Consider the following 62,698-nt stretch of genomic DNA (forward strand, 5'->3'; position numbering starts at 1 on the left):
ATCTAATGCAAAGATATCTTCTTCCCTATTTTAAACACGGTATTTTGTCTCAGAAATATCAAATTTAAACTTTCATCTCTGTATTTAATTTGTATTTCATGATGATAGGTATTAAAGTATCATTAAGATTGAAATTATTGATATGCAAATAAAATTTATAATCCATTTTTTGTTACTTCAACTTCTGCTAACTACGCCGTCAACTATTATAATAAACATTAATATATCTGATCTACCAGCATGAGTCTGGAATCAATGGGGGTTTCTTCAGAATAATAAAAGCATAGCAGCTTTTTAGCTGGTGTCGCATAGAACATACTATTAATCATTTTATATGCTCGAGTTTTACAGTTTGCACTTATTAATTCTTGATATCCCTAGGATCAGTTTTGTAATGTGATTGGCTTCATTAAACTAGAAAGATATATAAACACTATTATTTACTTTAGTGACCCAATGAAAGCTAATGATACTGAATATTAAACTAGAAAGTAGACACATGGTACCCGTATAATGAAAGGTAATAACCTGACTGTAATAAATTTTAATATACGAAGTTCAAGTTCGTCAATGCACAAACAGGTTGTCAAAGCCTTTTCGTAGCTCTGTGAATAGAACCTTTGTAATTGGCCTTTATATCGCTTTTGTCGTAAATCAGTACTCACTAATTAAATGTACGCTGACTATGTAGTTTATACATGATTATTGATAGCACTTTTTGCCGAGAGGTTATAGATTGTTCATTGTTTCCATTTTACTTTTTTGATCGTTTTTGTCGCTGATTGCCGTCAAGATGGACACCCTTTATATTATTTCAGCCATATTTTGGTTTCCAAGTTCTTGGATTCAAATCGTGGTTATTTCGCTATTCTATTCATTGATTTATTCCATTTTTAAACATTATTGTCTACCTTATCGAGTTTTACGAAGAACAGGCATACCCTTCGATCGTCCTACTTATTTAGTAGGCAATAACTTTGACTTTGATCCTTTAACACTTCATAAACGTCAGCTAGAACAGCAGAAAAAGTACGGCTTAGTTTATGGTGATTTCTTTTTTACCATTCCTACTATATTTATAGCGGATCCAGAGATGATTAAGAGTATTATGGTTACTCATTTTTCGAACTTTTGCAATCGATTCCAAGCCATTAATATGCCCATTCTGTTTGAAAAATCCATTTTAAGGATCGCAGACGAACCATGGAAACGTATTAGAACTGTGATGATCGGATCATTTAGTGCTGCCAAATTAAAACCTATTGGAAATCTAGTAAGTGATTCTTGTCGTATTCTAATGATTAGTTTTGATGAGGGTTTTCATAAAAACAAAAAAGTTAGTTTAACAAAACCCTGTGAACACCTTTCTATGCATGTATTACTGGCTGCAGCATTTGGTATCGAATTTGAAACATTAAAGGATGAGAGTAAAATAACCGAAGCTGTTAATGTTCTGTTTGCAAATATGCCAGTGGGTTTGCGTATGGTTATGATGCTTTCCATTCGACTATGGGAATTTCTCGAACCTTTAATGGGCGGTAAAGTGCTAAGTTCAATGGATTACTTAATGCAAATAGTATTAAATGTAATTAACGATCGACGCAATAATATCAAGTTGAATAAGTCATGCCGTCAAGATATCTTACAAATGTTGATAGAAGCTGGCGATAAGGGCAAATTAACTGATGAAGAAATTGTCGCTCAAGTATTCTTTTTAATGGTTGGAGGTTATCAAACTACCGCTAATACTTTAATGTTTGCTCTACATTCGATTGCTACAAATAGTAATGTCCAAGAGAAATTATATGATGAAATTCAAGCTAAATATGATAATAATAATTGTCACATAGATTATGATTTCGTTCTTGAGTTACCATACTTAAAAATGGTTTTAGAAGAGACTACACGAATGTATCCTCCTGTGATATTTCCCGATCGTGGGGTTAAAGAAGATATTACTATCAATGGCTTGCTTATTCCTAAAGAGGTGATGATTGGATTTCCTACGTACGCCATACATCATAATCCAGACTATTGGCCAAATCCAGAAGAGTTTCGTCCTGAGCGTTTTACAGTTGAAGAAAAGGCAAAACAGATTCCATTTAGCTATATTACATTCGGTGGTGGGCAACGACATTGTCTTGGTATGCGCTTAGCCAAATTAGAGGTTAAGATGGCAATAGTGAATATATTACTTAAATACGAACTGTTTCCAGTTGAAGAAACTAAAGTACCATTAGAAATAAAGAGCGAGGCAACATTGATGCCTGTTGAAGAAATTATATTAGGTTTAAAGAAGCGATAGTATTTATCGCTATAATTATATAATATAAACTGCTAGAGTAAAAGATTATTAACACCGATGTTTATTGCCTTCAAGGCATTACTTGAATTTTACGTAATGATTGTTTACTACTTTGAGTAATGAACTGAGAAAGAGTCGTTGTACGTAAAGGATGAGTAATCTACTGTTTAGATGTAAGCTGATAAAAAGAGTCTATAATTACTATAAAAATTCCAATTTACACTGGCTTCGTTACTTTGATATATTAGCCGGTGTAATGTAGTCCCAAATTAGCTCAAGATTCAATTTGGTAGTTGTATGTGCACCTGATAAGTGTAAGATGAACTTAATTTATATAATAAAGTGAAGTTAGCAAGAACATATAGTTCTTATTTTGTTGTATTTAAGATAATTTTTCGCGTTTGGTTAGCTGAGAAGTAGAGGATTGTTGTCGTGATTATCTATAAATAGGATAGAATAGTACTTTCCTTGCAGTATGGGTTATATTTTTATTAAATGAGTAAAAGCTAATAGAATCTTCTGAGAAATGTATAGCTCTGTAGCGAACTAAAATCATCTCCTAGTAGAATGATTTACATCAAAGCTCTTGTTTCAAGTTAGATAGCCTTTGTTTACGCCTTTATAGATTTGTCTTACACAAAAGCAAGCTCATAAGAATTTTGAGTTTCAAAATATAATATAGAAATTGAGATTTCATTTTACCAAATAACAGTAGAATGTAACCATTGTAATGGTTAGTACAAAATTTAATGCACACTATATGTAAGTAAAGGCAGACAAAAAGACAATTTAGGGACTCGCTTTTATTCTATCAGACTGAAGTTATGAATACATGGTTTATATCGTAACAAGTATACAACAATGCAATAAAACTATCGGCTCGTTGTTGAAGTTTAGGTCGCTCTTTATTTCACTTGCTCGAACTAAGTGCTCTATCAGACAGGATCACGTCTTGTCATGAAATTGTAATAATAATAATCAAATCTAACATGAACATAAATTTTATATTATATCCCAAAATACGTGAACATTTATAACATGTGATACTATGCATTAGATAAAGTGTAGATAAGCCGGATGGAAAGTGCATGGTTATAACTTACATACGGTAGTACAATATCTAGAATTCTTCCCGCACCTTGTATCTGACGGAGTTAGAGTAATAAAGTTCTCCTCTCTGAAACTGCTCTCTCTTGTCTCAGTCTATAACTAGAAAGACATATTATTACACAAGCTACGATATTGCTATACAGTACAGCACGAGTCATGTTACGACAAAGAGTATGAATGATGAATGAGTGAGATATCTATCAATTTAATTGAAAATATGTTACAATAACTCATTGTAGGCATTTAATCTTGCATCTTTGCCATTCATTACAATCGTTAAGTTGATTTTCTTTCAATCTTGCAAGTATTATGATATAGTAATGCTTGAATGTAGTATTGAAGCAAGCAATATAGGTTGTGGATGAATATTCTTAACTCGAAATATAGATACTATTGGAAGATATTTATTTTGCACTACTAGTAGTATTCACCTTTACTTTGCATAGTTTCCAGCTGCAACTGTTTATATTATGCAATCGTAGTTTCGTCTACAATTGATCATCTAAACCAAATTGAAAAATATATGGCAGTGCTGTTGATAATGGCGTATGACAGCTATAGTGTCTGTATAGTGCATTTTGGACATGTTAGCGATATTTTACAGTCGTCATCGTGTGATATATCTGGTTACTGGAAGTAAATTAATTAAAGCAATCATCCATTAGTTTGTGTAGAGTAATAATAGCGTTTGGCCGTTCAGCTTCGATTCTGGGTCTTGTGAGCATAGTCTTTGTAATATAAGGTTATGATCGAATTACATCGGGTGATAATCTTTAGCAAGATTACATAAACAAAACTCGGCTAAGGGCTTTTAGAGATACTACAACACTCTATTATATAGTAAGTTGTCTATAAATCATGACCAGCTTCTATAGAATCACACTTTAAGCTACCTATGAGTACATAAACGTATACATGTACGATAGTGCAAGAACCTACTTAGACCCAGCTATTCATTAATATCTTACTGATAATAAGTTACTGTTACGCTAGTTAGTACAATCGCTTTGCTGATATTCACTCTGGTAGAACTTCACTAATTCAATTTTGTCATCGCTTTCGCAAGATTGAATCGCTTTACTGACGGAGATAGGTTAATCAATTTTTTAACGCAATATCTCTACAGTAAAATGCGCTACCCTTTCATAAAATGACTAAACCTACTCGTATATTTAATTCAATAGTCCATTTTGCAACAGTAACACCTCATTAATTGAAGCAGACCCTACCTATGCTAGTGATTTAATAACTGTTAATAATTATAATGAATGGTCAATATTTACTTTCTATGGTTCAATTTACTTTATTTGCATTACATGATGTAATGCAAAGGTTTAATACTGTTTAAATAATGGCACATTCATTGCTGGACTGTTGAATAAATGACTATTTTATTGTAGTCAATTTTGCAAATTACTTTTTCCTATTTGTTATGGGAAGTATTGAAGGAGAGTGACTTTCCAGATCTTAAGAGTTTTAAAATGAGAATTTCATATTTGCTGGTGGAATATCCTAATTTACGGCAATCTATAAATCTTTTCATTCGGTATTGGCAATATTTTAATCCCGTGAGGCAGTTGCAATATCGAGCAGGAGGGTCACAACAGAGTGGATTATGCTTGTGTAAAGTGAGGATAAGAGCGTTTAAGGGTTTATCATGTGGATTCTTGAGATTATTGCAACATTAAGAATTTCGTCATAAGATGATAAAACTAAAACGTAACCATCACGAGATACAACTGCTGATATTATGTAATACGGACTTTATTAACTCCCCACTCCATTATTAGTTATATGGATCTTAGCGTCTTTAGCAAGCTGTGAAAAGAACACATTTGAAGCTGTCTGTCGAGGTTTGCTCACTCGTGTACCGATACCCTGCTAGCAGAGTTATGTAGGTTGTTATGCGCCTATTACGATTTACGTTGGTGAGTCTATGCATTGACAGATTGACTTCCTATTACCTTGGCCATTTTCTGTACAGTTCATGATCCACAAATCCCCAATCACAACTCATCCTAACTGATGCTAACTAATCCTAACTAATGACAACGAATCACAACTATGGTGGTCTAGGTAGAGGTCATGGTCATGCCTTATTGACGTTCTTCACTCATTTCTACGGGTACTGTACCATGGACTAAGGATGATGTCAGATTACCTAGTCAAGATAGTCTACAGTGTACAGTACACAGTATAAGGCTTGATGGCTATGTACTGTACTGTAGTACTGTACACTGTAGTGGGCATGTCAGTCGTGCAGTACAGTACGGTGTGTCGGTGTTTACACGTACAGTACAGTACTGTATGGTACCATTACGGTACCATACCGTACTGTACGGTAAAGTCACTTCCAGCGTGATGTGCAGTACTGTACAGTACAGTACAGTACAGTACAGTACAGTACAGTAATAGTACAGTACCGTACTGTACCGTACAGTACATTTCTAGCAACTCATTGAGCACGGTCCTGAAAGGAGCCGGCTAAACTCAGAATTCTATAAATAGGGAGGACCACCAGTGACCATAGGAGCATATAGGAATAAGGATAGATGTTCATTTTACAGTTAGTTTATTGCTCCTCGTGGACAGGAAATTAACCCTGATTTCTCGATCATATCTGGAGGTGTGCAAATACTGCACGGTAGAAGAGATCGACTCGTAAGTATTGTCCGTGTTCACTCATGTTGCACCGTTACGTAAATACTGGACGTAGTACAGTATAGTAAATCTGTAGATGATGACGAATAGTTTATTGTTATTTATTACTGTGCTAGTGTACATTAGACAATATACGTACATGTTATTTGACAATCAGTTGGCGTGCGTTTCATCTAGTATTAATACTAGTCACATCGCATGTATAATATCAACTATCAATCAATCAATCTTAAGTAAGGGATTCTTTATAATAAATAAAAGTATAGAACGTAATTGAATGATTGACTAGGTTACGTCAATACTGTAGTATGGTAAATCCGTAGATGATGACGAATAGTATATTGTTATTTATTACTGTACAAGTGTACATTAGACAATATATCATGTTATTTGACAATCAGTTGGCATGCGTTACATCTAGTATTAATACTAGTCACATTGCATGTATAATATCAGCTATCAATCAATCAATCTTAAGTAAGGGATTCTTTATAATAAATAAAAGTATAGAACGTAATTGAATGATTGACTAGGTTACGTCAATACTGTAGTATAGTAAATCCGTAGATGATGACGAATAGTATATTGTTATTTATTACTGTACAAGTGTACATTAGACAATATTCATGTTATTTGACATTCAGTTGGCATGCGTTACATCTAGTATTAATACTAGTCACATCGCATGTATAATATCAGCTATCAATCAATCAATCTTAAGTAAGGGATTCTTTATAATAAATAAAAGTATAGAACGTAATTGAGCGATTGACTAGGTGGTTGGTAGTAAGTGAATGGATCTACAGTACCTGTATAATAGCTCGTTAAAGTCAAATTGGACACGTTGATTAACATGTTATCTACAGGATTAATAGGTAGAGTAAAAACCGAGAATATCCGGTTAGAAGTAAGTATTAAAAGGGTTCTAATTAAAAAGCAAGCTACGAGCTAAATTGACTAGATCATCGAAGGGAAAGAATACCTAATTCTGATTATCTCCTCTTGCCACAACCTTAGTCATGACGCAACTAAATAGATAGTTAAGGTATTCCCTTGACAGATTTTATTACTGATATTTGAATGTCTTTTATTTCTTGATTTTAGTCCAAGTTTGACGTCCAAAAGTGGGATTGCATTGCCGTTGACATTTTCCTTTAAGGCAAATCCGCTATCTTTATTATGATGGCGATCCAGGACATCTTGGTGTTCCTATTTGTGCCACAATCCATCACTCATTTTATTGAACTAACAGCCATAATTGGATTAGCAATTTTAATTTATAGAATAGTAATTGACCCATATCGACGATTAAAGAAATTGGGACTCGCTGGCCCCAAATTTAAGCCTGTCATTGGAAATATTGCAGATTGGGGGCCGACTGGGCAGCATCTTGCTCTGTTGGAATGGAGAAAGAAATATGGAAATGTATTTGCTACCATGTTCTTTGGTACCCCGACCGTTTGGATTGGGGAGCCCAATATGGTACGAGAAGTGATGGTTAAAAGTTTTTCCAACTTTTCAAACCGGTTTCCACCTTTTGGAAAACCCATATCACCGTTTGACAAAGGAGTTCTCTTTTTGAAAGATGATGACTGGAAACGCGTTCGAAATATCCTCATTACGACTTTTTCAGCTTCTAAACTGAAACAAATTGTGCCGTTGATGAAAGACATTGATGCCAAGTTTATTGAAGAGCTAGTTGAAACTAATCAAGTAGATGGTAAAGTAAACATCTTAGATCATGCCGGCTATTTTTCATTAGAAGTTGTTTTGGCTATTATTTTTGGCATTGAATATGAATCCAAGGAGCAAAAAATCAAATTAGCTCGTACTGCCAAAGATTTAGTTGAGCCTATACAAGGGTTCCTTTTGATTATTTTTCTGCTTTGCCCTTCTATGTGGAAGATTATAGAACCATATTTTGGTACCATCGTACAGTCTATTAATAAGATTACAGATCTAACAAATGAAATTGTTAAACAGCGACGAAAGAATTTAAATGCTGGTTTGCCTTGTCGCAAAGATATGCTACAACTTATAGTTGAAGCTGGCGACCAAGAAAAATTAAGTGATGAGGAAATTATAAGTCAGGCCATAATTTTTTTCATTGCTGGTTATGATACAACATCCAATACTATAGCATATGCTTCATACTTGTTGGCTACGCATCCAGAAATTCAGGATAAGTTATACCAGGAGATTTGCACGAAATGCCCAGATGTAAATAGCATTGATTATGAAATATTGAATAATTTAACCTACTTAGATATGGTTATTTCTGAGACACTAAGGCTATATCCACCGGGATTTTTTTCCAATCGTGAAGTTAAGAAGGAGGTAACAATTGAAGGCGTCCGCATTCCCAACGATAGTATCGTTGGTATACCTATTTATACAATTCACCATAATCCTCAGTTTTGGCCAGATCCTGAGCAATTTATACCAGAACGGTTCACACCAGAAGAAAAGGCCAAACGTAATCCATGTTGTTACTTACCTTTTGGTGATGGGCCACGAAATTGTGTTGGTATGCGATTGGCTTTATTGGAAGTAAAATTGGCATTAGTAAGCTTAATGCAAAATTTAGAGTTAAAGACGGTGGCAGATACAGAGGTACCGTTAAAGCTGAAAACCGGGGGTACTTTAACAGCTGCTAACGGGATCTGGCTAGGACTTGGTACTCGATAAAGCATGCATTGACTACTCTATGTAAGTCGGTAGTAGTCAGATAATGCAGGTTGGCATATTTGAGCGTTGAAATGACGATTCAAGTACGTGGATTTTAACTTAATAATTAATTCAAACAATAATTGATGACAAGTGCATGATCAATCAATCAATTTTGCCTTTATTGGTTCCATAGTAGAACTTAAACCAATTTTGTAATTTATGCGTTTGATTATAATTATTGCTAATGTGGTGTTACTCATGTTGTTATTCCTTATCCTTGTATTGTAAGTGACTCGTTTATTAATTCTAATAAATTGCGCTATCTTGTATTAAGCTATACCTGAAGATTGCGCTTGCCGTATCTGTCAAGGTTTAGCGATTCATGTTACAGTCACATCATATTAAAATCTTTTTCTACCAATTTGGATGGATACCGGCACTCATATAATACTGCATACTGTAGGTATGATTCATTCCTGACATAATTAATCCTTCAAAGTTCTAGATATTTAAACTCACTCTATCTAATACGATAATACCAGGGTATTAGCTCATAGTATACTGCTTATAGCTCAATTATATTAGTACAGGTCTCAATAAGGTTTACTCTAAGTCAGTTAATTATTTGAGTAATCACTACGAGATGATGAATGACTTGTAATATTTATGCAAGTATGTATGGTTTTTCATATAATTCACTCTTTTTCGCCTGCACATTAAGTTTTATAGTTTACGCTACACGAAGCGTAAGTTAGCGTAACAACGCAATATTGCAAGTAGTAAATCGAAAGCTAACAAATTGATTTATATTTATATGATTACAATTATTTTAGTGTGTGATATCAAAACATTTAAATTTAGCAGCCATAATTATTATACTGTTTTCACTGTACACGGAAACTGCGTGCCACGTATCAAAGCTGCAGATTATTTGTACCAAATACCTGAATAGCATGAGTTTGTATGCAAGAAATCATTCTAATTTATAAACAGTTACTGTTGGAAACTTCGTATCTAATTTAAAATTTAATTTACATTTTGTGATAGAGATTCCCTAGAACACGTATACGTCGTATACTGTAAGTAATCTCACTCTCACTTTCACCGCCGCTTTTACTTTTAATACTTTTGGTATTTTTTATATCGTGTTCTGGTGTTTCTTGACTGTTAATAAATTTATACTTATTTTTATAACTCGCGTTACCTAAATTAAAATTAACTCTAAATTCAATGTTTTATCGGCCCTTTCACACCTTTTACTTTGAAAAGTACTCGTATTTTTTATATTGTGTTCTCGTGTTTTTTGACTGTTAATAAATTTAAATTTATTTATTTATTTTTATAACTCGTGTTATCTAAATGAACTCTAAATTCAATGTTTTATTACTTTCAAAACTACACGTATTTTTTATATTGTGTTCTCGTGTTTTTTGACTGCTAATAAATTTAAATTTATTTATTTTTATAACTCGTGTTATCTAAATGAACTCTAAATTCGATGTTTTATTACTTTCAAAACTACTCGTATTTTTGATATTGTGTTCTCGTGTTTTTTTGACTGCTAATAAATTTAAATTTATTTATTTTTATAACCGTGTTATCTAATTGAACTCTAAATTCAATGTTTTATCTTCCCCTCCTTTAGCACTAATAATTACTAATTGCTACTACTATATCACAGAGACTCTTTACCGCAAGACTTTAGCGTACGGTACTGTACAGTGTACAGTACCAACCTCGTTTTGTACTGTACACTGTAAGGTATTGACGTACAGATCCTCATCGGTATCATGCCGATACAAAATTCACTATATACAGTATGGCAAACGTTACCCGTATCATACCTGATTAAATGTCTTAGTACAGTACTTTCCACACATGCAGTACGATATCCGGGTACTGTACAGTACAGTACAGTACAGTACAGTAGTTCAGCACGATCTTACAGTACAGTACAGTACAATATTTACAAGGGCGATCAGAAATCTTGAGGTTACCTGCAGGCTGATGATGATATTTATTTATTATTGTACTGTACAATGTATATTAATGTATTTAATTTCAGTTGAGAATAGGAATCTCGACTAGAATCTATTCTTTTCCAGCGAGCCATTATGTCGATTAATGATATTTTAGCAAAAATCTGGTTACCACAAACTCCTTTACAACAGTTGATTGTTGCAGTGGTGGTTGTTACTTGTAGCTATTTTTATTACAAGTTTTTTGTGGCTCCTGTGCGTCGATTGAGAAAGATTGGATTGCCATTTCCTGCACCAACAGCATTGACTGGAAATATATTCGATTATGGACCTACCAAACAACATATAGCTCAACTAGAATGGCAAAAAAAGTATGGTACTAGGTATGCAACACAATTCTTTAAAGCTCCTGCAGTATGGATTGCCGAGCCAGAACTGTTGAAAACAATCATGGTCAAAGATTTCTCCAACTTTGCTAATCGCTTTTCATTTAATGCAGCTTTGCCATACTTCAATAAAACGTTATTGGAATTAAAAAATCAGGATTGGAAACGTGTTCGAACTATTCTTATTCCAACATTTACGGCATCCAAGCTCAAGTTAATTGTCCCACTTATTAAAGATACTGCAGATATTTTGATCGATAAACTTATTAAAGCGGATGAAAAAGGCGAAAATATCGATCTTTGGAAAGCCTCTGGCATGTTTAGCATGAAAGTCATTCTTGGAACTGCATTCGGACTTGAATTTGAAAATGAAGAGCAGGAAGTCAAACTGACAAACGCAGCAGGTCTATTTTTTAGACAGGACTTTGGCATTAGGCAAACTATATTCCAGTTAATCTTTTTTGCTTCAGCCAAACTTTTCCTCTTCCTTGAACCCAGATGCGGAGGTAAAGTGGTCAAGTCTATTTATTATATTGTTGGCATAACCAAGAATGCCATTCAAGAACGTAGAAATAATATGAATGCAGGCATACCTTGTCGTCGAGATATGTTGCAACACATGATTGAAGCAGGTGGCGATGATAAACTCACTGATGATGAAATTATCAGTCAATCCTTTATTTTCCTTTTAGCTGGTTATGAAACCACACAGAATACGCTTGCGTTTGTTTGTTATTCATTAGCTACGAACCCAGATGTCCAGCAGAAGCTTATCGATGAAATTGATGACAAATGTCCTGATGAAGACTCGGTAACTTACGACGTAATCTCTGAGTTAACTTATATGGACATGGTAGTAAGTGAAGCTCTACGAATGTATCCACCAGCCTCTTTTATTAATCGTGAAGTAAATGAGGAGGCGACTGTTGATGGAACGTACATTCCAAAAGATGTTATGTTGTCATTTCCAATCTATGCAATGCATCACAATCCAAAATATTGGCCAGATCCTGAACGATTTGATCCAGAACGATTTAGCTCTGAAGCAAAGAGTGAACATCATCCGTTTTCTTATCTGCCATTTGGAAGCGGACCGCGAAATTGTATCGGTATGAGATTAGCCTTACTGGAAGTGAAGATGGCATTAGTGAAATTATTGCAGAAAATTGAATTTATCACAACTAAGGATACAGAAATTCCTTTACAATTAAAGTCATTGTCAACTTTATCGCCAGAGAATGGGGTCTACTTGGGTATTCGAAAGAGATACTAAGGCCTGCAACTAAGTCATTAAGTCACCTTTTGGATTGCCGTAAAGTTGATAGCAAGGTCTGCTAAGATCTCTTTGCGGCTGCTATCGATCATATTTTCCGTGCTTAATTATCCAACGCTATAAGGCTGTATTCTTTCACTATAGCTAAGTAAATATCCATAGAATTAGTACGATACGTGTACGTAACATATTATGTATAGTGCTGCTCTATCAAGTAAGTTTATAACGACTTAGGGGTAGATCATGCTTCAGAAGTGTAATATCTTCAAGCATTTTGATAATCATTGATAGCTGTTCGATTTGTTTGTCCGTACTTGAGTTGGGCAACAAAATAGATATTTTATACTGCCATTAAGAAGCTTAAATATATTTTCAAAAGCTAATTTACTCTAAATGCTAACAACCAGATTTGGTTAGTAATTATCAACAGAAAGTAAAATTGAGTTATGGGTGATACTTAAATACATTTTTGATGATATATTATACCATTCCAATATCAATTTGCCGGTTTTTATAAAGTCATGCGCTTTGATAGCAACAAATATTACTACGGTATACTTGTAAACGTCAATAAATCATAAAATAAAATAGTCTATTTCTTTATACTGTCGTACTAATTATCCAGGTTTATTTTTAAGTACTACCTTAGTAGATTTTCTCGTTCGTGATACTTTGCGTACTGGTTTAATTTAAAGTGGCTGAAGACGTATAATAATGTGTGTGGCTAACAACTAGTTCAGCAATACCATTAATTATTGTTGGTGTTATAAGAATAGTTGAGTGGCAAGATTTTGAAGGATAAAATTAAAATAAATAATTCGATCGTTACAAGTGCAAACACAGCGATATTTTCCACTGATAGTGCAATATTAAAAGACCGGAGTACTGTATATAGATAACAAAATATAAGCCGCGTGTCTACAAATCGCAGCTCTGAGATAGAAGCGATAGAGAATCAACTTAATAGCAAAATTATTACTTTTGTGGAAGAATAATTATAATATTTCTAGTAAGAAATTCAGTAGTACCTACTACAGACGAGGCGATAGTAAAAATATAGATCCTGGAAATAGATCATGATTCCGGCGACTACTGTGTAGCGGCAGTGTACAGATTTTCTAAACACCTGATTGGCTACAGAATTCTACCAATAGGGGCAATTTCGTAAATTTTTCAGGCTTAATTTAATCGTCATTCCAAGTTATTATCTCGCGCCACTATAATGCTCTCAAACTGATCATTATTACTTCCGTCGTTATTTATAACCTCAGATTTCTAGATCATTAGATTGATATCTTTTGTGAAAATATATGGACGTTATGAGGGCCTTAAAAATAAGTTGTAAGATTTTATAGGAATGCACTGGTTGATCATTCGAACAGCGATAATAAGGACTATATCTTAATTCGGTAATAAAAAGGAGCCTATATTTTTCAGTAACAACCTTATATTGATAAACTAGTTAACGAAATTCTTAAAATTTCCGTATGAGATTTAAGAAATGTTAACTACTATAACTTTGCTAAATTTAATGCCAATTATCAAGTGAATTAGGGTTCTACTGTAAATTGAGATATCTTCATCATTTCAAATCTCGATATGCCAGCGCTGTTATATCGCAATGTAAAAATGTTATATTGTGTATCATATAGCATGGAATAAGTAATCGATCTGCTTATTTAGAATCTTGAACAGGTCAATTCTAATTATTGCAGATATTATACCTTGATTACTGGCAAAATTATTAAACTAATAGTAATTGATCTTTGCAATAAGTGGATTAACTAGAGCTTGGGTTCGAAATCGAGAAGCTCCACATTTGTATTGCTAAAATAGTAGAACGTGCGCCCTTCCTAATACTAGCAACAATATGCAATTATTTTACTAGGTGCAATCGACTGTTCTATCGTACACACTTCTTTACTCCATACTACTACCATAATTTTAAAGCCTGTAACTGCTATAATTAGCTGAAATAATATAGAGCATATATGTGTAATGTGTGTAATGCCACTACAGCATATGAAAAAGATCTAGCCGTTGCTAAGCTGACGTATATGACGTAAATGCATTATGCAAATTTTACAGCATACAGTACAAATTAATTAATATACAGTACAGGATAGTAGATGAAAAATAATATTCTTAATCGCATTGCAAGCCTATAACTGGTTGATGATGGTGTTTATCAGCTGAGGCAATATTAATATTTCATCGATAAAACTTAACTAAATACATTTTGATGTTAATAATATTTATATAAAATTAGTGCTGCTGGTACTCAACTTCCACCTAGTAAATCTATGGAGCTGATCTAATCTTTAACTTATAATCAGTAAGCATAAAGTAAATGATAATACATTACCAACTGATTTACGGATTGATTGAAAACGGAATGCACTTACAACAGAATATATTGAGTATTTTATGGCTACCCCAGTCATTTACACTTTTAATTGGGGTAGGAGTTGTCATGATTTTGATTTGTTTCATTTATAAAGTTGGAATTGTCCCTCGTCGAAAGCTGAAAAGAATTGGATTACCTTATCCCGCGCCAACATTCTTAAAAGGTAACTTGTTCGATTATGGTGCTGATCAACAGCACATTGCTCAAATAGAATGGGGCAAAAAATATGGTGATGCCTATGCAGCGTTATTTTTATATATACCTGCAGTTTGGATTGCTAATCCGAATACTTTAAAAACTATACTAGTTAAAGAATTTAGTAGTTTTAGTAATCGCTATCCATTTACTCAAGCATTATCACCGTTTGATAAAACATTGCCGGAATTAAAAGATCACGATTGGAAAAGAGTTCGGACGATTTTAATGACTACTGTAACTGCATCGAAGCTTCGACTTACTATGCCAATAATTAAACATGCAAGTGATGAATTTATTCATCGACTGATCACTGCTGATCAAAAGAGTCAAAAATTAGACATATGGACTTTAAGTGGTCAATTTTCTATCCAAGTAATTCTTGGTACCGCATTTGGAATTGAAGTTGGATCAAAACAGCAAGAAGAGAAGTTAATCAAAGCTGCAAGTGATATTTTTAGAACCGAGAATGTTGGAACTATCCAAATTATTTTGCGATTTCTAGTATTTGCTAATCCGATAATATTTGCTCCAATTGAGCGATTGTTAGGTGGAAATTTTTGTAGCTCTGTACGGCATATTGTTGAAATAACTAAAGCTGTTATTAAAGAACGCCGGAATAATCTCGCTCATGATCGACCATGCCGTAAGGATGTCTTACAATATATGATTGAGGCAGATGGCAGTAACCAACTTTCAGACGATGAAATGATCAGTCAAGCATTTGTCTTTCTTGTCGCCGGTTATGAGACAACTCAAAACGCTTTAACATTCGCTTGCTACTCATTAGCGACCAATCCTGATATCCAACGAAAACTAATTGACGAAATTGATAGCAAATTTCCTATCAGTGATTCTCTAGACTACAATATTGTATCAGAAATGCCCTATTTGGATATGGTAATAGCAGAAACGCTGCGATTATATCCTCCGGCGATTACTACTAACCGTGAAGTGAGTCAATCCATGATAATTGATGGGATACATATACCCAAGGATGTTATCTTGGCTATTCCTATCTATTCTATTCATCGGGATCCAAAATATTGGCATGATCCAGAACAATTTATTCCCGAACGTTTTACTCCAGAAGCAAAAGCAAGTCGTAATCCTTATGCCTATCTACCATTTGGTATTGGACCCCGCAATTGTGTTGGCATGAGATTGGCTTTACTGGAGCTAAAAGTAGCCTTAGTCAAGACGTTGCAAAATATTGAATTTTTTGCAAACAAAGAAACTGAAGTTCCTTTGAAATTAAAATCTTTGTCCACCTTATCACCGGTAAATCCACTATACTTGGGGATTCGCAAAAGATTCTGACTAGTTTAACTAGTATTTATATTTTATACGGTCATGTTAATTATTGTCTTGCTTGTGACACTGTCTGAGGTTTGCTCAAGACTGGCTAGACTGGGCTTTTTTTTTATCTTTGATAGCTCATTAGTAGGACTATCACTTAAAAAATTTAATTTTTTGCATAATGATGTTATACTGTTCAATAAATTAACTCTAGTATTTATGAAGAGGTTATGTCGTGCGATTTCAATATTTTTATTTTTAATTAAGCTCTCTTTCATCATAGAAGCTAGATAATCAAACTGATATAATGCGATATATTCTCTGTCAATGTAATATGCATATATAAAGAGATATTAAATAGTTTCTAATCAAATGATATGTATTCTCTATTGATAGTAAATTAAGTGTATGCGTACGGTGGTACAAAAAAATCGGTATATTATGTAAAAATTAAAATTGAATTACTACAATTCATTTAAATTTCTAATAGAGAGTCTAGCTCGTCTAAAAAGCAATTTATGTTTGAAGACAGACATTTTCCGTTAGCTATTTGCATGATCTGTTCCGTTGAACATGATTTGGCAGCAAATCCGTTAAATCAAATCAAATTATGATTGCATGCCATTGCAAACTAAATTAAAATTATTCTCGAATGTATGCCTATTGTAAATCAAAGCTATGATAAAGAAATTTTATTCGTAGCTCGTCTATGCATAACATGGATGGTCTATTGCCTTCAATTTTATGGTTGGTATTATTTAAGCTTCTTGTACTTTCTTAGAATCATGGTAATAATTATTGCATTATACCATACGGTTTGCTGTACATGCGAAGCTGCAGTAAAGCCATCTTACTCACAGCTCATCTTTGTATAAAGTCATCACATTATTTACTACTACTACAGTATAATTATGCACTATGTCAAATATCTAATATGATTATTGTTGTTTTGAATTGATTTTCGAGAGCGGTACAATAAACTCAGTCGCTGATATCCGACGTAGTAACGATAAATTTGTTCCTTGCCGTAATTTAGTACTCCAATAAGATTACATACAATACAAAATATGAACATGTTCTATCCTACAGTTACGGTGTTTCGATTTATTTCACATAGAATTTTAGCTAACATATACGAGAAAACAGGAACCATTAGTAAAGTTATTCTTATTAGTTTTGGGAATTATTTTGATCAAAACTGTGATGCCTTCAAAGATATATATTCATATCATGCAATAAGTGCTAATCATAAAATAAGTTACCGTATTTTACTGTACTAACCATGGATTTTAAGGTGAAGGGATAAGTAAGGGAATTATTAAAATAAATAACAACTAAATTATTATGTCTGTACAAAACACACTATTAGGATATTTTAAGGAACACAAGCGCAGAAATGCTTGGTATTGATAGTGCAGCGTATACTATTGTGTAATTTAAATCACTTGTGAAATCATTTGTACAATTAAATTGTTTCTTTTCGTTGATGAGTTTATATAATTGGTCCATTGCGTTGCCAAGGTTGCTTTTGGCGATAGAGATGCCAGAACTTCATGGTTGGAATTAGCTTGTGATTGCAATGTTTGTAAGCTAGCTATCAATTATATAATATAATTTTGGAGTTAAGATTGATATTCATTTATGATAGCTACTAGATGGCAGTTCTATTACTTAGTTTACTTACCAAGTCTACGAAAAACTGAGCATTATTTCCATTTTCTGATGGGAAGCTTGTAAATTTTCTAAAATGTACAAAATTTGAATCAGTCAGCATTTGCATTAGTCAATAGATAAACCAACCGATACGGTGAAGTAAATACGTTAAGGCTACCAAACATTTTGATATACACGTGTTGTTACTTTGGCAAGCCTTAGCTAGTTCATTGATTATATTACTATTGCGGTTATTAATACAGCCCTTATCCCTAGCGATGAGTAATTTTAATGCGATTGTATAAAACACTAAAACTATAATCACGTTAGGCGTGTTTGAATAACGCTTTCGTATTGTTAATAAATGGCTATTACTTACTTCGAATCCTGCCAGATATTACCGTACGTATTTTCAGTAATAGAAATTATAATTCTGATGAAATATTATAATAAAGTTAAGTATTAAACTAAAATCTTGATATTGCCATAACTATTCTGCTAAATTCTAAAATATGTAGATATTTCTGCTTAGACTACAGCCGTTCGAATCCTGATGAAATTTAAAATACAATTACGTTGCCAAATTATAAGTTATACACGAAAGTAACTTTTCAGTAAACTATTGAAAAGTTATAAATTGGTGATATTTATATGCTTCAGCAGCACTAACACGGACTATTATTATCCAACAAGTGATCTAGTAACTAAATAAAATCTCTAAAATACTTTTAATTTGTTAAATCTGATTTAAATTTGATATGCTATAATATGCATATGTTGATCTTATATGGACATGACAACAAGACCAATGATCGCATCTACCGTAATTTAAAGTTGACTTGTAATAAACTGTCTTCCAGCTAATCCTCTGAAACTTTCTTTTACCTTTTCGTTCACTTCTAGAGTTTCTCCTGACGCTTAGGCTAGAATAGATTTAATTTGATTAATTTTAATAGTTGTTTAAATACACTTGCTTTTCGAAAAGCTTCGAAACATAGCTTGGGAGTACTGTACGAATAATTGATTATTTAATTTGACAAGGATTCATCCGTCCATCTAGCTACAACTATACCATATACGATATTATGTAATATAATACGTATCAATTATTTTTAATAGCAAGAAAATAAGCAATGCTCTATTTCTTGATCTACCGCGGTAAAGTAAAGTGAGTCTCTTCTCTAAAACAAGATCAAAATTAATCATATATCTCAGATTTGGTTGAGAGAAATTATTATCTGCTTAAGTTTTGAAGTAATTTTATGTAAATATTGGGAAGAATAATAGGTTTATTTAATTTTGGTTATCATAAGTTGATCCTTCTATTGATTATTCTGAAAAGGCACGTAGAAGAAATGCTCTTAATTCATCTGGGTGAGAGGTCGATGGCATTATGATATAATTTCCTGCGGGTAAATTATAACGTAATGTTACTTCTCTCATGTTATGCCTTCCCCACTTGTTCCATCTAAAAAAATAAAAGCTTAACATAGGGCAGGATGCTTGTCATAATGGATACATGTTGCTAAGTAGAGCGATAGAATAAATACGATAAAATCAATTGAATGCAGACTTTATAGATGTGATATCTAACAAGTTTTGTGATATCGCAATAAGTAAATAAGAATATATCCCGATGTTTTCAAGAATCTTACTAGCTGATGTAATATTACCTAAAACTTCCCTTTCAGCTTTTAAATACATACATACAATACTTGTTTAGTTATCGTAATTAATAAGACCAATTGAATCATAATTTATTGTATGCTATTTGTTTCCTTGGGTACGCTATTGTCTGAATCTGTATATCTAGGATGTGGGCCTGGCATTACAGTGTTATTATATACTGTAGGCTAGTTGGAATCGGAACAGATTAGATGATCGCATCAAACGTAATCTCGAAGCAGTATGTGGTATCAACTTGAGTAAAAGCGGCGGAAAATAGAAATATCGGCATAAGCGAAGATTGAAGGTTTCTAATAAAAGTTTGTGATTACTTTGGTTGTAAAATACTTGATTATCACCAAGACACCATTGATTAGTAGAAAAATAATGATTCTAGATTCGATTTTTGCCTGGTTACCACAATCATGGATGTGGTACATACTAGCTGTGTTTGCTATTGCTGTGTTAAACATGCTTTACAAGATTGTCGTTGCACCTCGTCTGAAGTTAAGAAAATTAGGATTACCGTATCCTCCACCATCTCCGGTGATAGGAAATCTAAACGATTTTGGACCTAATAGTACACATATTGCCCAAATAGAGTGGCAGAAAAAATATGGCGATATCTATGCTGTGCAATTCTTCCATGTTCCTTCCATTTGGATTTCTAAGCCTGATATCTTGAGACAAATCATGGTTAAAGATTTTAGTAATTTTCCCAATCATTTTTCATTTAATCAGTCGCTGCCTCCTTTTGATAAAACTGTAGCTGAACTACGAGATCATGATTGGAAACGTGTCAGAAATATCTTAGTGCCTACATTTACAACCTCTAAGCTACGCGTTGTTGTACCATTAATTAAACAAGCAACAAGTGAGTTTATTCAACGATTAATTGAAGCTGATACCAAAGGTGAAAAATTAGATATGTGGAGCTCATGTGGACAACTATCGATGAAAGTAATTCTAGGTACAGCGTTTGGTGTCGAGATTGAATCAAAGGAACAAGAAGAGAAACTGACTAAAGCAGCCGGAGTCTTTTTTAGGACTGATGATATGAGTAAACTACAAACCCTTTTACAGTTTTTAGTATTCACGATGCCGAATGTTTTTAAGCATATAGAACCTCTCCTAGGGGGTCGATTCTCAAATGCTGTGAACTATATCGTTGATATAACGAAAAATGTTATCCGAGAGCGACGAGATAATCTTGCTGCTGGTAAACCTTGTCGTAAAGATATGATGCAACACATGATCGAAGCTGGCGGTCAGGATAAGCTTTCAGATGATGAAATTGTAAGTCAGGCAGTTATATTTCTTTTAGCCGGTTACGAGACTACACAGAATGCTCTATCCTTTACAATCTATGCACTAGCAACGAATCCTGAAGCACAGCAAAAATTAATCGATGAAATAGATAGTCATTGTCTTGACGGCGATTCTATCAACTATGATATAATATCGTCCATGTCTTATTTGGACATGGTTATTTCGGAGACTTTAAGGCTCTATCCTCCAGCTACTATTACTAATCGCGACGTTAAGAAATCTACAACAATAGACGGAATATTTTTCCCCGATGATATCATGGTAGGCATTCCAATCTATGCTATTCATCACGATGCTCGATTGTGGCCAGAGCCTGAACGATTTAAACCTGAACGTTTTACACCAGAGGCAAAAGCAAATCAACATCCATTTGCTTATTTACCGTTCGGCAATGGACCACGAAACTGTATCGGTATGAGATTGGCCTTATTAGAAGTAAAGCTAGCTTTAATCAAGATATTGCAAAACGTGGAATTTGTAGCTATAAAGGAAACGGAAGTACCTTTAAAATTACGATCTATCAATACTTTAGCTCCTACTAACCCGATATATTTGGGCATTCGAAAACGATTTTAAATCATAAACTTTTATTACTGGCTAAAATAATCGAGCTAAAGGTTAGATGTAGCATTGGATAGTTTCATCCACCTTAGGATCCAATGGAGACATGCAGTAGCGCAGTTTACCAGTAAGATAGTTTTTACAGTATAAAAATTCAGTTACGGTACTTGTTGCTCGATAGAGCCCTCTGTTCGATTTTTACTATAGAGATCAAGGACATATTATACTAATGACGTTTATAAAGAAATAATCTTAAGGATAACGTCTTTGTCGCCTTGATTGTTCTTATTGAGTTTAACTAATGTGTTTAATTGAAGATAATCTCTGATTAGGAAATTAAAGGTTCATCTATAAATCTTTATCTTTACAGAGCTTCATAAGCGGCTTTTCTATTTAATCTCTTACAAAGACGTTAAATAATAATTTTTAATTCTATCATCGTCTAAAGATACGTATCTTAAAGTTTCATAAATTCAACTAAATTTCATTTGCTGTAGTACCTAAGATCACAGAGCGCTGTGCCCAATTGTAAAAATAAATCTATTGCTGAAATTTTATAAGTCTAGGCTAATTAGTATACATTCTATAATGGTTCCTTCAGTTGTATTAAATATCGTTTTATTCGTGATCAAGTGAGGAGGACATTATAATAATGCAGTATGTGACTTCTTCAATTCGGTAGAACAGATCATTAATTCATCTAGTTTGGATGCACTGTCGATCAATCCTTAAGGGTCTGTATTTAGCAAGTATTTGCAACTCAGAACTGTTTCTACAATGTGTATGACATGGATGCAGCCCGAAATGCGATTTTTCAGCTTTCAGTGCATAGAATGAATATATTCACTTATTAAAGAAATGTCTACTACCGTATACTGTATTCTATCTGTGTACTTGAGTACGCCATGATCTGAATTTACCTATCCAGAGCGTGAAGACAACATTGTATTGTGCTTGTATAGAGCAGTTATGATCTGGAAAATTAGATGTTCATATCAGACATGATCCCTATCTGATATACTGTACAGCATCAACTCGAGTGCAAGCGGTAAAAAAACAAAATATCGGAATAACCGTAGATTGAAGGTTTTCAATCTTTCATAATTAGATTACCAATAATTTGAATCAAAGTTATTGATATTTTTCACTACGTTATCCATACTTTAATTGTTCCTATTAATCAGTGAATGTTACTGTAGCTGTGATCCATAGTCACTGGTTATAAGATTTTGTGGGTACATCTTAAAGCCTTTACCTGTTAAAGTCAATAGTTTATTGCTGTACTTCGATTTAATCTATTGCTAAGAAAATGAATGAAAATTTTCAATTCTATCATTATTTATCGATGTGTTATAATTTAATAAATTTGACGTAATTTCATTTGCGGTGGTAATATTGCGAGATCCAAGTACAACTCTCGGATCGCAAATCATAGTCTATTAGTAAAACTACGGTATAAATCATCGTTGATTTATATATGTTATTGATCGATTTCTTTAGATATTTTTGATATTATTTCATTTTTATGTAATAATATATGATTTATTAAATTCCGTACACTTTACACTCCATTCGGTTGTAGATCGCATTATCGACCAATTTTTAGGTGTCTATATTTAATCAATACTTGAAAATAATCTTTAAAAAAGGGATTGTAGAATATACATTTTACCGTGTATCACGGAGAGCACAGTGAATAAAAATTCTGGTATAAGGGCTTTTATAAACTGAATAGGTAAATGCTACCTGAACAGTTATGGTAATTGGATAGCTGTAACCTTAAAATTGGAGAAATCATGTTGTGATAAATTATCTAAAATAGTTGTGTAAGAGCTTCAGTTTCTAGTAAGGCTTCACTTTATTTCATATATCTGTTCGTCTTCTAAATTACCTTGGAATAACTATCAAATGTCTAATTTTCTACGATGCAATCTACGATTAAAACAATTCTAGTCGCAATTGCTTACAGGCAGTGTTAATTAATTGTCCGTACAGCTTTGTTACGTTGGCAGACTTTTACCAGCCCATATCCAATGGCTTGTCATTGCTTTATTCTATTTTATAGTGTGTGAAATGAGAGTAGCAAAATTTTGTATCCATGTTTATGTACATACATAAAATGATGAATCACGGGATATCCATTACCAATCTGCATCTTTATGGCATTTACCTCTTGAATGCTGATTACCATAATCTTACAATATACTAATTGTAGCATATTGCATAGTAGGTGCGTAATTCAAAAATTGCCAAGGAATATCTATCATCTATCTAACTTGCTACAGTAGAATCTACGATTACAATAATTCTTGTTATAACTGCTTTACTGGCTGTATAAATTAATTGTCCGCATGAATTTGTTACACTAGCAGACTTTTACCAGTCTACATCGAATAGTTCCCCATTGCTTTAATCTGTCTTACAGTATGTGAATTTATAGTAGTAATATTTTGTATCGTTCTAATTATTCTAATTAAGACAATTCTTGTTCATACTGCTTAAAGGGAGAATAAATTAATTGTTTGCACAACTTTGCTACTCTAGCAGACTTTTACTAATCCATATCTAATAGCTCGTCATTACTCTAATCTATCTTACAGTATGTGAATCTATAGTAGCAAGATTTTATATCGTTCTTTCTACACATGCATAAAATGATGCAAAATTGCAAGGAAGCATGTAATAACTAGTTAATTCATCATCATGGCATCATGATGGCATTTACCTTATGAATGCTAATTACCATAATCTGACTGTATACTTAAGAGTAGTAGCATAGTCAGTACATCAATCAAGTCCAGTACTAATTTATTATGATAGGTTAGGCTAACGAAATGTTGCAATTCTATTATAATACGTTGTCATTGATCAGTCTGATGAAATACAGTACGTTGATTTACATTAGCATTCCTGTATATAAGGCCGTTAGACGTGTAGCCTCTTATACTTGATAATTCTTCGCTTTTAGACTGTAATAATTAATTAGTTAATTGATCAGCTACAGTATTTCCGAATACAATATAAACTGTGTTAGTAAAGAATTCAAATAGATTGATTGTAGTGTACAGTACATTAATGTACAGGCAAAGTTAAAGTTAGTAGGCTCGTGCAACAAATTCTTCTGGTAAAATTGAAGCTAATATCGCAGGTAAAATTTCTGGTCTACTAAGCTATTTTGGGGGGGACTGGATTTTACCACTGCTATTTAATAGTCTTACGTAAGTTCTATCATCTTCAAAAGGGATTCTAGGAGGACTTGAAATAACGATACCATAATCCTGTCTAGCATTTTTTCAACTAGAACTATTGAAATAATGGCTTGGTATGAGACAATTCTACCATCATGGCGGTCGCCATCGACGTTGACACAGTCGATTTTAATATCTATCTTAGGATTAGTTGCTTATTTCTCGTATAAAATCTATTTTATTCCTAAGCGTTCACTTAAACGCTTGGGAATAAAACATCCGTCTCGTTCTACGCCATTTTTTGGTAATCTTCTGGACTATGGTGCTACAAGCGCTCATATAGCTCAAATGGAATGGCAAAAGCAATTCGGTAATGTCTACGCAACACTTTTCTTCCATGTTCCAACGATTTGGGTGGGCGATCCTGAAGTGCTGAAATCTGTTTTAGTCAAAGATTTTAGCAATTTTGCTAATCGTAAGCAATTATCCAAGTCGCCACGTCCATTTAACACCACATTATTAGAGTTAAGAGACATGAATTGGAAACGTGTTCGCAATATTTTGGTACCGGCATTTAGTGCTTCCAAGTTAAAAGCGGTTATTCCTATTATTCAACAAGGGAGCGATGAATTTGTTGAAAAATTACTCCTATCCGAAGAGAGCAATCAAAAATTGGATATCTGGCATACGAGTGGCCAGTTTAGTATGAAAATTATTCTTGCAGCTGGTTTTGGTATCGAATTTGAATCACATGAACAAGAAGAACGTTTAATAGCTGCTGCTGGAGCATTGTTTCGTGATTTTACTGGACCATCCCAATTGCTTGTAGTACTTTCTCCAACTTTATTCGATCGTCTCGAACCTTTAATAGGCAATGTTGTCAATTCAATCAAGTATATTACTCGTATAACTGAAAATGTTATTCAACAACGTCGACAGAATCTACAAAATGGTATAAAATGTCGGAAAGACATTATGCAACAAATGATTGAAGCAGGCGAAGATGATAAATTGAACGATGAAGAAATTATTGGACAAGCATTTCTGTTTCTGATTGCTGGCTATGAAACTACGCAGAATACATTAGCTTTTGCTTGTTATTCACTTGCTACTAATCCCGATGTTCAACAAAAATTGATTGATGAGATCGATAGTAAATGCCCTGATCCAAATGATTTGAATTATGATGTCATTGGCGAATTGCCTTACTTAGAAATGGTCGTTGAAGAAACATTACGAATGTATCCTCCAACTTATTTTGTCAATCGCGATGTTAAATCTAACATCACCGTTAAAGGTTTCCACATTCCAAAAGATACTATGATAGGACTTCCGATTTATAGCATACATCACAACTCGGAGTTTTGGCCTAATCATGAACAGTTTATACCTGAACGTTTTACTCCTGAAGAGAAAGCGAAAAGAAACCCTTATAGTTATATTCCTTTTGGCGGTGGTCCACGAAATTGTATTGGCATGAGACTAGCATTATTAGAGATCAAATTAGCTTTAGTTAAAATAATTCAAAATGTTGAATTTTATGCTACTAAGGAAACGGAAATACCTCTACAATTAAAGACCGGCGTATCATTATGTCCTGCTAACGGAATTTACTTAGGCATTCGTAGGAGGCATTAGAAATAAAACTGCTTTTTAGCTGTGTCCCAGCGATTGCAAGAATATTACGTTTTGCTTTGGCATACGAACTTGAAATGGCAGCTTGTTTAAAGTATTATACATTAATTGCTATTATCGATATTCGTTTAGCAGTGATGAAACAGTTAGTGGTTTAAATCGATTAGGGTAGTTTAGAATTATGTTGCAGCCAACATCATGCAGTGATTAACAAACACATGTCCTAACTTTACTAGGATATTGCTTTATATTATAAATTAATCGTCTGCAAAGATATTACGTGAGTTGTGTTACGTATGAAAGTAGGCAATATCTTGGCATTAATGCAACATACCAAAGAAGCATATTATCAACTATAGTACACTATAAGTAGATGACCAACTAAACGTTCTACTCGTATAGCAGTTACCGGCAATTTCTCATTCTTATCTAATTTTCAATTTAGCAAAACCATTGCGACTAGCTTAAATTTCCTGAAAGCTATAGGATATCTCAAAATTGCTGAATTTATCATAGATTTTATAATTTGGGCTGGCATCATCAAAATACAAAACATATTACACCATAACTCATCGCCGTATTCTGTGTACTTTCGCTAACTTCTATAGGAATTAGTAGATTACTACAATACATGCAGTAATTGTTATATTGGATACAATCATCTATCTTGTAGGATAAAAGTTTTTATTTCAATCGTTATAATTGTGGTAGTCATTTAAATGCTTACAAGATGAATTCTGCAAAAGATTAGTAAACATTCAGTTAGGCTTGTTGCCGATTGCTGGGGTTCGATGTCTATCCTGTATTTCTTGTTTATGTAATACTAAATGCTATCATAGGTGATCTCAATGACGTAAATTTTCCATCTATTTGTAAGTTTTGAGGACAAGATTTGTGATATTATGTTTCTACTGAATACAGCTCCATCTTTTGATAACGGACAACCTAAGAGATTACTGTATATCTATCTAGTTATTTCTATGCCTCTATCAAATGTCTATCGCATTGTTGCAAGCCGCTTGATGTACTAAGGTGAAACGTTAGATTCCTAAAACTATTGAGATATCAAAGCTTAAATTGAATATCGGTAGAAAATTTAGAAAATTTGAATGGTTTTAGAATTAACTATAAAGTTATAAGCCTCTTTCGTTTATTTTATAAAATACCAAGATATTCATATGTTTGATTTCTTCTATTGGATTCAAAATAAAACATATCAACTGTCTCTTGAAGGATATTGATCTAAATCGATGATAAAACTTTCTGGCACCAATATTGGCAATGTTTGATTTACTATCATTATTCTTATTTCGCATTTACCATGTTTTTAAAATCTGGTAGGACCTTTTAATTTCATTTTAACTCTGCTACTAGGCTTTGCTGATCTTGATTGCTACAATAAACAGTTGCACTGCATATTATTTATATGAAGTTCGTCTAGCAAATAGCAGAAAATAGTAAGCACTACCCAGGCAGCTATACATGCACATAAAGTTACGCATTTCGCTGATAATTCTAAGTTTAATAGTTTAGTAACTACTATTGGAGAATCTGTAGTTCTACAACGGAATAGAATCAAGCTGCAATTTATGCTAATAACTACTAGTAAGAGAAATGAAGTAGTAATTTTAAAAGTGCAATTCAATATTCAAACTCATTAGGTACATTAAATGGATAGTAATAGTATTCGATATAAGCTACTAAACCATATTAACAATGTTTATCATTCATGCTTTCTAACATTATTTACGGCAGCCACTATCAATGTAATGTAGCGCAAATATTTTTACTTCTAATGCCAAAGGTAAATGCAAAGACTACTACTATAATACTGACTTTGTTAAGTTAGAAAGCATGAAATATGTCATCATTAATAAACAATTTATGTTACAGCGCTACTACTACTACAGCGACTACTACCGTACTGTAATGCTAATATTCTTAAGTTAGAAAGCATGTAACATGATATCATTCAAGGTTTATGTTACAGCGCTACTACTATAGCGACTACTATTGTAATGATAATCTTCTTAACTTAGAAAATATGAAATATTACATCATTAATAATTAATTATGTTACAGTGTGATGGACGTTATGGCATCTACTCGGCATCCTGTATACTTTTTAAAATAGTTATCATACCTCATTTTGTTGACTGTAGGTGTCATAATTGTGATATTATAATTTTGATATTTCGATAACAGCAAGAATTATTAGGAAAATTGAACCATTTTCAAGCAAGGCAACGGCAATGGACGACACTATCATAACATTATTCATTCCCAGAACCCTAAGCCAGTGCATTATAACAGCATGTTTTGGATTTGTTATCTATTTAATTTATAGATTTCTTATTGCTCCTTACCTGAACATAAAAAAGCTAGGGCTACCATTTCCCCGTCCTAGGCCAATGGTGGGTAATCTTTTCGATTTTGGCCCTGGTAATCAACATGTTGCTCAGATGGAATGGGGTAAACGGTACGGAAGGGTTTACGCTTCCTTATTTTTTCAAATCCCAACTATTTGGATAGGCGATCCTGATATGATCAAATCCGTCATGGTGAAAGAATTCTCAAACTTTACCAATCGATTTCCAGTGACTAAAACATTACATCCTTTTGATAAGTCTATTCTGGAGTTAAAAGATCAAGATTGGAAACGTATGAGAAATATATTAATTCCTACATTTACAACCTCAAAACTAAAATTAATACTACCATTTATATCGGAAGCTAGCGATATCCTCATTGATACACTGATTACAGCTGATGAAGAGGGTAAAATCATTGATTTATGGCAGGCATCCGGTCATTATACTATGAAAGTTATCCTTGCAACTTCCTTTGGTATTCAGATTGAATCGGAAAAGCAGGAAGAAAAGCTAATGAACGCAGCTGGGGCACTCTTTCGATCTGATCCTGGCATATTACAAGTTCTCATGATTATTTCCCCTCGAGTATTCTCTGCTTTAGAACCAAAATTCGGCGGACCTCTAGTATCTTCCATAAACTATATTATTCACTTAACTAAACAAGTTATCAACGAGCGAAGGAGGAATATCCACGCTGGCGTAACATGCCGTCGCGACTTAATACAGCAAATGATAGAAGCTGGTGACAATGATAAATTAAATGATGATGAGATTATAGCTCAGGCATTTATTTTTCTTACAGCCGGTTATGAAACCACTCAAAATACTTTAGCATTTGCTTGCTATTTATTGGGTACAAATCCTAGAGTGCAGCAGAAGTTAATAGATGAAATCGATTCCAAATGTCCTGATGTAAATTCGGTTAGCTACGATATTATAACTAATCTACCTTACTTAGAAATGATTGTCTCTGAAACATTAAGATTGTATCCTCCAGCACATTTCATTAATCGAGACGTTAAACAAGATACAACAATTAATGGCGTTCATATTCCTAAAGGGGTTATGATTGGTTTCCCAGTATATTCCATCCATCACGATCCCCAATTTTGGTCTAATCCAGACGATTTTATTCCTGAGAGATTTATGCCAGAAGAGAAAGTAAAACTTGTACCTTACAGCTATATTCCTTTCGGTGGTGGGCCTCGTAATTGCATTGGAATGCGTTTAGCATTACTAGAGGTCAAATTAGCCTTAGTAAAATTAATGCAAAAGGTTAAATTCACAACAGTTAAAGAGACCGAAATTCCGCTTAAATTAAAGGGGTTGTCATCACTTTCTCCACTTAATGGTATTCGTTTAGGCATCGACCGTCGATAGCTAATTGATCGGTCTGAAGCTGTGAAGCCTATTAAAGACGAAGCCATTGCGATAATTTGGAACTACATGCTTAATTTTCAACAGTAATACTGTACGAAAGAGCATTCCTACTTAAATTGTATCGCTTTTGCTAAAGCGATTTTGATACATTGTTGGGATACCAAATCTACGAATATAATGCTTTCAGATCTTATATTATTTTCCTTTCGTGAATCAGCATCAAGTGATGATAGATTAAAACATATCAGTATATATTCGCATTTTGAATATATACAACTGTTCTGAACCTACAATTGTCTATAAGTAATTCTGTAGTCAGCTGGTAATCAAGAAAGTATTGACATCATAAATAAGTATACCATTTCTTAAAGGCAGATTGATAGCCTATTAAAGGTTTCAAATCTTTATTCTTTTTTGCAGCCCTTCCAAAGCTTACTCCTGAAATAAAATATAAATTTTCAAAGACTTTAATTAAAATCGTAAAAAAACAGTATGAAAATTTTTCCACTGTTAAATCCCTTCATTTAATTTATTAATTTTTCAGCAAGATCTATCTATGTGTACTATGCATTTATTTATAATTACAACGTAGCACTATGATAATATTATGACTTTGCGCAATAAACTAACATAAAATTGTATAGCTTGATGTGTGCTTACACATAAACTTATATTAAGATTTTTACTCAACCCATACTTGAGAGTTAATCAGTACTTAGATGCTTGATCTGATCAATAAAGTTTTTTTCCGAGTATCTCAACCTAGAAGTGATTATTGTCTTGTGCGCATATATAATAGTAATATATTAATCAATTTATTCTTGTTAATATCACTTCTATTACGATCATTAAATTGTTAATAAGTTCCTGTTCGTATTTTATACTGATAACTATAATCATATCATAAGCGCAGATGCTGATCGATTTGCAATAAATTGCTATATTAAGGGAGTACTAGTTTAGCAGGAGGAGCATCATCTAGTGTAATGTAGTAAATTATTGATCTTGTGTTAATGGAATGCATTACAAAATGTAGTAAGATTGGAACGTAATATAATGAACTTAAACGTAACAGCATTAGACAAGCGATATTGAAGAAGTTGTGTGTTGCCGTACGCAAGTGGTTGATCGGATGTGCCCCTCCAATTCTGGATAGCGTTGATAACAGAGCTACCTTAGGTAGGCAAAATATCGCTTACGTCCATTTCAATCCTATACTAACTATAAGTATACCAAAATATTTTACAATATAAATCATCGATGAAGTACATTTTGTAATGACTTTACTAGCTTAATTTGGATTATTTTGCAACCATTGACGCTGAAACAATGTCATGCAACTCAACCGAATGTACTCTTTACTTAACGTTGCTGACAATAACAGTATTTGTAAAATAAAATCTAAGCAAAGATCTGTTAGGTTTGAATTGACTCACTCACTCACTAGCAGATTAGTATTTCGTTCATAACCAAAAAAAATCAGTAACAGCGTAAATCAAATTTATGAATTATCAGAAATGGTAGCATGAATTTAAGTATTTTTTGATCAGTTTAAGAGTATATAGGTGTGCATACTCGTATTATAATAATTTTGCTAGCTTAGCTTGGGTTATTTTATATCAACCGATTATAAAACAAGGTCATATATCTCAACCGAATACATTCTTCACTTGATGTAGCTATATAAACAGTTTCTCTAAAACAAAATCTGAGCACACATCTATTAGATTTGAATTTACTTGCTCACTAGCAGATTAGGATTTCTTTCATAAACAAGAACGATCACTAGCAGCGTGAATCAAATTTATTAACTATCAGAAACCTTAGATAGAGTATCATTTGAGCAGTTTAAGAGTTTCTAAGTGAAGCATATCTTATAATAATTTTACTAGCTCAGTTTGGATTATTTATAGAAAATGATATTGCAGTAAGGTCATGCAATGCAACCGAATATGTTCTTCACCTGATGTAGCTATCAGCAATAATTTCTCTAAAACGAAATCAGAGTAAAGAAAGATCTGATAGGCTTAAATTTCTTAGCTAACCGGATGAAAATTGTATCAATCTAAGATTAATCATCTAACGTACGGCATTCTGTTCTGTAAATACTATAATTGTAATGATTAGCTAAATAACAATTGATTACATGCATTGACATCATTTATTCAATAGAGCCTTACAATACATCAATACGTCAATGAGAATAGCATTGTTCTCACTTTTGTCTTCTTATTAGTATTATGACGTAGATTGATTAAGTAATAAGATTATTTCCTGAAGGGAAATTTATCATGATTACTATTGGATTCTAGCCGGTGATGTACAAGTGTTAATAGGGTAACTTTTTGGCTACTATTTAAGTTGTTGCTCATGTCATTAGCATTTATAACGTTCCACTAATGTACTGATAAAGTGGGAAGCTTGCAATTTCGTCTGTGCTTCATGAACTATTCATCGCATCAGTTGTGATACAATAACAGAAGCTAGTAAGAAATTGTTGGCAGCAATGGCTGAAGGCATTGGATCGGTATTAATGTCGTGGGTACAATCGCAATCATCGACAACATTGTTGTTTATGGTGGTGATTTGCGGTTTTATAACACTACTTGTTAAAGATTACGTTATTCCTTACAGAACTATTCTTGCAACCGGATTGAAGGGTCCTATACCCAAACCTTTTATTGGTAATGTCTTTGATTACGGTGGTGTTTGTCAACATAGAGGTCAACTTAAACGTCAAGAAAAATATGGGAAAATTTATACTTTACTACATTATCACATACCAACTGTGTATATAGGTGACCCGGAGATAATAAAAACGATTATGGTCAAAGAGTTTTCTAATTTTACTAATCGATTCCCTGTTAATAAAGCACATCATCCATTCGATAAAACGGTAGTAAGAGCTGATGATGACGACTGGAAACGTCTACGAACTTTATTGATACCGTCATTTAGCGCGTCAAAGCTTAAAACTAACGTTCCATTTATTAATAATTTTACCAATGATGTAATTGATAAATTCCTACAGGCTGAGCACCAAGTTAAATCTGTCGATGTCTGGAAAACATTTGGAAATCTTAGTATGAGCACCATCATTGCTACAGTATTTGGGATTGAGTTTAAGTCCAAAAAACATAAGGAAAAAGTAATTACAGCCGCAAGTGCCTTACTGAGAAATCAAACTAATTTGTTGCAACTTGTACTTATTTACGCGTATCTAGCCTTAGCATTGTGGGAACCAATAACTGGAGGGAAAATTATTAGATCTGTATATTACTTGCGTGATACGATTGTAGGTGTTATTCAGGAACGGCGTAAAAATCTGAAACAAGGTATTCCATGCCGCAGAGATATCTTGCCACATACTGTATGATTGAAGCAGGTGATCGGGATCGGCTTAACAATGAAGAAGTTGTAAGTCAAGCTATCATTTTCCTAGTGGCTGGTTACGAAACTACAGCAAGTACATTAGCATTTCTATGCTACACACTCGCAGTTAATCCAGACGTCCAGCAGAAACTTATACACGAAATCGATTCTAAATGTCCTGACGAAGAGACTTTAAAATTATGAAACTGTTCTTGATTTGTCTTACTTAGAAATGGTTGTCAATGAAACTTTGAGACTATTCTACCGCATTCTTCATCACTAGACAAGCTAAACGCGATATTAATGTACATGAAGTGTTTATTCCGAAAAATAGTATGGTCGTTTTTCCAATATATGCAGTTCATCACAACCCTGAATTATGGCCCGACGCTGATAAATTTATTCCTGAACGCTTTAGTTCAGAAAAGAAAGCAAGGCGTCACCCATACAGCTATATCCCATTTGGTGGAGGTCCACGAATTTGCATTGGCATGAAATTGGCTCTGTTGGAAGTAAAGCTAGCGTTAGTGAAAATTTTGCATCGTGTTGAATTTGTGACCTGTAAGGAGACTAAAATACCTTTAAAGTTAAGAACTGGTTCAACAGCGTCGCCGGAGAGCGGTGTGTATTTAAAAACTAGGAGAAGGCATTAAAATGAAGGATCGAATTTGGGTATTTGAATCTTGCAAATTTATTAAAGACCGAGCACTTTTAATCCACTCTTTTGCAGTTTATAAGCATGATTTTACTTAGTGATTGTGCAGGTATTGATTTTATTCTCGATTTTATTATAGTACGTGTGTAAAAACTGATTGAATATTTCAGTGAAGTCAGTGAATTAATTCTTGAAATTAAAAATTTGCTTGTACTTTGTTTTGTTCTTCAACTGTACAATCATAATTTATTGGCTATGAATCATTATCCTGACCTTAAATATCATTCAATTAATTAATTTAATTTTAATGCATCGATGGGCTTTATTATATCTATAATATATTCACATCAAAATATAATTTATTCTTCAACAGCAGTCTCGACTATTTTTCTTTAAAATTCGAGTTAATAAGATATTCTTAATGTAGTTGTCGTCATAAGAATACTCTACAAAATACCGATTCAGAATAAGCGACGATTCAACTATTCCTGTGTTAAGCGGTGATTTGCGATACGCCCAATTCAGTCCAATTTTGTCAAGGTACATATAAAATGTATTTGTAATAAAAAGTGACAGTAATCATGAAATTATATTGTTAGTAAATCTTGTCTTGCGAAAATATTTTTCATGTAAGCGAATGCCTTCATGAATTCATTAATAACTAGACTGTAAGATGACACTTTGTATGATATACTTGTACGCAACATGCTTAACGTCAAGAAGTTTAAAAATGAGCTGTAAGATGGACTTGATTCGAGTTGCCAGCTCAATGTACTGTCAGCTAATTGTTTGGGTAATAGGTTTTTATTCATCAATTTGTAGTTCATTGATCAATCGAACGCATTGTATAAAACCCCGCAAAATTGCAATCCAAAATCAACTACGGTCTAGAAATGGCACGTCATACTGGCATGGTATTGATATTTTTGCATTGGAGTTTTAGAAATTCATCTTTAAAAAGGTGCACTCACTTTCACAAAGTTTTGAATAAAAGTAGCCAATACTCGTTGTGTATTTAGGGTTAGAAAGTGTATCATTTGTAGTTGAGAATGTAGTATTTGGTTTTCATTTGTACTGCAGTACTACGCTGTCGATAATTTTTCGCGCATCAAAATGGGAATGATTGCTAGGACCATTTTGCGGTCAAGATCCATCGATTGTCGAGGTTTCTCCATCCGTCCGTCTACTACGCCGAACGCGTCATGACTAATGGGATGACACCATTTTATTTTGGGGTGAGACAGGGACAAAAAATCCAAACTTGGAATGTCGTTCCACAGTAGTCAGTCAAGCCACCACGGTGTCCATCAACACGCTACAGTTTGCCTCTACACCGTGATAGATCGGCGTGATCGACTTGATTGAAATGATTTGACGACATTAGAAAAGCAAAAGCATTCTGAGTACGGTATTATTATATACAGTACAGTACATTGGTTGTGTAGTAATATCTCCGTGGATATGACAGTGGTACAGTACTGTAGATTTTGTATTTTGGAATTTTTTTTGCCTGTTAGAAAACTGAAAACTTTGCGCTCTACCAAGCAACAGTACCGACGTGTTGTCATGCTGCACAACTGAACGACGTGAAGCGCAATGACGTATGATACCATACCATCGTCAGGCATGATGATGCCAATCATACGATACGGTGTGGTTACTGTGGTACAGTACCGTACTTGTACAGTGTACAGTCTTGTATTGTTGTACTGTACAGTACAGTACAGTACAGTACAATACAGTACTGTACAATAGAGAAAATGGAACAAAGTACTGTAAAATTTCAACCCTAGTTGCGGCCTGGTGTTATCAGGTGCCAGTACTGTGTCTACTGTACCAGTAAACAGCCCGTCGCCAGGTACAGTACTGTGCTCAAGCGTAAACAAGCGATAGTCACGTGAGTACAGTCTTGTACTTTACACTGTACACTGTAGCGCTACCTTCAGCTGCAGTCCATCTTGCGTACAGACGGTACAGTACTGTAGTCTCCCATACTACCATATAGGCGATTACCAACGTCTAGGCTACTGACGACAAATATCATCTCAGGCACTAGCATCAAGCCAGTAATCATATCGACGTCAGACTATCGGTTTGGTAAGGTAGGTTGCCTTTACTGTAGGCGTTTTGCCCCAATTTGTTACAGTGGCAGAATACTCTACCGTCAGCGTACATGACGAAGAGCAACATTAGAGATTTGCTACAATCCTAGTACTGTACCGTACAGTGGGTACAGCAAAGGCGCGAAAGTATACAAGTAGCCTGTACGTACGGGAACAGTGTTTAGTACGGCTGTTACGGTGAAGTAGTTTGGCGCGCGTTTACGTTCTTCATTTTCATAGTGTACAGTTTTGCTTTGCTGCTTGTCCGACACTTTCAGCGGTCGTCATAGTTGATGCAAAAGTTACTGCACCTATCTATCACTACCAATACAACTTTTTAAATTTACTATAGAAATATTTTGTAAACTTTTACTGCTGTAAGGCCAATCCCTTGCCAAATTTCTCTTCTTACAAGCTATTTTGACACGGAATATCTTTGGAACAGATTGGATTGATCTGGAAATGGCGCGATTCAAAGCTACTGCAAGAAAGAGTGACTCATGGCAAGCCAAGAAATTCTTCTATAAGAAAGTGAGTAATTGTGTTGATGTTGTGGATTCCATGATACTCTTATACTTCATGTTCTATACCGGCTGCAATAGTATGCATGCCATGGATAATCATCCAAAAATATTTCCGGGTAGAATATTATTTTGAGGATGGGTAAATTTCCACACGGCAAGTTCTCGAATATAAGAGGTCGAAAAAATTTTTTCCAGAATCTCACTTTAATGTAAAATTGTTTTTCAAGTTAATAAAGTAATATGTGTCTTATACTCGTTTATGCACACAGTAGTCAATGGATACTAGCGTATTAGTTTATTTTAATTTTTTATTAAGTACAAGTACGTTGGAGTTAGATGATCTGCTAGTCGCCTTTCATAGTATTGCAAGATTTTAAAGAATTTTCTCTTTATTTCTGGTGAAAAATTTGGCAACTTTTTTATTATGTATATTCTAATTTTATTTCTACGCGCGCCATTCTACTTGGGTAATACCGTCGATTTTTCTGCTTGTTCAAAATTGCATCCATTGCAATAATTGAGACGCTATTGCTGCTGTAGTAAGCAAATACTCAACAAATCATGATCGCTGCAGTGTTTCTATCGGACTGCATTGATTTCTACAGGCTTACTCAACCAAATCGCCGCTTTCTATCGTGGACTGTAGTGCGCAATAGTTTAAACTAGTGATCGCTTTGAGAAAATGGAAACCAAGACTGTCGAAACAATGTAAACTGAAGTAAATTGCGTTATACTACACTGTTCATTGACAGTACAGTGGATGAAAGTGTTGACGGTGACCCAAGTCATATACGAGTATATACAGTATATTATATATTATAGATTGTGATGATGATACGTTCGTTTGTGGTTTGTAGTATTAAATTTGTACCGTACGTTGGAGTCTAATGGATTAGACCTTCACGACTATAGGTGTGCTAAACAAGGACGCTAGGGCGCTCTCTATGTTCTGTATTTTTCACGGCCTAATTGCAACAACATTATTATTTGTCCAAGAAAAAAGAACGATGAACGTCCCAGTAGCATATAGCCCCTGCAACTGCCATAAACCCACCAAGAAAAAAAGAGCCAAATTGACCCAACTGTATCACATGATTCAGTCTCACTCTTGCCTACAGTAGATGTCACTGTACAGTACAATACCGTACAGTGTTTACATTGTAAGGACAGTACTGTAGAAAAGATTTCCTTGTTTTGCATCCAGACGTCATACAGTACGTACTGTACGGTATTTTTATGTACCTTTAGGCGACTGTACTGAGTGTGCGTACAGTAGTGTTCTTGGTAGACTTTTCTGTCATTTTGATACCGTAATCTTCATTGTCACCAGCGAGTTTACTATGCATTTTCGTTCCTGATTGGTACCCAGCATAAGACACAGTATCTAGGCGCCAAGGAGCGCTCCATTTGAAAAAATAAAACAAGAGAAATCGAGTCCTACGCCTTAAAATGAAATTGACCGATAGTTTATAAGCTGATGAGAAAATGTAAACTTACATCATAGTATTCAACAGCCAGCTACAGTGATGACAGGGTTAACGAATTACTCTTGCAACCATAACTCGCTCATGCAACCGAAATAGAATACCTTGCTATCAAATGAATCGATGCAAGGACTATGATAGGCCGTAAGATTGAGCATAGCTCACATCCACTTGGGCTTTACCAAATGGATGGTGGTATCACCCACCAATGAAGGAATTAATGAATTGAGAATCGTTATGTCATTAATGGTAGTTGATTATTGCCTGACGGCAACTGGCAACGCATTCGGCGTCACTGGACTGCCTTGTTATTTCTATGCTGATTGAGCGATTGAAGTAGACATTGGTCTATAGAGAACCGTAGATGTAATTTACTAGCCTATGACAGGACGTACTGTACTGTTGTATATATATATGCACTTGGTAATTTAATTTGGATTTGTTGAGGACAATTCCATAGCTTCAAGTCAGGATACAGTACTGCACTGTATGTCTACGATTGTTGCCAAGGTGTTATTACCTTACTTTCAAATATCAACGATTACTACTAATTAAATGATTGCTTACGACACTGATTCCTAGATTAGAATCCTGAGGCTGTGTGATATCTTTACGAAGTGTTGGTAGATTGCTAAAATTGACTACTGGATCGTGGTTCTTTTTGCACCTACCTATAGCGATTTGTTGATTTTAAAACTTTGATCTCTTTTTTTTTTGACTTAGCTGACCGTAGAGAAGCTAAATGCCTTGAAAACTCAGATGAGATCGCGAGATCTGAATACAGTTTTAACTGCTATCCGAGAATTTTGCCAGCATTTGCGAAATAGAGGTATCTTTGACAAGTAATTTGTAGAGTTCTAAATACAATCATCTGGCGCCTTAAATTACGAAAAGTTAGAATGTTCTTTCAGTGATTCACTCAAAATATAAAAGATATAGAGTTTTCGTCACGAACTAAAAATAATTTTGTAAGACCGAAGTGTCCAATACACTCTTTTGAGAAGTTTCTTAATTTTACCCATTCCAATGTGTGGTAGAATGGAAATAAGATGACATTTGCTAAATAGCTAACTTATTATCTAACACAATGGATCAATATTATTGTTGATGCGTTTAGAATACAGAAAGTCTCTTATTCGACAAATTGTCGACTCCGAGCTTGTTCCAGTATTTGTAAAATTTTTGCGATCGCCAAATGCTGAAATTGTTACTGAAGCCAGCTACGTCTTAGCCGTTGTTTCTAGCGGAAAAGTAGACGAAATGAGGCAAATTCTTAATGATTTCCCTCGTCACCGCTACCCGAAATTGTTGGTTAGTAAAGATGTGGATCAGGACATCACTAAAGGTGCTATTCGCAACACCAAAGCAGTCGTACAAGCCGGTGCTGTGCCTCCTTTGATTGCATTGCTTTCACATGATGATGATGATGTCAAGCAAAATGTATGTATAACCGTAAAGTGTAGATATTTTTGAAATTGAACTTCAGTTTGAAAATCTATAAAAATAATGTTTACTATTCCGCTTTGGTGTAGTGTTTGTGGACCATAGGAAGTATCGCAGAAGATTGTGCTAAATACAGGAGCGATTTATTAGCTCAGAATATTTTGCCCCCGCTATCTCAGTAAGGATTCTGTGAATCGAGTGTCTTGACAGTACTTCTGTACAAACTTGTGAAATAACAGTGCTCTAGCATTTTAAGCGTTTCACTTGACGATAGTACAGAAGTTTTTTTCTTCGAGGCTTGTCTTATTAAAATTCTGTAAATAAAAATTTTTCCAAGCGGAACAATCTAGTAATCCGTTAATTATGAATTATTTAAAGGATTCTTGAAAATGAGATGGCAAACCAAGAATTGTTAACTTATGGCGCATGGGCTTTCCGCTGTCTTTGTTATAAAAGGATAGCGCGTTCAGATAAACACGTTGTAAGTCATAATGAATCAACATAAGATGGAAAAATTAATATCGAAAATCATTTTTTAAACTTAAATATAAACCTTGTTTCTTGAACTTCTTCAAAGATACCTGCCGTAATCCCCATGGTTTGGCAGCTTCTTCAGTCTGAAAACATTTGCATTCTTAGTCATGTAACATGGTGTGTTGCGCGGCTGACCGATCCTACAAATGGAGCGATAGTCGATGAGCTTATAAACGTTGATCTATGCAAACGACTGATAGAGTTGATCCCGTAAGAATTACGTCATATTTCTGTACTTGATCTAGGCTATGGTAGTTATATGATAGATCCTTGCTTAAATATTTAGGCATCGGTATACTCCTCTGGTGAAGCCAGTAATGTTAGCAATTTCTAACATCATATCTCGTGGCCCAGTGCAAAGAAAGGTATTTACACGACCTTGTTTTTAATCGATTCGTGCAGTACGATTAGGGCATAACCACCCGTATCCAAAAATTGTCTACTTTAGATGCTAGTTGATTGTTCACCTTGGCAAAATATGGCTGTCTTTACTGACTATTTACGATGCGACAACAACATTTTGATGGTTTTATGTAAAGTCGCATGGAAACTGATGTCTGATAAGGAGCAAATCCAGGTCATTAGAGCGTTGCGATAATAAATATAATCTGTATCTTTGTTACTGTTATGAAAAGTGCGTTTTATTCTAAACCAAATGTATATTTTTAAACGATTGAAATGCAACAGTCCGCTATCGATTCCCAAATTCTGCCTAACTTGATCAGAATTGTACGCAAGAGAAGAGGCAGGAAACTACCTAACGAATTAGTAATGCTTATTGCCGATGCTGTTTTGGGTTCTGATGATCAACAGATATGGTAAGAAATTACTATCAAAAAAAATCTCTTCGTTAGGTACTAATATGGCCACTATTGTAGGTATATTGCTGATCAAAAGGCTGTCAGAGCTTTCTGTCTTACGTTGCCCAAAATATCAGATACGGACACGCTTCATGACGTTATTTCTGCACTACAAAGTATTTTGCGAGTTGGTGAGGATGTTAGGAAATTGGAAAATCAGTATGAAAATGCGTATGCTGCTGAATTTAAAGCTAAAGGTTGGTTTTAAAATTTCTGTCACTCTAAATAGTATTTTTAGTGATAGCACTTAAGCATGTAATCAAAATATCTATGACGTGAGAGATTTTTGGCTGTATCACATTTAATGATTAAAAAGCCTTAGATATGTAGTGGAAGTGGGATTTTAGTAGTTTTTCAAAGATATGTCTCAATTAAACTAGCTTCTTTTTTATTTTGCGAAAAGACGTTGAGTTTATGCAATCATTGGTTCAACATCAAGATAAAGCTATTAGCAGGAAAGCACGTAGTATCATGTCTAAACATTTTCGCCAAAAGAGGAAAAGAACAAAACAGCAACCACAACAGCCACAGCAAGAACCAAAACAAGAGCAACAGGAAGGACAACAGGAAGAGCAACAACAAGAAGCTTAATATCTAAGAAATAGAACAATAACCATTGATGTCGATTTTAGCAATATTGAACAGTATTTTACGATAATATATTAGTACATTTCGATGCCGTTAGACCTCACAGCACGGAATTGCCATACATTATAGATGGCTACGGTTTCTCTTGATTATGACTTTTAAATATTCATTCATCTTTATCAGTTAACACGCTAATCCAGTAGCTTATGTAACATGTCCTTGTTTATGTATAATTGTCAAATTGATGTAGAATATCATCAAACAAAAGTGGTTGTCATAAAAGCCTGGGGTGGACCCTTTTTATAGATTTTATTTCAACTACTATTAATTTCTTTAATGGAAATCATTAGTAATTGTACTGTACTACTCGTGTAAAGAATCCCATGTCAGGAAACCGGCTAGACATGTAATGCATAAACGCTAAAATATATTTTATTCAGTTCCGAATGTTTGTAATAATGTAGTTGATGCTAGATGTGATTTTAAGCCACCACAATTTGTGCATTGGGCAATGTGAGATTAGAATCCAATACAGTACAGTATTACAGTTAAATATTAATTAGTTAGAAGGTATACGCCTAATTAAGTAGATTAATTTATTATTTTAATTAAGTTGACTGTAAGGAATCGTAGGGCGACAAACGTAGATCTACATGATGGTTGCAGAATGAAGATGTTGCAATTAACTTGATCACACTATTTTAAAGCAAAGTCATGAGTCTCTTGTTCGTTAAGGTTTATTAATTAACTATTAAAGCTATAAGAAATCGATCGATGTTGTGTCGAATGTATATTTCCATTTCGCTATTTGGAAGATTGTGATGGCCATTAAAGTGACTGAGTGCACAATCTATCTATGGAATACAAGCCTAAATACGTGCATGCCCTACGCAGTAAACCGTAGATCGTATTTTATGCAGAAGCAGCCTACTGTTAGATAGCACATCTTAAATACTGTATTTAACGAAAAATTTGTAGTATTGCTTAAATACGTAATTATTGGCATTAGAAATTTCTGATATACTTTATTGAAAGAACTGGTAGTTTTCGTAAAATCCTAGCATTACAAGAGTAATAGCAAGCACTGATAGCCGCATGCATATTACAATGCTATGTAATGTTTAGCGTCGTTATACTGTAATTTACTGGTCAAGAGCGTTGTGATAGTTTTGCCTGCACACAATGTTACGCTGCATTGCTAAAAGCAAGTTATTGTACTATACTATAAATCCCTAGTCACATTTAGCTATTTAAAGTGTTGCTGTTACAACCAGAACTGGTTAGATTAAAATTTCGTTATTTATATTATGTTTATAATGGTTCGAATCGGTGTTAAGTGCAACTATTATTTAGTCTTCATCTAATCTTTCACGAAAGTAGTCTTGATAGTACATTTCTAAGAGAAAATGCGCTCTCATAACTATGGATTCGTCTTCATCTTCTAGCAAAGCTTCCACCTTTTCCAGTTCTAGAATCAGTTATGAAATCGAAATGTGCCGAAAGTGTGCCAGTTTTGTTATAATTGCCTTAATTAAAGGAGATTTTAAGACTCACCCGTTTCTCAGTTCCTTGTGAAAATGGATTTTTAAGACTTTCTCATTTGCTGCTAATTTTTTCCAAGCCAGCTAATGCGACCTGTATCATTTCACTGTTATCGGTTTCGGATAGTATGGTAAACAAAGATAGCATTGCCCTATGTTTCACCAATACCTATTTGCGTTAAACAGTGTTGCGCGCATTTATGGATTACTTTATGACTCGTAATAGCTAATAACACTGATTTAAAATATAATTAATGATTTGAATGTATCTGTTGACATATAGTAATTAGTTAATAATGATTAGCCTATTAGATCCGTCAATGTTTTCAATTTATTTCGTTAAAATTCTAAATTACCAACGAAAACTAAATGCAAAACTACACTAAAACCGATATATTACTAACGAATAACAAGTTTAAATCTAATCAATAACTCCGCGCTAGCTCTCTCTCTCTCTCTAGCTTATACGGTCTTAAATGCTATCTATTTTATGCAGTCATACTCAAGCACAAATTACTAATTTCAGTCAATTATACTACATTAGGAACCATATCTAAATCTCGATAATTAATACTAACGCTAATCATAGCATCAGCAATAAATACCATAACATGAACATAATTACGTCTTTACCAAATTTGTTCATCACTAGCACGTAAGGCAGCATTAACAATGGCTAACACTACATACTCATTAAATTCTGGATCATTATCTTCGTCAGCCATATCTAATATCCATGATATTAGTCCTTCACTTATAGCAATCTATTCGATATACGATTAACATTAACAATCCTACACGGCATTTATACCTCTGATCAATATTAAGTGATAAATTCGAAAATAGGGCTTACTCCCATTTGATCAAAACTGCCCCCTAATATCTTAGCAATTGTACTGCAAAATTCTCGATAATTATTATGGCTGTTTTCTGAATCTGTAATTTCTAAAGTCGATGCAATTCCGAGTAAGAGGGAGCATTTAAGCATAGTCTAAATAAATAATAATATGGTTCGGAGCTTAATATTTAACTTCATAACCAAGGTTATAGATTGAATATCCAGTATGCCATGGCAATTATCATCAAGAATTACCTTTCTTTCAGCATTATTTTCGGTAACAATATTGCCGATAGTCCTCAATATTGGCATTAAGTAGATTTCTTCGTATTTCTAATAGTTCGAAGGTGTATAAATTACCTTGAGCATAATATTCATAATCTGCAGATGATAATTATAGTGATAAAAGTTGGATAAATTAATTGCCTTAGTAAATTCATAAATCGATCGCACATTTCCATAGTGACTATATAATCAACTTTTGGTTACGAAGGATCTGTCAACACTGCTAAACACCAACATACTTCATACAGCACTTTCTCCTTGTCCAAATGGAGGAGATTTAATAAATTTGGCATCGCACTAGAGACCTACCAACAAAATACGCAGTATTTCGACGTACATAACTTATGTGATCTCAATTACGCACAGTGGTAAAGGCTATTAAGCTATATAGGGCTAGATGAGTAGATAGGTAAACATATCGGTAAGCAAATTTATTGGCATATAAAAGTGCCTCTTACTGGAATACTAACAATAGTTATATTCGACGGCGGGCGCGTATATAACTGAAGATTCTGAAAAGTCCATAATGCGCAATCTTGTAGTTTTGAATCTTTAGCTACCTCAATTAACCTATTGATGTGCAAAATGAACTAAAAGAGCGATTAGATGTTAATAAATTTTCAAGAAGGAAATTTTGCTTCTATATTGTTATAAATTTTCATCGGCTTAGGATTTATAATTATAATTAGATATCTTTCTATTGGCAAATCGCGAAATTACCAAATTTGATAGGTAACACATACTCGTACGTACAGTAAATTCTTATTTGCTGTTTACTCTTGAGAGCTTACGTAGTAACGACGGTAATAAATTTTGCTTTAATGCTTCATTACGATAACTATCACTTTCAATAACGATATTCCCCAACGTCAATACGCACTGCATATGAGCAGAATTGAAAGGGCAGCAAGCTGCTATAGATATTCCACTTTCGATATATTAAAATAACTAGTCAGGTTATAGAAATATAATAGAGTTCATGTATAATAATAGCTACGGCCGTAGTTTTTAATAAAATAACCTGTACAACGAACTTTAGAGGTATTCATCAAAATACTTTAAACGGTAACACATTACAGCAAAGTCAGACCCAGTTTTATATTAATTAAACCGGTTATTTTGCCATAGCAGGTTAAAGAAAGCTCACATGACGATGATATTAGTAAAAGAGCTTACTTACATTTGTCTTCATGTTAATATTATCGTTTTTGATGCATTTTATGAGCGGCACTAATGCACCAGTCACTACAATCGCTTTTATTTCAGATGCTTTCCCAGAAGTTATGACAGATAGTATAGCAGTAGTACGTTCGACTATACGATCACTTTGATCTTCTAATAGCCGTACTAATTTTGAAAGGATATCTGATTGTATAAAGAATTTTGTTCTCCAGCGTTCTATGCAAGTATGAATAACAGATATTAGTTGTAATAAAGAGAATTTGAGCGGAATCATCGCTTTTATTCCACCAAAGTATTACTTCATGCGTAGATTAGTGTATGAGCTACAAATAAGCCCAAGAGTTAGTATTAACTGCAAGGCATAAATTAATTACACTAACATTTATCAATTTCGCTAAATAAGTTACTGTTGAGTTATAATAAATAATCCATCAAGATATTTATCAGCATGGGCGCATACCTTTGATACTTAAGAAACGAATATTCCGTGCAGCATTGCATACGATTTTTGAATCATCTGATTTAATTTCAGAGATTAGATTCTATGTGAAATTAAGCCGTAACATTTCAAAATTTAAAGCCTTTGTCAAAGATTTTTATAAACTAACACCGACTGTGGTAGCGATTATAAAATGAGGAAATCTGAATTTAGGAATTATTTCGTCCCATAATAAAGCAACTGAGATAAAAATTATCGTTATTGACATTATTATTCTGTAAAATAATTTTAAGTATTTGCTTGCAGTTCGTTATCGCAAAATTAATCGAGCCTATAGCTACACTGTAGGTGCATGAAATTGAGAAATATGGTGTTGATCTAAAAGTTAACTTTTTTTACCTTGATATGAAAACGAAGCTTATTTCGCCTTGGATTTTTAACCTTTTGATGTTTACGTTTCATCACTTGATGGACTTCCAACTGTATGATTTTCGTTGAAATAATAGATGAATTAGTAATAAATCTACAGCTTGACTTACAGCTACATATTTTGCATTATAGATGTATATCTCCAGTTTTCCTCACCTGCAAATCAGTAGTTACTACCTTACTAATTACTGTAATTTTAGGCATAACTTGCGAATAATTCAGTACTTTCCTTTCATGCTAATAATTACGTTATGAATAGCCATAATTATTCTATCTAAGCTAGGTGTTGTAGATATTCATGTCATAATAGTTAAATACTTACGATGAGTTACGAAACCGGGTCTTTAGCCATTAAAGGAATTGTTTGAAGATGAATATTAGGCAATGTAGCACAAACATTATAACATTTACGCTCAACTGCTCCGTTTCAATTATTAGTACTGTGGTATAGGCGGTAATTGCATAACAGGTAGTGCAGTGCTTATAACCTACAATATTGGTAATCAACTAATCGTATATATGAAATGGAATACCAAAAGTAAATTACACACAATTTCTTCTAATAAGGGTTTGACTATTGTTTGTACGGAAAAGGTAAAGAAGTCCGTTAGAAATGGGGATCTGATTATACAATTTCAGATATGACGCTGTGTGCTATATATTTAGATCAATAACGTAAGCTCTAGGAGTTAGGCTGTGATATACAGTTGAAATAGCTGCAGTGATTCCATGAGTTATAGAGCAAGGCATAACAGGGTGAAAGTTCGTATAATTAAAGTTGATAATTATATAAGAATTATGGACGATGCAAATAATTATTTTGTAATTAATCCCTTGAAAATGAGACTATTATAAAATGATTGCTCGATTTTCTTAAGATATTAACTAGTATAGCTCGCTTATATCAGTTCTTTTATTGAAAATGATTTAACGTGAGAAAATATATTGTAATATTATAATTCTTCACTCGCTAGAATACAAAGTGCTGGAAAATAGTTATTTATACAAAATCCCACGAACTATCGCGAAAAAGTAATAGCCCAGCTACTATTTGGTATTCTCAGTTTTTCAAAGGCATCTTAAGATTATTGCATATATGATGATTTATGAGTGCCACACACCACTAATGACAAGTAAGTCTACACACGCCAACGCTAATAAAAGATGCCTCTTACTAAGTTTAGGAGACAAGATTCCCTGCATCACCAAATCTAACAGTTCCAACGACCAAATATTACCATAATTATAACGTCACGGATAAGCTAGACCAAAGCTGTGCAGACTTTATCTTGTGCATTATTTGTTACTCGCAAATGTATTACTGCCATAAGAATACTGTTAGTTTTTCAGATTTCTGCTCGATACCTAGTTTAACCTGAATATGTATAAAATAAGAAGCAAATAAAAATCATATTGATTAGTCCATAAATCTATGGTAAATAAATACTAGAATATTCAATTTCGTTCCGAAAAGCTGCATAACAAAAGTAACTGTCAGACTTTACTAAATACAATTGCTGTCCTGACTTGAGTAATTATCTAGGAATAATTAATTACAATTACAGTGACTTTATGAAATTTAAAGTATAGCTGCAAGCAGCCTTATGCAGCAAGAAATACAGTATATGAATGTGTGCAGTACATCGTTTTAATCCTGTATTTTATTATTACCTCCATTTATTTTCTCATATTGCCAAACAACCTTTATGCACTGTAAGAAATGTAGCATCCTTGATAACTAAATAATAACTTTATATTCTTAAATATAGCTAATTTTTTAATTCTTAAAAGATAGATGCCTTTACAATCATATTGCACTACATTCAAATATAGCTTGTCTTGTTTCGTTATTTCAGGGACTACTAAAAAGTTTTTCTGATTATTTATGGCATTTGCGGCCTTTGCTATTTCCTACCATCATTTGCCATTACATGGTCTTACACTGTATTACATAGGTTATATCTAACTCTACAATCATGTTCTCTGAATGTGTTCTTTCTCTAAAGCAACAAATACTGACGATTTCTGCCTCAGAATTAGTTAACTGTAATAGTCACAGTGCTAACTATTCTAACGTTACTTCATGTCAGTTTATATGCTGCTCTAGTGTAACTACTCCACGCTTGTAGTCTACGATTAAGAAACTATTTTCTTGCTAAACATATTTATGTAAATCTCTGATTGGCTGCTAAATTTACTTCCACTAAATCATTGAACTCTCTATTACAGATATAATAGGAATACTATAAACAGGAATTCATAGCCATAGAGCTGCCAACATGTAGGAATACTTGTAAATCATGGAATCATCTTTTTAATAGGGGAAGTTTTAACACAATTAAATTCCAGCAAATTCTGAAAAACACGGCAAATAGCGACATCGTTTACCCATACTGTTTGGATTGTTTAATCCAAACGTTCAGTTTCTATTGGTATCAAGTAGAGGATATTATTGTATTCACTGTGCCTTTGATGGTAAATACAGGATATTAGTTAGAAGCAACGTTATGTGATGTCGGATGATTTATTGTATTGACATTACAGTATTTACATATAAATATAGGTATCAGCGGAGCATGTAAATGGAAATCTACTATACGCAACTTGCACTAAGCATGGATACTTGCTACTTAGAAGCAGTCATCATTTGCAAAGAATACAGTTGCATAGCATTATGGTAATTTTCTGTTGGATGGATGGAAGCAAGCTAAGGGGCAGTGAGTGCCATTGTATCTACTGAGTACATGACGATATAAGTAAAAGTATGGCAGAAAAAGCACACTAAATACAAATAAGTAAATCATACACTAAGAACAACGGCTCGACAACATAAAGTTTGTCTTGTGCATTAAGTAAATTCTGTGACAGCTTCTAACTTCAGCTTGAAAGAAGTAATCATGTACCTCCACAAATAAATTAGCAGTACCGTATCGTAGTTATCTCGGCTAATAGGTTAAGTCATGGACTACTCAATGTTCTCCGGGGAATGTTTATAGACATTTATAGCCCATATTTAAGTCAATTAATTGTAGAGTATTAATTTCTAATAGCACACCCGCACGTCATTACGTACCTGGTACGGGTATGCTCGTAGAAGGTTCTCTGTCTACAATTCTACTTGAGTAGTTTTAATTAGAGAATTCTTACTATACGACTTATATAACATATTGAGTTCGTTATTGACTATTATTTACTCTCTGAAATATAGTATTCTTTGCCAGACATGCGTACACCTAAGTAAAGTTTAAAGTTTAATGCATGACCTTTTTCCTAGCTGCCTTTGTTGATCAATAATACTTAGATATATTATAATTAGATGCACGTTAGAGGGAGAGTTAGAGTTACCGAGAGCATATACAATTATATGCACATATTGAGCTAGTTTAACTTGGTTATTGACTGTTACTTACTCTCTGAAATACAGTATTATTTCTTAGACGTGCATACAGCTAAGTATTAGGTTAAAGTGAGGCCTTTTTCTTAGCTGTATTTATTGGTCAATCATAATACGGATAGTTATTACAGTACACTCTATTTGAATCCTGCGACATTTATTTACATCGGTGCAAAAGGCAGTAGCATATTCTAGCCCTTCCTGAAGTATTTCATGTCAGTGTTTTAATTGGAAATTAAGTGGAGAGGCAGATTATTGTCAATATGATTGGATTGCAGCTATCAACATCGCAAATCTTATTAATATCAGGTACAATTTTTGCCTGGTTTTTTTATAAGGCTTATATTAAACCTAAACGTTGCTTGAAAAATTTGGGCATAAGAGGTCCCCCTCCTAAACCCATATTGGGTAACTTGTTGGATTGTAAACCGGCTTTGCAACATATAGCTCAAATAGAAAGGCAAGAAAAATACGGTTATGTATATGGCACTTTATTTTTTTCCATACCAACCATATGGATTGGCGATGTAGATATATTAAAATCAGTTTTAATCAAAGATTTCCCCAATTTTACCAACCATTTCGGTATCGCTAGTAACTTAGAACCGTTTAATAAGGCGTTATTAGAATTGAAAGATAGCGATTGGAAGCGAGTAAGAACTATTTTAGTACCAACATTCAGCGTATCACAGATAAAGGAAAATTTTTCCTTTGTTGACAAGGCTGGTGAAGGAATTGTTGCATTGCTCTTAAAGGCAGAGAAAGAAGGTGATTCGATTGATTTACGAAAGGTTTGTGGCAATTTTTCAATGGAAATTCTTCTTGCTACTGCCGCTGGAATGGAATTTGAGTCGAAAGAACAAGAAAAGAAATTAACTGCAGCTGCTAGTCAGGTATCTAGTGGTGCAGCCGGTCTAATGCAGTTATTATTACTATTTGCAACACCACTATTTCGTATCTTAGAGCCACTATCTGGTGGGCAATTTATGAACTCGTTACATTATTTAACCGATACTTGCAGAAAAGTAATCAAAGAAAGGAGGGAAAAAATGGCTGCAGGCATTGCATGTCGTAGAGATCTAATGCAACAGATGATCGAAGCTGGTGATAGCGATAAATTAGACGACAATGAAGTTGTCGCTCAGGCTGTGATCTTTCTTGTAGGAGGTTACGAAACTACAGCAAATACTTTAGCATTCGCTACCTACTTATTGGCAACAAACCCTGAAGTACAGAATCGATTATATAATGAAATAAAAACAAAACTTAGCGATGCTGATCCATTAGATTATGATCGTGTAGCAGACTTACCCTATTTAGAAATGGTAATATTGGAAACATTAAGAATATATCCACCCGCTTTTAGACTTACTCGGGCATGCAAAAATAATACTACAATTGATGGTCATCAGATCTCAAAAGAGGCTATGATTGCTGTTCCTGTCTATGCTATTCATCATGACCCTAAATTATGGCCTAATCCAGAACAGTTTATTCCTGAACGCTTTGCGCCGGAAGAGAAATCCAAGCGTGCAGCTTGTGCATACCTTCCATTTGGTATGGGACCACGAAATTGCCTCGGAATGAAATTTGCTTTGCTGAAGATTAAATTAGCTCTTGTGAAAGTGTTACAAAGTGTCGAATTAACTGTTACTGAGAAAACAGATGTTCCTTTACCAATAAAGTGTGGTATAACTATGGCTCCAGCTAATGGAGTACACCTAGGCTGTAAAAGAAGATAGAGTAAAATAAAATTTAGCTATATCTGATAATGAATATGTAGTTGTCGCGAAGTGGCATTTGCTAAGTAATGCTTATCTTATTTTCGTTAGATAATATACTTTGGTATTTGTTGAGAATACCGTTATCTATGATATTATACATTCTTTCATAGATCAATGCGTACCATATAGCTTTACAATATTATCTAAGTACTAATTAAATTGATAATTACGATTAACGCTTATGTAGACTAAATACGCATTGGCTGAGATTGTAATAAACTTTGAGCTTAGTTGTGCCTGTATGCCTAAGAGAGACTTGCGGTGTTACTGTAAATACTGACGATCTTCTATCGTCAGCATTTAGAGTCTCACTTACTGTAGATGTCGGTGAAGACAAACCTGATATTTAGACTTGCAGTATTTAGTTTCTAGTTTTAATGTATGTTTTCCCGGTTACATCTTTGTGATTTATAACTGTAGCGTTGGGTCATATTGGTTTACGAATGTTAAACTCAGCTAAGTTGGCAATAATAACCTCTTTATCCTTAAATTACATGATTATTGTTTACTACCGGTAGTTTAGAGACCAGCTATTAAATAAGTTGTAGATATTAGAAAAGATAAATACGATATTAGGTACAAGTTTATCTATAGTAAGGTGAATTGATTGACAAAATCTATTATAATTATAATTCTAGTAGTATAAACCGGCTTTTCATAAATCCAAGACATATGCTAGCTATAGGTTTTTCTTATAAACTTATAAAAAATTACTCTAAATCTCTGAAAAATGGATTTATCTTGGTTTTCAAATCCATTTTGACTATTATTATTTTGCTAATTTTACTTGCGTTTTAAAGTTCCAAAATTACTATCGCTGGCTCAATTTAATATAAGCCATCAATCATCGTCGCTGCATGCAAATAGGTGATTATGAAACCATATTCCTTATGCATACCGTAAAAGTGCATTATAGCATACACTGGATGGTTTGCTCGACCGCCAATGATTAAATTAGCTTCGTACAAGAATTAGCGAATGGCTACAGTCTAATCTGTATTTACAGCTGCATGTTAATGTTTCATAATCCCATTAAGTTCTAGTCGAAGTAGTGATGGACATCAGAAGCCAAGTACTGTATCAATGGAAAGATGCGCGTAAAATAATTTATATAACAATTTTGCTTTTCGTTGTGCATATTCAATTTATTATTCATCATTGAGGGTCGAGTAGACTTTACGGCACATTCTATACTATTATGAACTGTGTAGAAAATATTATTCAACTTTAGTCTACTTGTTTGCCTTTAGTTCAATTGATAATCTATAATTAATTAACATGCATATGTAATGAATTGAGTGAGTAAACCGGAAATTACGAGTAATTTCCAATATAACCTTAGCGAGCTACATCTAACATTTCAAAATCACTTATCACTTCTTCCAGGGCTCGCTCCATTAATGGTAAGCCATCAACTACTACTGCTATCACTGCGTGCAAATGGATCGAAATTGAACGACATTCACTACTGTATGTATGTTATACCAGTGCATTATGTACAATAAAGTTTCTCAGTAGTCGTTAACGAATAAATTAAACTCGCAAAATTATAATGCAAGGCTAAATAATATACAATGTCTCTTTAATTGGCATTGTTTATTTTTGTTATTGAAATTTTCTTGTAATAGTAATTGAATTTTTACTAATTCTGTTACGTCGACAACTGTGTGATGTTATATAGTAAATTACTGTAGAACCCACGCAAGTGCTTTACATAATGTTATTGAGTTTATAGACATTAACGTATTCACGACGTTATTTAGCGGCATGTTTGGTTAAGCACTACTAGCAAGTAGAAAATGACTCTAGTGACTCGAAAAAGTTGTGTACTTCTATAGTTAATAGTTATGATAGCTTGTAGAACTACGACACTTATTATTTATATAGTCCGTTAAAAAAAAACGTTGAATTTTGTTGACGTGGTTCATCAACAAAATTGATTTGGCTTTTTTTACTATCTCTTGGCTTACGAAACATTCCATCATTGATAAACTGTTATCGTTATTGTCTTGAAGGTTGATTTTAGAAATACAGACAAGAGTTAAGGTGTGTGAATATCACATCGAGAACCCAGAGATAATTAAATTTTCCATTTGATTTATATCTATATCCATTATAGCTATAAAATTAATTATCCGTTTGATTTAATCGGATATATCAAATTGAAACGATTTTGTACACGAGATTATAACAACATGAACTGGATTCCATCGGCTTCGCAGATAGTACAGCTTATTATAGTTGGTCTAGTTTGGTATTTGTACAAATCATGGATTAGACCTTATCGTCTGTTGAAGAAGTTAGGCCTGAAAGTTCCATTTCCTAAACCTATTTTTGGTAACTTGTTGGATTGTCATCCTTCTATACAACATCTTGGTCAGTTAAAAAATCAAGAAAAATACGGTCGTGTTTATGGTAGTCTCTTTTTCTCTATACCTACTATATTGATTGGCGAACCGGATCTTTTAAAATCGGTTTGTGTTAAGGATTTTTCCAATTTTTCCGATCGCTATCCTTTAGTCGACGGTATAGAGCCATTTGATAAAACATTACTAGAACTTAAAGGTACCGATTGGAAACGTGTCAGGAATATCTTATTGCCTACGTTTAGTGCTTCAAAATTAAAGGCGATTATGCCCTTTATTGATAGAGCTGGAGATCGTCTAGTTGCAACGATACTTAAAGCAGACGAAGAAGGTCAATCTATCGATTTATGGAGAACTTGTGGTAAATTTACTATGGAAGTGATTCTAGCAACTGCATTCGGTATAGAATTCGAATCTAAAGAGCAAGAAAAAAAGTTAACTAATGCTGCCAGAGCCCTATTTGATACTTCACCTGGCCCCTTACAATTCTTACTGATATTTGCACCGCCCTTATTTCGTGTATTAGAACCGAAATTAGGAGGTCAATTTATGAATTCCACACATTATTTAATGAAAACTTGTAAACAAGTAATCAAAGAAAGAAGAAGAAACATGGCCGAAGGTATAGCCTGTCGTAGAGATATTTTACAACAGATGTTGGAAGCTGGCGATAGCGACAAGTTAAACGATCAGGAGGTTGTTTCCCAAGCATTAATATTTCTTGCAGCAGGTTACGAAACTACAGCAAATACACTAGCATTCGCAACCCACTCGTTAGCAACAAATCCTGAGATACAACAACGAGTCTTTGACGAAATAAGTGACAAATTGAGCGAGAATGATTCGCTGGATTACGATAGTGTAGGCGATTTACCGTATTTAGAAATGGTAATCGCTGAAACATTAAGAATGTATCCACCTATTTTTTTAGCCAATCGTTCTATAAAAGAAGATATGGAAATTGATGGTCTTCAAGTCTCAAAAGAGGCTATGATTGGCATCCCTGTTTACGCAATTCATCATAATCCTAAAATTTGGCCTGAACCAGAACAATTTAGACCGGAGCGATTTACATCCGAAGAGAAATCGAAACGTGATCCATGTACCTATCTTCCATTTGGTAATGGGCCACGCAATTGCATCGGAATGAGATTAGCCATGTTAGAAGTTAAATTAGCTATAGTTAAAATTTTACAAAAGGTAGAATTAATTGTAACTAAAGAGACAGATGTACCGTTACAATTAAAATGCGGTTCTACCTTGTCTCCAGCTAATGGTGTATACGTAGGCTTTAGGAAGAGATAGACGATTAGCATGTTACTAGCTATGAGTCTATACTAGCTACGTATTTCGTCTAAAAAAATTATTACGATCCTACATGTCTTTAGTGATACATATCGTTTACGTTAACTTTATCATTCCATCGTTGTCTAATTGAAAGATGTTGTAGCACCTTGAATCAATTAGACATGTAATATCTTGGAGGCTAATTTATAAATGGCGTTTAGATTGATTAACCTGTGTTATAACAGTTATCGTATATACCTATTATTATAATTGTGCTCCCTTTTTCATATTTTTAACGTCGTATTTATTTACTTAATTACGACGCATGGACTGATATCTATGAATGATAGGCGGATCGAAGGTAGAGTTTATCTCTAAATTAATGCTGAATTGAGTTTCTAAATTATCAAGTTACGATGACATTGATAATTTATTAATTAATTTACTTCCCTACAAAATAAGCATTTTTCTGAGTAATAATAAGTACATTAAAGAATTACTACAGCTTGTTCTTGTTACTTATTATTTGTTCTATCATGATATACATCATGGAATAATTTCTACACGAAGCCAATGTCGACTTCTAGTTCTATAAGAAATGATAATGATCAAGAATAAATCAAGCTACAGTATTACACTCTGATTTTTTCCTTCGGCTACAGGATTGTTAGACTATTTGAATTTTTCGAATGGGCGGATATGGATGCCATTTTCCAGAAGAAAATACAACATAGCCAGCTAGATTTAGCATAGTCAGCGATTATTTACGGCTTGCAAATAAATGCTTACAAGCTTTTTTTTTAATCCTATTGCTGCTCACTGTAGAGATTAGTAATAATTGATGCTTGAAAAAATATATAAAGTCACTCAGCGTATGGTCATTTATTTTTATATTTACTGATTCATCAGTCTCAATCTCTACTTTTAAGGTTGTCGCAATATGATTCTGTAAAGCCGTAACTTATCATTCAGTATTGCATACCTTGTACTCTATGTGGATCAATAATAATCAATTTATCAGTCAGAATGAAATATACTAATCAGAGTGAATCGATGATAGGCCAATTATTGTTCAGTTGCGTTATGTCTCTAAATTAGATTTTAGTAACTTTAGTGGGATTGCTGTCTAGCTGTTGATGCTGGTCGTTATTAAAATATTGAACTATTGCATGCAGCCTTAATATCTTCGTATTCTATACCAACTTGCTCAATGAATGCTTACCTTCTCATTGCATCGCGGTAATTATTTTTTTGCTGGCTAGAAAGTAATGAAATGATGCATGCCACTCCATGCAATACTACTTCTGTTCACCGATAATGTTCATGATGTTATGCGCTACGCCATCGTCGAATTTTACACGGTTTAGCAGCACCGTATAATGTTGCTGTACACGGCCTTAAGCGAAATTATCGACGTGGCAGATTGGATCATGAATTGAATTTAGGATTGTTGATATTGGTATCCATTCTTTGCTTATTTTTCCCTACCAACGGACTGTAATTAGCCATTGCTCATACTTTATATATTATCATCGAAGCGATCAATTTGTTGGCCAATGTATTATTTTGTTAATTTATCTACATATATTTACATGTCGATGTTTTAGAATCACTTTAGACGGTAAGCATTGCGGGCTCTTCAATGGCAAGCTAATCATTGCTTTAATAGCAAGCAAATAGAAAGTCATTGAATAATATTCTCTACGACTATCATAAATGGGCAACGTATACTACAGGGTCTACTTAGCCATCATTCGGACTAATCAATATATTCATTATAAGAATTAATTAATCAATACAGTACTGTGTATTGTATCGTAGGATAAAGCGATGGTATCGCCTAGCGAAGCTTTTGCAGTGGATTGTGCAGTATTTCACGATATAAGGAGTGTTCCTAAGTGATGTCATGGTTTGATAGCGCATACCAATTTATACTTCATGGTTAATGCTATTCTACTATCATCACTACTCAAATGAGAAGGAATGACAACATTTTAGAATTAACACACTGCATCGTAGGATCGACCGATCGTATCGACTCGTAATGCTTTTGCAGTTGATCGTTGATAATTTGATACTACACACTGTTTTGTTTTAGTGAGTGTTCCTAAGTAAAGTCATAGCATCGTAGCGCATACAAATGTAGAGGACTATTATAATTATTATCACCGTCATAGTCGATATTACTCTACTATCATCGCCGTTCCAATGAGGAATGAGAACATTTTAGAATTAATTAATCAATACAGTACTGTGTATTGCATCGTAGGATAAACCGATGGCATCGCTTGGCGAAGCTTTTTGCAGTGGATTGTGCTGTGTGTTTCATGATATAGGAGTGTTCCTAAGTGATGTCATGTGTTCCTAAGTAATGTCATAGCATCATAGCGCATACAAATGTAGAGGACTATTCTAATTATTATTATCGCCGTCGTAGTCGATATTACTCTACTATCATCGCCGTTCCAATGAGGAATGAGAACATTTTAGAAATTAATTAATCAATACAGTACTGTGTATTGCATCGTAGGATAAACCGATGGCATCGCCTGGCGAAGCTTTTTGCAGTGGATTGTGCGGTGTGTTTTATGATATAAGGAGTGTTCGTAAGTGATGTCATGGCTTAATAGCACACACCAATTTATACGTCATAGTCGATACTATTCTACTATCATCACTGCTCCAAATGAGGGATGACATCATTTTGCAATCGATACTGGTTATGCTTTTATAGTTTGTTACGTTGCAGTCTTTTATCTACAAGTGATGTCATGCCTTCACAGGTCATACCACTAGGGTGGACGTGTGGACGTCCACGTCAACATTCTCTTTGTTGGCTGGTGTCCATACGATACACGGATGTGAAGACGGCTTTGTATTGGTTTTACTGCCCCCCCTCGCCCTGATCGAGACACTAATGTAACGATTGCTTTGTATGGGTTGTAGTGCCACACCCTGATCGATACCAGCGACATCGTTGACGTTGGCCGACGGTTGACGCCGACGCATAGAAGACTATTTGCAGAATGGCGCACATCGACGATGGAGCCCGAAGCTCTTTCAAAATATTTGCTAACATTTTCATCTCATTCATTGGTTCTGGAATCCTTGCCTTGCCATATGCTTTTAAAGAAGTCAGTTTACTGATAAACTAGGATAAAATTGGGTTCAAGTGAAATAAACAGTAGAATATACAATCAACTCCACTCGGGGTTGCTAAACGAGCAGTCATCGATTGCCACTATCTGGCTGGTCGTTGTTGCAGATTATGGACGACTTTAGACGATCATCATCATCGTTCAAGGCTAACTTTACCTATTCCAAGCTTACTCTTTGTATCAATCGATTCATCACTATCATGACGATGTAGGTCTACAATCGATTTTCATGCAATGCAATCCGGCATCAATGTTGATACCACCATGGCCAGCAATGGACATCATCTTCACTCTCGACGTGCAGCCCATATAATCACACTATAAATCATTTTGTCATGGCGACGCAATCCATAAATTGACAGTTGCATCACAACCACCAAATCTTTGCTCGATGATAGCAATATCGCACTGTACTGTAGTATTCCACATGGTATGGCAGGTTTCTTTGCTTGCACACGGTAGCTTACAGCACTCAAGCGTTGAATGGTAATCTTAGCAGGCTATCAGGCGATGAAGAACTTGGATGATGATGATGATAATGTTGTACTGTACTCTAAACTACCCCTAAACTCTCCAGTCCATGCGAATATATCGACAGTAGAGACAAGTCTGCAGTAGATGAAGAATTCTATTTGATCTGTTGTTTCCACTTACACTGGAGTTCTATCGTCAAACCTGTTTGACTCTAAAACTAAGCTGCTATGAATTCAGTCGTCCAGATTATTCAATTAATTATTTTTCATTTACTTTTAATCTAATCAACAAATTTATACATTAGTAATTACATAATACAAACAGGGATATTATTCATTTCCGCCTTTCCCAAGTAACCATCGATCATTAACTTGACTAGAATAGTATATTCATGGAGAAGAGATTTTTTAATTGCAATTTTACCATTCAACATCAATCATTGTTTTGTTCATTCTAGGCTGGTGTCATCGAAGGCAGTTTAATTCTATGTATTGTTGGTTTATTAAGGTAAGATCGCATTTTTCCTTTCTAAAGTAGACCAATTTTGCAGCCTGGTTTGGGCTACAACCCAATACCAGTATATGCAAGAAACGAATTGACTATGCTGACTCATTAAGAAATTATCTTGTCCATTGGATCTCACAGTATCAAGGCGATGCTTTTGCTAATCGATTGTAAAGATGAAATTAGTACTTCCAGAAGATGGACACGAACCGTTAATAATAATAATCTTAATGAAGAAGACTCTGCATTTAAAGCCAAACCAGTAGAAGTTAGCTATGGCGATTTAGGTTAATGCAAGATAAAATGTCACATTAAAAATAAATGCTGGGATACATTTCTTCTATTTGTATGCTTTACTAATGAGTTTACAGTACGTTGGACCAAGTAGAATTCTATTCTTTGCTAGTCTCTACCATTCGAGTACATATCCAAACTTTCTATCGCTAAGACGTCATTATCTTCAATGGTTGTTTTCCTTTAAAAAAATTTTCTAGGATTTTATGCACTCGGCTATTCTGGACGGATATTAGTTGAAACTGCGATAATCATTTCACAAACTGGTAAAGGAATATTAATTTTTAATAACAAAGCAGTACTGTCTCATGATTGCAAAACATAGAGTTAAAGAAAGCATTTCTTTCCATTTTGTACTAATTGTATTATAATTACGTATAAATGATTCTCCCGGTATATTACCTAATGCCGCAAAATCATAAATTGTTGAATAATTATAGACAATTCATTTCGTTCTATTTTGTAACAATAAATGGCTCTCCTGGTGATAATTTACACCACATGCAGCAAAATCATAAATCGGTCTACCATAGAATGAAAGTTATAATCGATATTCGTGAACCCTGACATGTTTTCCAACAATTTTAAATCATTTGATATGATTCTTGTTGTGGATAGGATTTGGATGTGCGTATTTAATTTTTATCACCGAGAATTTAAAAACCATGGTGGCCGATTATCGAATGTAAGTTGGCTACCTTTTACAATCTTACATTGCATAATGTATTGTAGTCTTTGACTTGCTATCATACTGGTGTAACTTTGCCAACTTGTTTAAATTTAATTCAACTTCATTGTAGTTGGCATGTCATAATTTTATATTTACACAGTATTTCGCGCACACGACCGTAGTTGAGAAGCTATAACCACATCTTGCTCTATTACTTGACAATGTAACATCTGTTGACATTTTATTCAATATTGGCAGGTTATATTATTTAATCATTCTACTACCTCCATTATTTCTGTTGGTTTGTTTGAAAAGTTTAAAAAGCCTTGCTGTATTCAGGTTGGTTAGCGCAAAGTAGTCAATTGTAATAGATGACTAGAATGCAAAGACATTGAACTTATAATGAATAATTCTGTCTATTCTGTCTACTTTGATAGCCTCTTTGCTGATTTTGCCAATGTTTTAGCCTACGGAGTAGTATTTTGGTTCGACTTTGCTCATTTTGGCTCCATTGAGTATGATTTTTACCAGTCATTTTTATGCCATAAACGAAATGGAAGCTAATATGTTTTACTTCTTTAATTCTATTCCATCTTGGCACAGAATTCATCCCAGGGTTATGTCTCTTGATGGATTAGCTTTCTTTCTTGGAATTTCAATATACTGTTATGAGGTTGATATGTCAGCTTTTATTTTTACCTACTTAGACTGAATCGTAATAGATATCGTATGCAGTATTATGATATAAGCAATTTTTCAACTGCAAATAGGGTGCCGGGATGATTTTAGAGCTGCATGCCTCTGTTGCGGCCGATAGCAAAGATAAATTTAAAAAGTAATTATATTTGCCTTATATGTAAACATGCGCTTGTATTTGCTCGACTTTAAAAGCTGCGCCTATAATTAAGTGATTTGTCATCCGGTTTCTATTTCTGTAGTCTATTCAAGATTTCATTAGTTCTAATTACGGTGTTATATATCGCCTTTGGAATGTGTGGCTACTTGGTGAGTTTTGTCAATTTTTCATTCACAATATTTTTCGCTCTGAGTAAATATAAGAGCATGTATTATTAAGCAATTTTCGCTAGTCTAATAACTCGTTTGTTTTATATTTCAGTCCTTTGGACCTGCTACAAACAATATTATAACGTTAAATCTACCACCTGGTATATTTTCTATACAAAAATGCTTATCTTATTTTATGTCCAATTACTCTTAATGTTCTAATTACTATAGGTGTGATGCCCTTAACCGTCAAAATATGCCTGTGCTTCGCTCTATTTTTCACTTACCCAAGTAAGAAGTGTAATATTTGCCAATGGCGTAGTTACTTTGTACTAACGGTCCAAATTTAAATATTTTCCTTAGTGATGATGTTTCCTGTTATCCACATCTTGGAAGAAAAATTCCTAATCCGTAATAATTCTACTAGCGCTGGGGTAATGAAAGCGTGCAGTGATAATATAAATTATCAGTAATATCTACATTTGAAAGTATAAAGGAAAATTAGTGCTAACATTTTTTTTTGCGTGGATGTCAATTTCCCTACGTGCAGCTTCTACTTCGCGCCGGAACGGTATTGCTGACTGGAGTAATTGTCCTTGCTATTCCAAATTTTTCCACGTTGATGGCACTAGTTGGGTCATGCTGTTGTACATTGCTAGCATTTATTTTGCCTGGATGGTTTCACCTTTGTATATTTCGTGGGTAAGGAGTACTATATTACTGCAAGGTTGTCCTAATTCTGAGATTATTACTCTTTAAATCCGATTTACAAAACAATAACTTGTTTCATTAGTGAATTGACTAAAACTCAGGAGGTATTAGACTATGGGCTAATCGTGATTGGATTCATTGGGTAAGTTTAGATTCATTTGAGATGATGCATATAAATGCCACTTATCCTATTTGTCAAGCTAATAAGTTATGGAAATACTTTTATACTTATTTCACAGAACGATTATAGGTACGAAGGACGCTTTGGGAAGACTGATGACGTCGGCACACTAGACGTTGGAATCACTAAACATACCGCAATATTTATGATTCTCTTTCTCCGATTGCAAAGTTTTGCAATGTGAAGAATATTATCATTTTCAATCAAATTGCTACAGCAGTACTAATTTGTTGTATCTTTAACAATAGTGCATAAGAATTTCGAAAAATTTACGACACACAATTGTGTATATTCTCATTAGTCGGTAAGGTGCTTAACGTTGTAGTTAGTTCATAACTATGTAAATGGTTATTGCTAACCCGTTATCCCTGCGTATTAAATTGCGTTAGTCTTTGTCATTCATAGCAATTGACTACATGACAAAGTGTATAAAAAATTGTATAATATCTTTTCTAATTCGAAACTAAGCATAGTTTCTATGTACGTATTTACCCCGTACTAATACTAGACAAAAAGATTGCATTGT

At 34.0% G+C, this 62,698-nt stretch overlaps 12 protein-coding genes across 12 annotated transcripts; 11 read left to right on the top strand and 1 right to left on the bottom strand.

Moving 5' to 3' along the window:
• Window positions 1-793: 793 nt before the first annotated feature.
• On the top strand, window positions 794-2,305 carry TRIADDRAFT_56204 (uncharacterized protein; the record flags this gene model as incomplete). Its single annotated transcript, XM_002112277.1, has 1 exon — window positions 794-2,305. One exon carries the CDS (start codon window positions 794-796, stop codon window positions 2,303-2,305), a length of 1,512 nt encoding a protein of 503 aa, XP_002112313.1.
• A 4,953-nt stretch (window positions 2,306-7,258) lies between these two features.
• TRIADDRAFT_63933 (uncharacterized protein) lies at window positions 7,259-9,076 on the top strand (the record flags this gene model as incomplete). Its single annotated transcript, XM_002112278.1, has 1 exon — window positions 7,259-9,076. The coding sequence occupies one exon, from the start codon at window positions 7,259-7,261 to the stop codon at window positions 8,762-8,764; it is 1,506 nt and encodes a 501-aa protein (XP_002112314.1). The 3' UTR covers window positions 8,765-9,076.
• Window positions 9,077-10,860: 1,784 nt separating this feature from the next.
• On the top strand, window positions 10,861-16,306 carry TRIADDRAFT_25944 (uncharacterized protein; the record flags this gene model as incomplete). Its single annotated transcript, XM_002112279.1, has 2 exons — window positions 10,861-11,617; window positions 15,537-16,306. The coding sequence occupies 2 exons, from the start codon at window positions 10,861-10,863 to the stop codon at window positions 16,304-16,306; spliced, it is 1,527 nt and encodes a 508-aa protein (XP_002112315.1).
• Window positions 16,307-20,074: 3,768 nt separating this feature from the next.
• Window positions 20,075-21,508, top strand: TRIADDRAFT_56208 (uncharacterized protein; the record flags this gene model as incomplete). The annotated part of the gene is made up of 1 exon (XM_002112280.1): window positions 20,075-21,508. One exon carries the CDS (start codon window positions 20,075-20,077, stop codon window positions 21,506-21,508), a length of 1,434 nt encoding a protein of 477 aa, XP_002112316.1.
• A 3,299-nt stretch (window positions 21,509-24,807) lies between these two features.
• On the top strand, window positions 24,808-26,319 carry TRIADDRAFT_56209 (uncharacterized protein; the record flags this gene model as incomplete). Its single annotated transcript, XM_002112281.1, has 1 exon — window positions 24,808-26,319. The coding sequence occupies one exon, from the start codon at window positions 24,808-24,810 to the stop codon at window positions 26,317-26,319; it is 1,512 nt and encodes a 503-aa protein (XP_002112317.1).
• A 2,321-nt stretch (window positions 26,320-28,640) lies between these two features.
• On the top strand, window positions 28,641-30,068 carry TRIADDRAFT_13664 (uncharacterized protein; the record flags this gene model as incomplete). The annotated part of the gene is made up of 1 exon (XM_002112282.2): window positions 28,641-30,068. A coding segment is annotated over one exon (1,428 nt), but the record flags the coding sequence as incomplete, so codon positions are not given.
• A 2,506-nt stretch (window positions 30,069-32,574) lies between these two features.
• On the top strand, window positions 32,575-34,093 carry TRIADDRAFT_56211 (uncharacterized protein; the record flags this gene model as incomplete). Its single annotated transcript, XM_002112283.1, has 2 exons — window positions 32,575-33,403; window positions 33,801-34,093. 2 exons carry the CDS (start codon window positions 32,575-32,577, stop codon window positions 34,091-34,093), a joined length of 1,122 nt encoding a protein of 373 aa, XP_002112319.1.
• A 1,115-nt stretch (window positions 34,094-35,208) lies between these two features.
• On the top strand, window positions 35,209-41,633 carry TRIADDRAFT_56212 (uncharacterized protein; the record flags this gene model as incomplete). Its single annotated transcript, XM_002112284.1, has 12 exons — window positions 35,209-35,260; window positions 36,580-36,728; window positions 38,929-39,034; window positions 39,323-39,645; window positions 39,738-39,826; window positions 40,027-40,129; window positions 40,226-40,299; window positions 40,469-40,547; window positions 40,631-40,759; window positions 40,870-41,000; window positions 41,061-41,239; window positions 41,446-41,633. 12 exons carry the CDS (start codon window positions 35,209-35,211, stop codon window positions 41,631-41,633), a joined length of 1,602 nt encoding a protein of 533 aa, XP_002112320.1.
• A 2,167-nt stretch (window positions 41,634-43,800) lies between these two features.
• TRIADDRAFT_56213 (uncharacterized protein) lies at window positions 43,801-46,548 on the bottom strand (the record flags this gene model as incomplete). Its single annotated transcript, XM_002112714.1, has 8 exons — window positions 43,801-43,935; window positions 44,025-44,162; window positions 44,370-44,390; window positions 44,753-44,884; window positions 45,475-45,692; window positions 45,937-46,018; window positions 46,315-46,395; window positions 46,501-46,548. The coding sequence occupies 8 exons, from the start codon at window positions 46,546-46,548 to the stop codon at window positions 43,801-43,803; spliced, it is 855 nt and encodes a 284-aa protein (XP_002112750.1).
• A 3,453-nt stretch (window positions 46,549-50,001) lies between these two features.
• On the top strand, window positions 50,002-51,480 carry TRIADDRAFT_56214 (uncharacterized protein; the record flags this gene model as incomplete). Its single annotated transcript, XM_002112285.1, has 1 exon — window positions 50,002-51,480. The coding sequence occupies one exon, from the start codon at window positions 50,002-50,004 to the stop codon at window positions 51,478-51,480; it is 1,479 nt and encodes a 492-aa protein (XP_002112321.1).
• A 2,237-nt stretch (window positions 51,481-53,717) lies between these two features.
• Window positions 53,718-55,193, top strand: TRIADDRAFT_25960 (uncharacterized protein; the record flags this gene model as incomplete). The annotated part of the gene is made up of 1 exon (XM_002112286.1): window positions 53,718-55,193. One exon carries the CDS (start codon window positions 53,718-53,720, stop codon window positions 55,191-55,193), a length of 1,476 nt encoding a protein of 491 aa, XP_002112322.1.
• Window positions 55,194-58,201: 3,008 nt separating this feature from the next.
• Window positions 58,202-62,356, top strand: TRIADDRAFT_56216 (uncharacterized protein; the record flags this gene model as incomplete). Its single annotated transcript, XM_002112287.1, has 16 exons — window positions 58,202-58,309; window positions 59,265-59,314; window positions 59,453-59,598; window positions 59,806-59,871; window positions 60,224-60,290; window positions 60,534-60,614; window positions 60,713-60,790; window positions 60,879-60,948; window positions 61,046-61,110; window positions 61,214-61,280; window positions 61,393-61,441; window positions 61,512-61,571; window positions 61,644-61,714; window positions 61,831-61,982; window positions 62,074-62,133; window positions 62,242-62,356. 16 exons carry the CDS (start codon window positions 58,202-58,204, stop codon window positions 62,354-62,356), a joined length of 1,305 nt encoding a protein of 434 aa, XP_002112323.1.
• Between the last annotated feature and the right edge of the window lie 342 nt (window positions 62,357-62,698).

The sequence above is a fragment of the Trichoplax adhaerens genome, genomic scaffold (assembly GCF_000150275.1).
Source record: "Trichoplax adhaerens TRIADscaffold_5 genomic scaffold, whole genome shotgun sequence".
Classification (NCBI taxonomy): domain Eukaryota; kingdom Metazoa; phylum Placozoa; class Uniplacotomia; order Trichoplacea; family Trichoplacidae; genus Trichoplax; species Trichoplax adhaerens.